General features: G+C 39.7%; 4 protein-coding genes, 2 long non-coding RNA genes and 1 pseudogene across 7 annotated transcripts in view; 4 read left to right on the top strand and 3 right to left on the bottom strand.

The window, feature by feature from the left end:
* The window catches only part of LOC126603928 (uncharacterized), a 3525-nt gene extending 1557 nt beyond the window's left edge, over positions 1–1968 (top strand). Inside the window, exon 2 of the long non-coding RNA XR_007616426.1 lies at positions 630–1968. This is a non-coding gene — a long non-coding RNA (uncharacterized LOC126603928). The remainder of the gene's footprint in view (positions 1–629) is intronic.
* Positions 1969–25331: 23363 nt separating this feature from the next.
* On the top strand, positions 25332–26541 carry LOC126603927 (uncharacterized). The gene is made up of 3 exons (XR_007616425.1): positions 25332–25599; positions 25683–25780; positions 26137–26541. It is a non-coding gene; the product is annotated as an uncharacterized LOC126603927 (long non-coding RNA).
* Positions 26542–41300: 14759 nt separating this feature from the next.
* On the top strand, positions 41301–43829 carry LOC126603914 (anthocyanidin 3-O-glucosyltransferase 5-like). Of its 2 annotated transcripts, none has more exons than XM_050270951.1 (2): positions 41301–42750; positions 42929–43829. In XM_050270951.1, the coding sequence occupies exons 1-2, from the start codon at positions 41784–41786 to the stop codon at positions 43390–43392; spliced, it is 1431 nt and encodes a 476-aa protein (XP_050126908.1). In that variant the 5' UTR covers positions 41301–41783; the 3' UTR covers positions 43393–43829. The 2 variants fall into 2 exon arrangements, with proteins under 2 accessions (XP_050126908.1, XP_050126907.1); XM_050270950.1 differs by having other exon boundaries at positions 41304–42750; positions 42926–43829.
* A 4870-nt stretch (positions 43830–48699) lies between these two features.
* Positions 48700–50004, top strand: LOC126603915 (anthocyanidin 3-O-glucosyltransferase 5-like; annotated as a pseudogene).
* Positions 50005–56010: 6006 nt separating this feature from the next.
* On the bottom strand, positions 56011–61737 carry LOC126603911 (aminopeptidase P1-like). Its single transcript, XM_050270945.1, has 16 exons — positions 61554–61737; positions 61259–61322; positions 61010–61149; positions 60532–60816; positions 60319–60441; positions 59725–60000; positions 59522–59608; positions 59289–59356; positions 58927–58993; positions 58487–58621; positions 58276–58356; positions 57615–57669; positions 57396–57500; positions 57221–57292; positions 56713–56837; positions 56011–56418 (listed from the first exon to the last, which is right to left on the bottom strand). Exons 1-16 carry the CDS (start codon positions 61644–61646, stop codon positions 56257–56259), a joined length of 1938 nt encoding a protein of 645 aa, XP_050126902.1. The 5' UTR covers positions 61647–61737; the 3' UTR covers positions 56011–56256.
* Positions 61738–62656: 919 nt separating this feature from the next.
* Positions 62657–64521, bottom strand: LOC126603921 (probable NAD(P)H dehydrogenase (quinone) FQR1-like 2). The gene is made up of 2 exons (XM_050270956.1): positions 63804–64521; positions 62657–63193 (listed from the first exon to the last, which is right to left on the bottom strand). Exons 1-2 carry the CDS (start codon positions 64373–64375, stop codon positions 62968–62970), a joined length of 798 nt encoding a protein of 265 aa, XP_050126913.1. The 5' UTR covers positions 64376–64521; the 3' UTR covers positions 62657–62967.
* A 1425-nt stretch (positions 64522–65946) lies between these two features.
* On the bottom strand, positions 65947–68572 carry LOC126605564 (uncharacterized). Its single transcript, XM_050272973.1, has 6 exons — positions 68414–68572; positions 67343–67391; positions 67212–67230; positions 66570–66647; positions 66367–66471; positions 65947–66241 (listed from the first exon to the last, which is right to left on the bottom strand). Exons 2-6 carry the CDS (start codon positions 67345–67347, stop codon positions 66125–66127), a joined length of 324 nt encoding a protein of 107 aa, XP_050128930.1. The 5' UTR covers positions 67348–67391; positions 68414–68572; the 3' UTR covers positions 65947–66124.
* Positions 68573–71006: the final 2434 nt, after the last annotated feature.

Here is a 71006-nt window from a genome sequence, read left to right as displayed (position 1 = left end):
ACTGTGAAGCACTTTCAGTTTGGATAAACAACACTGCGACAGGGCCGACTGGTTATCTATCCAAGTCTCAGTCGAGAAGGATTTTCGAATCCTTATTGGCAGAGGTCATCTCATTAACCTTTTCGACGAAGTGAGGTGTTACAAGTTACATTCGACACATTGAACGTCGAGTTGTTTATGATCGGTTATTCGCAAGTAGGTTTTAGAGTTTGGCATTCTAACGGCCGAACCATTTTCGCAATCAAGACGTACATTTTTTTTGAGTATTTGTGTCCCTATACTCTAGTGTCGATTTGGCGTGTTTATACTCTCACGAACATAATCACCGTGACCGAATTTGGCGCCGACGATTTGTGAACTTCGTAGAATTAGTAGCTTTGTCTTCAAGCTCTAAAACCTGAAAGTCAAGACGTGTTTATTCCTCGACCGCAGTCGCAAGATCGAGAAGTCAGCCGTGCGCTCAACCCGACATCAACACATTTTACTCCTCGGCCGAGCTCGACCGACGAGTTAGCACACCCCGCAAACAACCGAATGACCTAGGGGCAATGTTTGGACCCAAATTTACATCATCGGCCATGCAATCGAGGCTGTTGGTTGAGCATAGTGCCAGACCGACGAATGAAAAGGTGAAGATAATTTTGTTATTAAAGGATATTATTATGGTTTTATCATAATAATTATCTTTTAGTAAAGAATTGTTTTTATATTAGATAAATGGGATGCAAACTATATCTCAAGCATTGAGACTCTTATCTGGTTAAGCAACAATTTGCGTGCAAATTAAATATTGGTCAGATAAAGACTATAAGGAGATACATATGAGATTGAATGGGTGATTGTCTGATGCCGTGCAAGAATTGGATGCCATGTGTTTGATGGAAGATGGCCTTTAAAGTATCAGATAATAAGGCATGCATGATGGGATTATATTTCATTTTATTATGCATGCATAGGATAAAGGCTACTGATGGAGTTTTGGTGATGAGATGAGAAGCCTAGGTGGGCTAGAAATGTGATGTGATAAGCCTAGATGGACTTTTATTAGGTTTGAAAAGTCTTGGAACAAATCCCACGACTCAAGTTGAAGGATATGCCCTGGTTTCTGGTTTCTAATGCGAATCAACTTCAGGAATTAGAGTGGCAATTAAACTCTGCAACATTAACTTACCGTGCAAAGCAAGTACTTTAGTCCTATAAATATAGATGCAATGGCAACAAAAAAGAATCTCCAACTCAACACACAAACTGCCCTGCGCAAACCATTGCTCTACGCAAAACCTCTCAAACATCTTGAGATTTTTTATTTTCTTTTTCGCCAACACATCTTCAGTTTGGATAAACAGCACTGCGAAGGCAACCAGCGAACATCTTCAGTTTGGATAAACATCATTGTTGCCATAGAATCAGCCAACCGTGGAGCACCTTCAATTTGGATGAACATCACTGCGTCGAGACCGACTGGTTATCTATCCAAGTCTCGGTCAAGAAGGATTTTCGAATCCTTATTGGCAGAGGTCATCTCATTAGCCTTTTCGGCGAAGTGAGATGTTACAAGTTATTACATTCGGCACATTGAAAACCGATTTTGATAATAAACTTCGCAGAACTAGTAGCCTTGTCTTCAGGCTCTAGAATTCGAAGGCCGAGACGTGTTCCTTCCTTGACCGTAGTCATGAGATCAAGAAGTCAGCAGCACGCTCAATGCAACATCAACACACTTTACTCCTCAGCCAAGCTCGGCCGACGAGTTGACATGCCCCGCAAACAACTGAATGGCGTAGTTAGCTTATTAGTTACTCGGCCTGCGCGCCACGTAGGCTTGGTAGTTTTTAGGGTCAACATGTACTATTCACTTACAACACCTTTATGTCTTTTATATTAAAAGTCGAAGTTTTCAAACTATTTTCATTAGTTTTTCTATATAATAATGTCACTTCTTTTTCTCAATTATACATCATCTGCTCATGTGTTTTAGACTGATAGATTGAAGAATTTTCAAAAGCATAAGGTGTCTCAAATATAGCTAGACCCCACTCTTAGAATTGGATCGAGTGCGTTAAAGAGGTAAAGAAATTATCATCAATATGGGAATCATGCATGTGGTGACTGATTGGCATAAAAGTTTCGGACACTTTATGGTTATGTTCAAACGATTGGTGGGGATCTGTTTGATTCAAATAATTGATATCATCATTAAGCCTCTAATTAATGCTGGCTATTCTGGGAGGTGGACAACCGACTTGGGCGAGGAAAGAGAGTTAAGAGAAGGGAAATTTTATTTAAATCCTTATAACCTCTTTTTACACTTAATTTAAATTTAAAATGTTAATTATCTATTTTATCCTATTGCATAATTACTATTAAGTACAAAATGAAATTAATAACAAATCTCAAATTTATCAATAAACCCACATACTATAATTAAACCCTAGCATCACCCTTTGTCTATCCTACGTTCTTTCCCGCTAAAACCCTAATAGCTCTGATAGAGAAAAACAAGCTTTTCTATTGATGGATGGTGATTTTGAAGTTTTGAATCCTCCAACTAAGGTATGACTCAATCGATGGATATTTTGTTCATTTGCTTCTTCTTTGGATTAAATTTCATACTTTTTATATTATATTGTATTTGTTTTTCTATGCATGTGTCTGTCTGTGCCCCAAAACACCTTGCAAGGACTTTTGATTAGTATTGAAAAGACATATAACTTGATTCTTGGTGCAGATAAAGACAAATAATAAAGATGAGAATTCCAAACAACAATTAACTTCTACAACCTGGTAGTGTGATGTCCTCCTCACTCACGTGATGATTATCATAGGCCCTAAGGAAACAAGGTTATTTGCATCATACAGTAGAACATAAAGATGAATGAAAAGAATAATGAGAATATTACCCCACACCAAACATGCCTCCATCCAAATTCAAAGCATCAAGGTCAAATGTTTAAGTGATGGATTGAACTGGAGCTTTCATTGCATTCTGTGGAAAGTTCAAATCTATGGATGGGTTTGGTAGCAAAAAGAAAAAAACAACCATGGAAATGCCAGTCTTATACGTCATATGCAATTATAGAGTGGCAAATGACGCCTCTTTGAATAAAAACATTCAATTAGAGATGTTATTCTATAAAGGGAATGGGTGTAAAAATAACTTTACATTTTGAATTGGTTTTGAGATGGTGGTTTAGGTAATAAATTTGGGTTTAAAGAGATATTAATTTTTTAATAAAAAAATAATATGGGTGAAGAGAGTAAGTTGGGTGTAGAAAGACGTTAGATGAGTTCAAATGAAATTTCCCTTAAGAGAAACAAGATTATGGATTCAAATAATTATAGAATAATATTTGCGTTCCTCTATGGAATAATGCACATATCTCACATTTTGTGAATAACTAAATGATTTTCGATTGGAATGATTTTTTTCATAAGAATGATCTTCAAATAAATATTAAAAGTTTGAACACTTCGAATTACGAAACATATACCATTATATACGTTATTCAAAAGAAGTGAGATTTATATACAAAAAAAAAAAAAATGGAAAAGAACTTCAACACTCGATGTCTCTTTTATATCAAGAATTAATGGATTTCTTCATCAGAAGAAGAACTTCAATACTCGACATCTCTTTGATTTTTATTAATACTGTAATATCTAATACGTGTCGGTCGTGTTCGTGTCGTTTTCGTGTAACACATGTTATCTTAACGGGTCGTATCGTGTCACATCCGTTATCTTAACGAGTCCTTAACAGGTCGAGTCACTTTACCCAACATGTAAAGTGACCCGACCCGTTATGACCCGTTAAGAAAAATATTTTTTTTCTTAAATTTGCACATACCACACATTGCCACATAAATATTACTTCAAAACATTAAAACACATTGTCGTTTAAGTACTACATCTACACTAAAAAATAAAAGCCTAACAAACAAACTTCCATACACTACTAGTCTATTACAAAATATTAAATGTGCAAGGATATGCAAAATGAAAGAGTTTTTGTTTTTAAGGTTGTGAAGCCTTTCTCAAAAGTTTAAACCTTGCCAATGGAACTCAAAGCTTGCATGTTATTCATTTTACAAAATCCTCAATTTTCATCGATCATCATGACATAAGATATCCACTAGTGTAAATATTTTAAATTGAAGATCAAATTCATTCATTGTATTCATATAGGGTCAAAGAGTGTAGCTGTAAAAAATAATCAAAATCGAAGTTAAAGAATGTAGCATATACAAACAAGTTTCACGGTTGGATCGTTGAAATTAGTTTTGTAGAATGCATATCCCATCAAAATGATAGATTCACTAACACTGAGTTTATTTATACTTTCATTAAGGTATAACATAATCCACTAGTGTAAATAATTTAAATTGAAGATCGAATTCATTCATTGTATTCATATAGGGTCAAGGATAGCTGTAAAAAATCGTCAAAATTGAAGTTAAAATAACCGTTAAATTGTGATTTTTCATTGATAACCGTTGAAAAGTTTTGTCCCGTTGCTTGATCTATGAATGTTTGTTTTTTGCAATTTTTGGCGTATGCGATCTCGAAGTATATACAAACATGTTTGGCGGTTGGATCGTTGAAACTAGTTTCGAGGAATGCGTATCCCATCAAAACGATAGATTCACTAACACTTTAAGAGTTTATTAATACTTTCATTAATTATAACATAAGATTTTGTGGTAACTACTAGTGTAAATATTTTAAATCGAAGATCGAGTTCATTCATTGTATTCATATAGAGTCAAGGAGTTAATTCATTGTATTCATTGCATTCATTGATGGTTGGATCATTGAAATTAGTTTCATAGAATGCGTATCCCATCAAAACGATATATTTACTAACACTTAAGAGTTTATTCATACTTTCATTAAGTATAACATAAGATTTTGTGGTATCCACTAGTGTAAATATTTTAAATTGAAGATCGAGTTCCTTCATTGTATTTATATAGGGTTGTTGATGCACAAAACCGGAGGTCTTGGAACAACGTAAATCCGACCGTGAATCTGCAAGAAAGTAAATAACACAAGATGTAACGTGGTTCACCCCAATGTTTAGGCTACGTCCACACTGATTATTGTATTTCTCTAAGAGGATTGTGAAAGAGAGCTCTAAATATGAGAGTGAGAGCTTTGAGAGAGCTTAGATCTTAGGGGATATGAGGAGGCTTTCCCTAATTGTGAGGGTGAGAGGTCCTTTTATAGAATAAGGGCTCCTCACTTATTACATATTTGCCCATTCCTTTATTACATAATTACATTTAAGTCCCCCGAGTATTTATACGAGGTCTAAATACGGAGGCCCTAAGTATGGTATAAACAGTAGTCCCTCAAGTCTTCAGTCAAGAGAGTCTTTTGGCTGGAGACTTGAAATTCAGTCCATGTATGGGCTGAAGTAACTAGATGTCGTCTAGAACTGATACTCGATATGAGGCGATGCCCAATCTGAAATGATGCTCAACTAGAAGTAGCATATGTTGCGAGGCTGCTCTGCTTGTGGCTTATATTGCCTTAGTTGGCTCGGCTTGTGGCGTTTGAAGGTGAGGGAGTCCCTTTTACTGAGTCAGGGCTCGCTCTTCAATACATAAATATGGGCTAGAGTTGATGCTCGCGACGAGATGGTTGCTCAGTAGGCGGCGATGCTATCTAATGATGGTGAGGGAGTCCCTTTTATAGAATAAGGGATCGCTCCTCAATACATGAATAACTGGCTAGAGTTGATATTCTCTAATGATGGTGAGGGAGTCCCTTTTATAGAATAAGGGCTCGCTCCTCAATACATGAATAATGGGCTAGAGTCATTCAAGTATTTTTCATGAGGCCCAGTTGAGGCCCAATATATGGTACATAATGTAGTCCCTCAAGTCTTCGGTCAATAGAGTCTGTTGGCTGGAGACTTCAAATTGAATCCATGTATGGGTCGAAGAGGCGGTTGTTCAGAGGTGGTTGTTCGGAGGTGGTTGTTCGGAAGCGGTATTTGTATACTCTGCACTGAAGCTTTGTAGTTGAAGCTTTGCAAGTGAAGCTTTGAAGCTGGAGCTCTGTAAATGAAGCTTTTGAAGCTAGAGCTTTTGTAAATGAAGCTTTTGAAGCTAGAGCTCTGTAAATGAAGCTTTTGAAACTAGAGCTTTTGTAAATGAAGCTTTTGAAGCTAGAGCTCTGAAAATGAAGGTTTTGAAGCTAGAGCTTTTGTAAATGAAGCTTTTGAAGCTGGAGCTCTGTAAATGAAGCTTTTAAAGCTAGAGCTTTTGTAAATGAAGCTTTTGAAGCTAGAGCTCTGTAAATGAAGCTTTTGAAGCTGATTGACATGAGTGATGCTCATCAATGTCTATGTTGATTGATATGAGTGATGCTCATGGATGTTCACATGAGTGATGCTCATGAATGTTGACATAAATAATGGTCATGAATGTTTATGTATGATTGTCATGAGTGATGCTCATGAATGTTTATGTATGATTGACATGAGTGATGCTCATGAATGTTTATGTATGATTGACATGAGTCATGCTCATGTATAATTTTGGAGTACTAGACGCACTTTTGATCACCTAGTTGGTGATAATAGGGGCAGGCTGCCGAATAATTTGGAGTACTGGGCGTACTTTTGATCACCTGGTTGGCGATAATAGCGGCGGGGTGCCGAATAATTTTTTGTAGTACTGGGCATACTTTTGATCACCTGGTTGGTGCTATTTTGGGTTTATGGGCCTTCGCCCTCCACACAACTTTCCAGCCCATTTATTTTGGGCTTTGCCTTTTTTTTTTTGTTATTATTACCCTCTGATGGGGTTTATACAGATGTCTCCGAAATATAAGAAAAATAAATTACATCATTCAAAACTACTGCTGCAAAAGGTGGGTATGGCAAATGGTTGGATAATGGGATAATATCTACACAATTGAAGGTTAGGTAGTGGTATGGCAGATGGTTGCAGAAGCTTTTGCTTTTACTTTTTCTTTTCCTTCCTGATTTTCCTTTTCTCCCCGGTCCTTCTCTGTCCACCCATATTGCTTTGTGAGGTATCTTTTGCTTGCAAACCACTTGCTTTTCTTGGACAACCTGGTCGTGCCCATCACTTCTCCTTTTTCTTTTTCTTTTTCTCTTTTCCTTTTGCTTTCCATTACGTCTCTGTCTCTATCTGTATGTGCGCTGGCCAGGATGCAGATCGCATACTTCTTCGTCTAAATCACAAAAAAACTGAACAATTCTTTCAAGTTTCAGACTTCTTTTGCTGTCTTTGCCAAAAAAGTACTCGAGCAGTCCTTTGTCTTCTACAGAAACCTTGAGCATATGGTCTTCCATGTTCTGTTTGCCAAAATCATATGTTTCAGACTCAACCCGACCCGACTCGACTTGCTTCTAGGGCAGCGCTACGCTGAGGATGTTGGCCTGCTGAAGATAAGAGCCTCGTTCAGCTACTGCTCGCGGTCCATGGCTATGATCAAAGGCACCACCAGTATAAGGAAAGAGGTGTCGGTGATCCATACGGCTTTTCCGGTGCTCTTCATGAGCTTCTTCGTGATAGATGCGACGTCGTTTGCGGCCTGCTTGCCCCGAACGATAATTTGGGACTGTGCAAGCCTCGCGATCACGTCATCGTCGTCCTTCTTAGGGTTCATCCGCTCGAGGAGGGAGATTCCGCCTTTTCGAGCTTGGGCCCCCCTATTCGAGCTGAATCTGGGTTGTTTACATCTCATTCCCTGAATTTCGGCAACGGTCGACCTTTATCCTGTGAAGTCATGATAGAGGAAAGCAGGATCTGCCCGACCTGATGGTTTGGAGAATGAAGTTTTACAGGAAAATATAATACAAAGGGAATGGTGCAGACAGACTGGAGAAATAGAGAGAGAGAGAATCCGGAGTTCGAGTGAGAGTGCGAAGGTTTTCTGGAAAAGCCCAAAGAGGGAGGTTCTGGGCTCTTGGATTGTGTTTGTCTCTGTGGGTTTTGCAGATTCACGACGGAAGTGAAAAAATGAAAGAAAACCGACACAACTTTTCATATCAATTCCCAAAGACGACGCAAAATGTTGATGCACAAAATCGGAGGTCTTGGAACAACGTAAATCCAACCATGAATCTGCAAGAAAGTAAATAACACAAGATGTATCGTGGTTCACCCCAATGTTTAGGCTACGTCCACACTGATTATTGTATTTCTCTAAGAGGATTGTGAGAGAGAGCTCTGAATATGAGAGTGAGAGCTTTGAGAGAGCTTAGAGCTTAGGAGATGTGAGGAGGCTCTCCCTAATTGTGAGGGTGAGGGGTTCTTTTATAGAATAAGGGCTCCTTACTTATTACATATTTGCCCCTTCTTTTATTACATAATTACATTTAAGTCCCCCGAGTATTTATACGAGGTCTAAATGCGGAGGCCCTAAGTATGGTATAAACAGTAATGTTGATGCACAAAATCAGTAAGGACTTTGGTACAACAGAAAATGTTAAGTTTGTGACCTTCGCTAGACTGCTTCGGTCACTAGTGTGGATAAGTATATAAATGGATAGAGACAGGGAAGCAAACACAAGATGTACATGGTTCACCTAGATTGGCTACGTCCACGGAGGAGATGAGTTCTCATTAATTGTGAATGGTTTACACAACTATATAGGTTCAAGCTCTCCTGTAGTGAGTACTAGTGAATGATTTAGTACAAATGACATTAGGAAATATTGTGAGAGAATGATCTCTATTTACAGAAGAGAGTTTCTAATTTCATTCTGACATTGACACATGTCGTGTTGTGATTGGCTTCTGATGTTGACACGTGTCGCGCTATGATTGGCTTCTGATGTCGACACATGTCGCGCTGTGATTGGCCTCTTGGTTTGAGGGAAACTCTTCTGGGTCCTTGATGGTATAACGTTGACCGGTGCTTAGTAGTTTCGGGATTGGTCAAGTATGGTATAAACAGTGCTCCCCTAAGTTCCCGAAGTAGGGAAGCTCCTCGGTTGGGGACTTGCAAGATCCAAGCTATTGAGTAATCATAAAACTTCTAAGTACCGAAGTGTGGTATCATTTTCACTTGCCTTATTTGTCTCATATGTAGATGTTGCATCTTCTCTGGAAGTACTTTTCCTCCATCCAATGGTCGTTTCTTTAACCGATGAAGATGCACAAGGTAATGTATCAATTTCACTTGAAGCTTACTTGTAGTTTCGGGCTTGGTCAAGTGCGATACAAACCTTATAGTAGGAGTCCCCCAAGTCGCCGAGCTAGGAGATTTACTGAATGAGGTAACAAATAAGGTAAGCAATCAGACTTCCAAGCAAACAACCTGGATCGGAGGTTCAACTTCGGCTTCCAGTTGATTGTTCTCCTTCTACTTGTGTCGTAAACAGCAACAAGGATAAGGAGAAGCAATTGGAGAAGAGATGATATGAGATACTTTTACTTTTGAATAAGTAATTTTCCACAGGCTTATTCTTGAACTGGGTTTGAGGGTTTTCTGGTTTCCTTCAGAGTATAAGGCCGACTTAAGAATTTGAGGGTCAAAACAAGTCCATCAAATCTAGAGTACATTCGACCCTGATGATATGGGATACTTTTGCTGTTGACAAAGTAGTGGATGTATCGGCACGTGTTCTGTTACGCTTGCCTCCATATGCTTTCTTGTATCCTTTTCACTTGCCCTATCTATTTCTCAAGCAGATGTGGTATCTTATCTGGAAGCATAAGATGTTGAAGATGAGTGCTCGAGAGCAATGCCAGGTAAGTAATCAGGCAAAGGGTTCCAGGCAGTCAGTTCCTGACTGGAAGCTTGATTCCAAGTGCTGACTGATTACTCTTTTTCTCCTTGTCTTGCAGATAAGAAAAAGGCCAAAGGAAAAGACAGGGAAAAAGCATGATATGGGATACTCTTGCTTTTAACCCTGATGATATGAGATACTCTTGCTCTGATGTGGCTTGTTTGCAAAGGTATTATCAGGGGGAAAAGAAGCTGAGTATTTTGAGAGACTCTGCTAAGAGTGCCCTCTCGGATGTGAAGAAAAGTTGAGCATTTTTTTATTTGCAGGTCTGCCTAGCTGTGGAAGCAGAAGGTCGACATATATAGGAATTATCCCAACAGCGAGTGGTAATGCTATTCCTTTACCATTCTCGATCATAGCAATGTAGTGGGAGCTACAAGATTCACGTGTTTTAACTTTGTTAGAGCACTTTGAAAAAGTGGTCAGTGGTATCTGGAAAGCTGATGTTGCGTGTGAAGATTGCAGACAAGCTTTATTCAAGGAAATCTAGCTCTCGAAGTTCGGAGAGCGGTGCCTCTTCGGTTTTCGAACAAGCAATCCTGTCGAGGATTTGGCTCTCGAGATTCGGAGAACTGTGCCTCTTCGATTTTTTAGAAAGCAATCCTGTTAGGAGTCTGTCTCTTAAGATTCGAAGAGCGGTGCGTCTTCGATTTTTGAGCAAATAATTCTGTTGGGAGTCTAGCTCTCGAGATTCGGAGAGATGTGCCTCTTCGATTTTTGAGCAAGTAATCCTGTTAGGAGTCTGGCTCTCGAGATTCGGAGGGCGGTGCCTCTTTGATTTTTGAGCAAGTAATCCTGTTGGGAGTCTGGCTCTCAAGATTCGGAAAGCAGTGCCTCTTCGATTTTTGAGCAAGCAATCTTGTTGGGAGTGTTTTCTCGAATGTGAGTAAAGGTTGGGCATTTTTTCTAGTCTGCCTTGCCACGGAGCACGGAGGTTGACACACATAAGGACTTTCTAGTTATCAAGCAATGGTGCTGTTCCTTTACCCTTGTGGGTAATAGTAGGGTAGCTGGACCTTCAAACTTTATGTGTCTAAACTTTGTTAGAGATCTTTGGCAAAGTTATCTGTGGTACCCGAGGAGCTGATGTTGCGTGTGGAAAGTGGTGCCTCTTCGAAATCCGGAAAGTGGTGCCTCTTCGGAATCCTGAGAGTGGTGCCTCTTCGATTTTTGAACCAACGGCCATGTTGCCCTTTCTTTTATAAGGGTGTGCAAGAAGTACATTCAGAGAGTTATTGCTTGTAGGAATTTTCCCCTTACTTCAGAGATTTATTGCACCTCATTTCTCTTTCATCATTTCTGATAATGTTTGGCCCATCCGACCGTCATTTTAACTTGAACTTTGGTGAAGAGGCAGCCATGCCTTCCCTAGACAACATATGGCGCCCATCCTTCTTATCCCCTACTGGTCCTCTTACCGTTGGGGACTCTGTGATGAAGAATGATATGACCGCTGCGGTGGTGGCCAGGAACATTCTCACTCCCAAAGATAACAGACTACTTTCCAAACAGTCTGGTGAGTTAGCTGTTAATGATTCTCTGGCTCTCAATGTTTAGTGTGCAGGTTTTGTGTCTAATATGTCCCAACGTCTATTTGCTCAAACCCGCCAAGTTGAATCATTGGCGGCTGAAGTGATAAGTCTCAAACAGGAGATAAGAGGGCTCAAGCATGAGAATAAACAGTTGCATAAGCTCGCACATGACTATGCTACAAACATGAAGAGGAAGCTTGACCAGCTGCAGGAATTTAATGGTCAGATTTTACTTGATCATCAGAGGTTTGTGGGTTTGTTCCAAAGACATTTATTGCCTTCGTCTTTTAGGGATGTACCACATAATGGAGCTCCAAATGATCAACCTTCGGTGCTTCCTCCTTCTGGGGTTCTACCCAATACTGAGGCTCCGAATGATTACCCTCCGGTGCCCTCTTTCTGGGGCTCTGCCGACTGCTGAGACTTCTCATGAGCAACCTTTGTGAAGCCTCCCTTTTGTTTGTTTATTTTGATTCATGCATATGTACATATTTGTAACTTATTGAAGATATCAATAAACAAGCTTTGCTTCATTTCAACGTATTGTGTTAAATACACCAAAGCCTTCTTCACTAAGTTCTTTGAATTTTTTCTTTTGTTGAAGCTTGTATGTTAAAGCTTTGAGAGTGAAACATGTATGTGAAGGTAGTGCTCCCTTAATTTCCCGAGTGAGGAAAACTTCTCGATTGGAGACTTGAAAAATCCAAGTCACTGAGTGGTCGTGATACTTCTGAGTATCAAGGTACAATAGCATATGGTAGGAGTCCCCCAAGTCTCCGGTCAAGGGAGTTGACGAATGAGGCATTTCCTTTCTAAGTGGTAGCCCAAAACTCCTCCTTCATATATATTTGTTATGAAAGTTGTTAGGCCCAAAGAAGAGAAGGCCTAGGCAATTTGTTTTTGAATTTTGTTTGAATTTTTTTTTTCGAATATCTTTTTTTTTCGAATTTCCGAAAAAAAAAAATATATATATATTTTAAGTTTTGTAGGTGAAGTTTTGATGTTGAAGCTTTGTAGGTGAAGCTTTAAGGTTAAAGCTTTGTTGGGCACCATGAATTGATTTTGCTTCACACTATCTTGATCAAGATAGTGTGAGTTTTTGTAGGTTTGTAGGTAAAGCTTTTGTGTTGAAGCTTTTGTGTTGGGCACCATGAACCTTTTGTGTTGAAGCTTTGTAGGTAAAGCTTTTGTGGGTCAAGCTTTTGTAGGTGAAGCTTTTGTGGGTCAAGCTTTTGTGGGTCAAGCTTTTGTAGGTCAAGCTTTTGTGGGTGAAGCTTTTGTAGGTCAAGCTTTTATGAGTGAAACTTTTGTGGATGAAGCTTTTGTAAGTCAAGCTTTTGTGGGTAAAGCTTTTGTGTTGAATCTTTTGTGGGTGAAGCTTTTGTGTTGAAGCTTTTGTAGGTGAAGCTTTGAAGTAGAAGCTTTGTAGGTGAAGCTTTGGAGTTGAAGCTTTTGTTGGGTACCATGAATTGATTTTGCTTCACACTATCTTGATCAAGCACGAGGCTTTTTGGGAACTCACTGGCTTAGGGTTCCGTAGGAACTCCAAAGTTAAGCGAGAAGGAAGCCAGAACACTCCCAGGATGGGTGACCCACTAGGAAGTTGCTCTTGAGTTCCCAAAAACAAAATTGTGAGGGAATGGTAAGCCCAAAGTGGACAATATCGTGTTATGGTGGTAGAGCGGGCCGGGATGTGACAAATGGTGTCAGAGCCAATCCCTGGCCGGAAGTGTGCCGACGAGGACGTCGGGCCCCTAAGGGGGGTGGATTGTAACATCCCACACCGCCCAGGGGAGTGATCCTTAAATATATATTCTCATCCCTACCTAGCACGAGGCCTTTTGGGAGCTCACTGGCTTCGGGTTCCGTAGGAACTCCGAAGTTTAGCGAGAAGGAGGCCAGAGCACTCCCAGGATGGGTGACCCACTGGGAAGATGCTCGTGAGTTCCCAAAAACAAAACCGTGAGGGAATGGTAAGTCCAAAGCTGACAATATTGTGCTACAGTGATGGAGCGGGCCCGGGAAGTGGTCCCTCCTGGGCCGAGATGTGAAAGCTTTGTAGGTGAAGCTTTGGAGTTGAAGATTTTGTTGGGTACCATGAATTGATTTTGCTTCACACTATCTTGATCAAGATAATGTGAAGTTTTTGAAAATTTGTAGTTGTCCTCCATTGATGAAGCTTTTGTTGGTGAAGCTTTTGTGTTGAAGCTTTGTAAGTGAAGCTTTGTAGGTGAAGCTTTGGAGTTGAAGCTTTGTAGGTGAAGCTTTGGAGTTGAAGATTTTGTTGGGTACCATGAATTGATTTTGCTTCACACTATCTTGATTAAGATAATGTGAAGTTTTTGAGAATTTGTAGTTGTCCTCCATTGATGAAACTTTTGTTGGTGAAACTTTTGTGTTGAAGCTTTGTAGGTGAAGCTTTGGAGTTGAAGCTTTATAGGTGAAGCTTTGAAGTTGAAGCTTTTGTTGGGTACCATGAATTGATTTTGCTTCACACTATCTTGATCAAGATAATGTGAAGTTTTTGAAAATTTGTAGTTGTCCTCCATTGATGAAGCTTTTGTTGGTGAAGCTTTTGTGTTGAAGCTTTGTAAGTGAAGCTTTGTAGGTGAAGCTTTGGAGTTGAAGCTTTGTAGGTGAAGCTTTGGAGTTGAAGCTTTGTAGGTGAAGCTTTGGAGTTGAAGATTTTGTTGGGTACCATGAATTGATTTTGCTTCACACTATCTTGATTAAGATAATGTGAAGTTTTTGAGAATTTGTAGTTGTCCTCCATTGATGAAGCTTTTGTTGGTGAAGCTTTTGTGTTGAAGCTTTGTAGGTGAAGCTTTGGAGTTGAAGCTTTATAGGTGAAACTTTGAAGTTGAAGCTTTTGTTGGGTACCATGAATTGATTTTGCTTCACATTATCTTGATCAAGATAGTGTGAAGCTTTTGAGAATTTGTAATTGTCATCCATTGATGAAGCTTTTGTTGGTGAAGCTTTTATGGTGAAGCTTTTGTGGTGCTTTTGTGGTGAAGCTTTGTTGAATTTCCCAATTTCCTTTCCTTTTTTTTTTTTGGGGAAAATTAGAAATTTGAAAATGTGGGAGAGACAACATATACAAATTTTGCTTCCACACTGTTGAGCAAGAGATTGTGATGCAAGCCACACCTTGTAGTAATCGAAGGTTTGGATGAAACATATAAATTGAATTTGCTTCGAACATTCTTGATCAAGAGTGTGTGAAGCTTTATACGAGTTGTAATTGCCTTTCATTGATGAAGCTTTTGTTGGCACCATAAATTGGTTTTGTTTCACACTGTCTTGATCAAGATAGTGTGAAGTTTTTGAGAATTATGGTTGAACTCCTTTGATGAGGCTTTTGTTGGCACCATAAATTGGTTTTGCTTCACACTGTCTTGATCAAGAGTGTGTGAAGCTTTTAAGAATTGTGGTTGCCCTCCTTTGATGAAGCTCTTGTTGGCACTATAAATTGGTTTTGCTTCACAGTGTCTTGATCAAAAGTGTGTGAAGCTTTTGAGAATTGTGGTTGCCCTCCATTGATGAAGCTCTTGTTGGCACCATAAATTGGTTTTTCTTCACACTATCTTCATCAAGAGTGTGTGCTTTTGAGAATTGTGGTTGCCCTCCATTGATGAAGCTCTTGTTGGCACCATAAATTGGTTTTGCTTCACACTGTCTTGATCAAGAGAGTGTGAAGCTTTTGTGGTTGCCCTCCATTGATGAAGCCCTTGTTGGCACCATAGATTGGTTTTGCTTCACACTATCTTGATCAAGAGTGTGTGAAACTTTCTACGAGTTGTAGTGTTTGCATTGTTACAGAGGGGAAATGTCTGAAGCAGATGCAAGAGGGCTGAATAGCTTGATCTTTGTATGCCATGCACTGAAGTTGTTGTTGGCTTGCAATAAGACTTTGTTGGTGACTATAACTCTTGTTAAGCATAAGTGCTCCCCTAGTTGAGTTGTCAAGCTTGAGGGTTTTTTATTATTTGTGAATGCTAGGAGTTCATATGTACAAGTTGTACCACTCGTCTTCTAATAGGTGGAATGAATGGTGAGTTACTTTCATCACTTTGTTGGTTGTACGAATATGAGTTTCTTCATCACCTTTCATCACATTTCATCACCTGGTTGGTGGCATGAATGGCAAGTTGCCAAATGATATTAGAGTACGGGTTATACATTTCATCACCTAGTTGGTGGCATGAAGGAGAGTACGGGTTGTACATTCCATCACCTGGTTGGTGGCATGAAGATGAGTTCCTTCTTCACCTGGTTAGTGGCATGAGTGGCAAGTTGCCAAATGATATTAGAGTACGGGTTGTACATTTCATCACCTGGTTGGTGGCATGAAGATGAGTTCCTTCTTCACCTAATTGGTGGCATGAGTGGCAAGTTGCCAAATGATATTAGAGTACGGGTTATACATTTCATCACCTGGTTGGTGGCATGAAGATGAGTTCCTTCTTTACATTTCATCACCTCATTGGTGAGAATAAGGGCAAGGTGTCTAGGCACATTGTAGCAAGTGTCGAATGACACAAAGTATGTTGAACCCTTTCAAAGCACAGTTGACTTATGTATGAATGTGTTGGAATGTATGATTGAATGAATATACTGTGAAGCATTTCGTTTATTTATATAGTCTTGTTGACATATACTTAGACTTTGTTTCATGTTGGAAGCATTCATGTTGAAGCTTTGAACCCGAGTGTTTCATTGCTAGAAATGTAAGAGGATTAGGACCGAGTTGTCTAAATCACCTCTTTATTGAATTCATGCTAAATAGTCTTCGTTACATAGGATGCCGAATGGCTGAAGCTTAACACTTGTACAATGTGAGTTTACTTGTAATAGTACTTTAAGTGATCACGTTTCATGGATGGCCAATGGTCTTGCCATCGGAGCTTCTAAGCTTGTAGGAGCCAGAGCGACTGATGCCAACAACTTCAAACGGTCCATCCCAGTTTGGACTAAGTGTTCCTTCACTAGGGACTTTGTCGCAAAGTAATCTTTTCTTCAATACCCAGTCCCCCACTTTGAAAGAACGAGGTTTGACCCTTGAGTCATAGTAGTTGGAGATGCGCTGCTTGTAGGCGACATTCCTCAAGTGAGCCTGGTTTCTATGTTCCTCAACTAGATCTAAGTTGAGGGTAAGTTGTTTGTCATTTTCGCTTTGCACGTAGTTCTGGACTCGGAACGTTGCTTACTCAAGCTTAACTCGGACAATTACCTATGTACCAAAGGCAAGTGAGAATGGGGTTTCTCTTGTTGATGTCCGATACGAAGTGCGGTATGACCAAAGAACTTGGGGAACAAATTCTGGCCAACAACCTTTAGCCTTGTCCAAGCTAGTTTTCAAAGTTCACTTGATTATTTTGTTGATGGCTTCAACTTGTCCATTAGACTGGGGATGAGTTGGGGAGGTAAAACATAAGTTGATGTTGAACTTAGAGTAGAACATCCTGAACTTATTGTTGTCAAACTATCGCCCGTTGTCAGTGACTATCTCATTGGGAATGCCGAATCTGCAAAAGATGTTCTTCCATACGAAGTCTTCTATTTTTGCCTCAGTAATGGTTGCCAAGGGTTCTACTTCGGCCACATTTTGTGAAATAGTCAATTGCAACGATTGCATAGCGAACCTTGCCCTTCCCTGCAAGGATTGGACCGATCAAATCAAGTCCTCATTAGGCGAAAGGCTGATCATAGGAGTGAGCGGCTCGGGAAGGGAGTGAGGAATAGTTGCGTAGCATTGACACTTATCACATGAACGGGATATTCTGATGGCATCTTGGTGGAGTGTTGGCCAGTAATATCCTTGGCGAAAAGCCTTGTGTGCTAGGGATCGAGATCCAGCATAATCTCCGTAGACTCCTTCATGTATTTCTTGAATGACAGTTTCCGCCTCTGCTGGCGTAAGGCATCTTAGGTATGGTAGGTTAAAACCCCGCTTGTAGAGTTGGTCATTAATGATCAAGTAACGGGTAACCTTGCATCAAATCTACTTTGCTTGGACTTTGTCATTTGGAAGGATGCCATGAGCAAGGAATCTATAAATCGAGGTAATCCAACTATCCCTCTATTGTAAGTTGCACACTTCCGCAACCATGATGCTTGGTGCTGCCAACAATTCGACCTGAATTTTTCTCCCAATCTTGTCTTCCACCGCTGAGGCGAGTCGAGCCAAAGCATCTACATGACTGTTTGCCGCTCGAGGAATTTGGGTGATCTGGTAATGGAAGTGCTTAAGTAACAATTATGTTTGTGCCAGATATGCTGCCATGGAGTTATCCTTAGATTCAAAGTTATTGGTGACCTAGTTAACCACCAATTAGGAGTTACTGAAGATATCAATTCGTTTAACCCCAATGTGTTTGGCCAAACGTAAGCCTGCTAGGAGAGCTTCATATTCGGCCTCATTGTTCGACGCCTTGAATTTGAAACGTAGAGCATACTTTATCGCCACTTTTTCAGGGATCGTAAGGACCAGTCCTGCTCCATAACCTTGTTGGTTGGACGAGCCATCAACATATAGACTCTATGCTAGGGCTGTTGGTTCTATTTTCTAAGCTTCCGAGGGTAATAAAACCACTTCTTTAGGCGTAGAAACAATGTCAACAGGATATGTGAAGTCGACGATGAAGTCTGCCACTGCTTGGCCCTTCTCGGCTGACTTTGGTTGGTAGGAGATGTCAAACTCACCCAATGTTATCGCCTATTTGATCATTCACCCGAAAGTGTCAGGACTTTGAAGTATCTGTCGAAGAGGTTGATTGGTAAGCACGATGATGGAGTGTGCTTGGAAGTAAGGCCGAAGTTTTCGAGCAGACATGACCAATGCTAGAGCCAAGTTTTCAATGTTGGAGTATCGTGTCTCCGTATCTTGTAAGGCCTTGCTAGCGTAGTAGACAGGCCGTTCGACATTACCATCCTTTCAAATGAAAACGGAACTTACTGCAGAAGCCGATACCGACAGATAGATAATGAGAGTGTCACCAACCTCAGGTTTGGAGAGAATATGGTCTTTACTCATGTAGTCCTTGAGGTTCTTGAATGCCTCAGCACATTCATCAGTCCATGTAATGTACTTCTTACTTCCCTTAAGTGCTTTAAAGAAATGAGCACATCTGTCTGTGGCCTTAGAGATGAACCTAGTTAAGGTTGCCACCTTGCCAGTAAGGCTTTGGATGTCTTTTGAAGTTACCGGTTCCTTCATGTCGAGGATTGCTTTGATCTTCTCGAGATTAGCCTCAATGCCTTGTTGGCTTATCATGAAACCTAAGAATTTTCCAGAGCCTACGCCGAAGGCACATTTGTTAAGGTTCAACCTCATTCGATACCTCTTCAGAATGGTGAAAGTTTTAGATAGGTTGGTGATGTGTTGGTCAGCATGTTTTCTCTTGACTAGTATATCATCAACGTAAACTTCCAAGTTCTTCCTAATCTGTTCGGCGAACATTGAATTGACCAGTCTCTGATAAGTTGCTCCTACATTCTTTAGGCCAAAGGGTATGACTTTATAGCAATATAGTCCCTTGTTAGTAGTGAAGGCTGTGTGTTCTTGGTCTGGAGGGTTCATGAGGATTTGGTTGTATCCTGAGTAAGCATCCATGAAACTCAAGAGTTCACACCCTGTCGTAGAGTCTATAAGTCTGTCTATGAGAAGACGAGGAAAGCTATCATTCGGGCATCCTTTGTTTAGGTCGATGGAGCAAGAGACTTTCCTTGGTCGGATTCTTCTTAACAAGGACAACATTTGCTACCCACGTTGGATAATTGACTTCGTGGACGAAGCCTATGCCTTTGAGTTTTTCAAATTCTGCCTTCATTGCCTCGTACTGTTCAGCGTCATAGGATCTTCGCTTCTGTCTCACTGGCTTAGTCTTAGGGTCAATACTTAAGCGATGATAGATGATATCGGGAGAGATGCCTGGCATGTCCTCGTATGACCAGGCGAAGACCTTAGTGTTCTCTTGCAAAAAAGAGATCAATGCCAACCGAATAAGTGGTGACAAGGTGGTGCCAATCTTCACCATGCGATCCGGATAATCTTTTGAGATAGAGACCTTCTCCAACTCTTCAATGGGTTATGCTTGCTAGGTGAAAGAGTCATCTCGAGGATCATCGGGTTGACTATTGCCACCATGAAGATCCAAGTTAGCTTCGTCTGGGCTGGTCTTTATGACTTGGTCATGTATAGAAAGGGTTTCCTTAGGCACAGGCAGGTGCTGTTGCTTGACCGAAGTGTTGTAACATGATCGTGCACTCCTCTGATGTAACCATTGCCATAGGGGGTTGGAAATTTCATCAACAACATATGTGTGGATACCATTGCCTTGAGATCATTGATGCTTGTGCCTCCAAAGATGACATTGTATGTCGTTGGGCAATCAACCACCAGGAAGTTAGTGGTAATGGTAGTTGTGTAAGGGCATGTACCAATGGTGAAAGGTAAGTGTATGCTCCCCAAAGGTTACACGATATCAACGGAGAAACTTATTAAAATGGAAATCAAGCAATCGAGCAAGTGTTCAGCTACATTCAGTGCCCTGAAAGCTTCAGCAAACATGATATTAACTGAAGCCCCCGTGTCTACCAGGATTCGTCGTACTTCAAAGTTGGCTATGTGAGCTTCCACGATCAGTGAGTCGTTGTGAGGGTAGATGATACCTCTTTCTTCCTCAGGTTAGAAACATATTGGATCCCAGTTAGGCTTTTAATACTTACCTCCCCTGATGTCTTCCACGTGAAACACGTGGTGGCCAGACCTTAAAGCTCATTCACTATTTTTCATGGCCCTGTTGGAAGATTTAGATATGGGTGTGCCACCACTTATGGAATATATCACATTCACCTGACATTGGTTACGGTTACCCCTTGGAGGGTAAGAAGGAATTGATCAAGTTTTCCTTCACGTGCCAAAGCTTCAATATAATCACGAAGGGTGATACACTTCTCACCGTCATGGCCGTTATGCTCGTGGTAGCAGCAAAATGTGCCCGTGTTCTTCGTAGGCTTGTAATCTGTGTGCCTCGGCTTTAGCTTCTGTATCAGGTGTGCTATGATAGGGTAAATGGCCATGCATGTGGTGTTCAAAGGTGTGTATGCCTCATACCTTGGGGTAGGGGCTATCCTGACACGTGCTTGATCCATTGTGTTGACTGCCTGGGGTTAGGGATTATCATGGCGATACCCTTGGTTATCGCGGTAGTGTCCCTTACTCCTTTTACTAAAATGAGACTAGTGATGATGGAAATCTTTCCTTTTGCCCTGAGATTGATATGTCTGTTGACTTGGCAAAGTCTTAAGTAAGGCAAAGGGAGGCACCACTGCCGTTTGGAAGGTCGAGGTCTTCTCATTTGGTTGGATCTGGCTTCCATTCCCTACTTGCTAATAAGGGGTACCTGTGGGGGGTTTCCCTTGATATGTCTTTGCCTCGGCAGAAGCATGGTTGTAAGCCTGTGCCATCACCTTAGAGCAAGTCTTCCAAGTGTTGGCATTGACCATGTACTTGAAGAAACAATCACGTAGGCCTGCCGTGAAGGCCTTGAGGGCGGTCTTGTCATCTGCCTCAACGCAGCAAGAATACTCATGGCTGAAACGATCGGCATACTCTCATAGTGACTCATCCGGCTTCTGGTAAATAGTGTACAAGTCATCTGCAGAATGCAAGCGATCGGTTTGGAAGATGTGTTGAGAGACAAACAGTTTCCTCAGTTCCTCAAATGAGTTTACTGTCTCAGGTGGAAAACGGAAATACCAGTTTAGAGCTCCGCTAGAGAGGGTGGAGGGGAAAAGAAGACATCGCTCTTCGTCGATGTGCATCTGATATGCCATGGTGGACTCAAAGAGGTTAAGGTGTTCAATTGGGTCCTCCCTTCCAATATAGAGTTGTAAACCAAGCTTTTGTTTTGTCTTCACTTGAAAGGGGTGTCGAGGATCCTCCTTGTAAGAGGGCCAGGCCTAGGTTGGTTCCAATCAGGTATCTCAGCTTATCGTTCGGCCTTCAACTTGTTTACTTCATTAAGAAGCTGTAGGATAAGAGGGTTGTTGATGCACAAAATCAGCGAAGACTTTGGTACAACAGAAAGTGTCAGGTTTTGTGACCTTCGCTTGGTTGCTTCGGTCACTAGTGAGGATAAGTACGTAAATGAATAGAGACAGAGAAGCAAACACAGGATGTACGTGGTTCACCCAGATTGGCTACGTCCACGGAGTAGAGGAGTTCTTATTAGTAGTGAAGGGCTTACACAAGTACAAAGGATCAAGCTCTCAATTTAGTGAGTTCTTGTGAATGATTTAACACAAATGGCATTAGGCAATATTGTGGGGGAATGACCCCTATTTATAGAAAAACTTGTAGCTTTGTCACATTGACATGTGTCATGTTATGATTGGTTCTTGATGTTGACACGTGCTGCGCTCTGATTGGCTTCTAATCTTGACACGTGTCGAGTAGTGATTGGCCTCCTGGTCGGAGGGGAACTCTTCTGGGTCCTTGACAGTATAGCGTTGGCCGGTGCTCGGTAGTTTCGGGATTGGTCAAGTATGGTACAAACAGTGCTCCCCTAAGTTCCCGAGTGAGGGAAACTCCTCGGTTGGGAACTTGCAAGATCCAATCCCTTGAGTAATCACGAAACTTCTAAGTACCGAAGTGTGGTCTGATCTTCATCTGCCCTTCTCTGGAAGTACCTTTCCTCCATCCGGGAATGGTGTATTTAGCTGATGTTGACGCACAAGGTAATGTATCAATTTCACTTGAAGCTTAGTTGTAGTTTCGGGCTTAGTCAAGTGTGATACAAACCCTATAGTAGGAGTCCCCCAAGTCGCCGAGCTAGGAGATCTGCCGAAAGAGGTGACAGACAAGGTAAGCAGTCAAACTTCCAAGTAAGCAACCCAGGATCAAAGATTTGACCTCGGCTTCCGGTTGATTGTTCTTCTTCTCCTTGTCTCTCATTCAACTGTCAGGATAAGGAGAAGCAAATGGATAAGAGATGATATGAGATACTTTTGCTTTTGAAGAAGTAACTTTCCACAGGCTTATTCTTGAACTGTGCTGGAGGGTTTTCTGGTGCCCTTCAGAGTATAAGGCCGACTCAAAAATTTGAGGGTCAAAACAAGTCCATCAAATCTAGAGTACGTTCGACCTTGATGATATGGGATACTTTTGCTGTTGACGGAATAATGAATGTGGTATGGAAAGGTGTCGTGCTGTAGTGATCTGTTTCAGCCCACCGTTGAACCTTCTGCTTCAATCTTTTGCATGGCAGAAGTGGTGTGCAACCTTTGCATTTAAATGGTCCTTCAGAACATTCCTTCATAGTGACTCATCCCCGCTTGGCAGCTTCAGTGTAAAGAGCCAATATCTGATCAACTGTCATGAGGTATTTGCCGGTAGAATTCGTGACCTTGACAGTAGTTGAGGATGAGTACTCGAGAGCAATGCTAAGTAAGCAACCAGGCAAAGGCTCCAGGCAGTCAGTTCCAAATTGGAGGTTTGATTTCAGGTTCCGACTGACTGCTCTCTTTCTCCTTGTCCTGCAGGTGTGGACAAGGACAAAGACAAAGACAGGGAGAAAGCATGATATGGGATACTCTTGCTTTCGACCCTGATGATATGAGATACTCTTGTTCTTGGTGTGGCTTATTTGCTGAGGTATTATCGGGGGGAAATAAAGCTGAGTATTTCGAGAGGTTATGTTGAGGGTGCCTTTTCGAATGCGAGAAAAGGTTGAGCATTTTTGCAGGTTTTTCTGTCCGTTGAGGAGGGAGGTCAATGTATATAGGGATTTCCCAATAACAAGTAGTAATGCTATTCCTTTACCCTTCTTGGTCACAGCAATGTAGTGGGAGCTGCCAGCTTCACGTGTTTTAATTTTGTCAGAGCACTTTGAAAAAATGGTATGTGGTATCTGGAAAGCTGATATTACGTGTGAAGATTACAGACAAGCTTTATCTAAGGAAATCTGGCTCTCGAAGTTCTGAGAGTTGTGCCTCTTCGGTTTTCGAACAAGCAATCCCGTCGAGGATCTGACTCTCTAGATTCGGAAAGCGGTGCTACTCCGGTTTTTGAGAAAGTAATTATGTTGGGAGTCTTTTCTCGAATGTGAGTAAAGGTTGGACGTTCTTGCCAACCTGTCTTGCCGCAAAACACGGAGGTCGACACACATAGGGACTTTCCAGTTGTCAAGCAGTGGTGCTGTTCCTTTACCCTTATGGGTAATAGTAGGGTAGCTGGAACTTCGAAATTCTCGTGCCTAAACTTTGTCAGATATCTTTGACAAAGTTATATGTGGTACCCGAGGAGTTGATGGTGCATATGGAGAGCGGTGATTGAACAGTAAGATTAACGTGCTTTCTACTTCACCAGAAATCTTCGACAGATTGCCTGTAATTTCCGCAAAGCTGAGTGTGCATGTGACAGGTGCTGACGAGGCTGAAAAAGCAGGTACTTCTTCGATTTCTGAGATCGGCCCTCGTGGTCTCTGAGCAGCCCAGTTTTTGAGAAAGCAAACGCCTCTTCGATTTCTGAGATCGGCCCTCGTGGTCTCTGAGCAGCCCAGCTTTTGAGAAAGCAAACGCCTCTTCGATTTCTGAAGCTCCGTCGAGTGCAGATTTTTATAGAGGCTGGCATTAAGTTCCACATCACACTTGAATCTCTACCAGTAGAAGCTCATTTCTTGCACTTCTAAGATCTTGATTTGTCTGACCTCTTCCTTCTTCAACACATTTGAAAATGTCTGGACCCTCCGACCGTCGTTTTGACTTGAACCTTGGAGAAGAGACAGCCACGCCTTCTCCAGACAACATATGGCGCCCATCCTTCATATCCCCTACTGGTCCTCTTACCGTTGGGGATTCTGTGATGAAGAATGATATGACCGCTGCAGTGGTGGCCAGGAACCTTCTCACTCCCAAAGATAACAGACTACTTTCCAAACGGTCTGATGAGTTGGCTGTTAAGGACTCTCTGGCTCTTAGTGTTCAGTGTGCAGGTTATGTGTCTAATATGGCCCAACGCCTATTTGCTAGAACCCGCCAAGTTGAATCATTGGCTGCTGAAGTGATGAGTCTCAAACAGGAGATTAGAGGGCTCAAGCATGAGAATAAGCAGTTGCACCGGCTCGCCCATGACTATGCTACAAACATGAAGATGAAGCTTGACCAGATGAAGGAATCTGATGGTAAGGTTTTACTTGATCATCAGCGGTTTGTGAGTTTGTTCCAAAGGCATTTATTGCCTTCGTCCTCTAGGGTTGTACCTGGTAATGAAGCTTCAAATGATGAACCTCCAATGCCTCCTCCTTCTGGGGTTTTGTCAAGTACTGAGGCTCCGGATAACCACCCTCCAGTGCTTTCTCTTTCTGGGGCTCTACCGACTGCTGAGACTTCCCCTAAGCAACCTTTGTGAAGGCTCCCTTTTGTTTGTTTATTTTGACTCATGTATATGTACATATTTGTGGCTTATCGAAAATATTAATAAATAAGCTTTGCTTCATTTCAACATATTGTGTTAAATACACCAAAGCCTTCTTCATAAAGTTCTTTGAATTTTTGCTTTTGTTGAAACCTGTATTGTTGAAGCTTTGTGAGTGAAGCATGTAGTTTGAGGTAGTGTTCCCTTAATTTCCCGAGTGAGGAAAACTTCTCGGTTGGAGACTTGAAAAATCCAAGTCACTGAGTGGTTGTGAGACTGCCGAGTATCAAGGTGCAGTAGCATATGGTGGGAGTCCCCCAAGTCTTCAGGCGAAGAGAGTTGCCGAATGAGGTGGCTCGCGTGTTACTAATTTGTCAAAGTAACGAATCCTTGTTTCGATGTCACACATTCGTATATGCTTTATCTAAAAATATTTCCAACTTTTGTGTGTTTGATGCTGCATGCTATTGACTAGACAAGATCAAGTGCAATTAGTAGCTTTTCTCTCTTTTTCATCTTTTCTTTGGTGGAATTGCTTTTCGTTTCCACTAATCAGCCTGAGTGGATGCAAGATAACACCTTTCTCTATAGCTCAGATTGCAAAGTCGTCTTCATGAAAGTTTTTCCTTATCTTGTGAACTACAACATATCCAAATTTGAGATCCATCGGAGTAGTACAACTTCAGAAATTCAAGTATGATGAGTAACTGTTCATCAATGTTCTGTTAATCCGTCAGACTTGTTGTGAGCTTCGAAACTCCATTTTCTCTTGTTCAGATCAACATACGTTCTTCATCGAAGTTGTTCCTTAACTTGTGAACTAAAACATATCCAAATTTGAGGTCCCTCGGAGCAGTATAACTCCAGAAATCCAGGTATGATGAGTGACTGTTTATCATTTGTCTGTCAACCCGTCAGATTTGTTGTGAGCTTTGAAACTCTATTTTATCTTGCTCAGATCAGCATGCTTTCTTCATTGAAGTTGTTCCTCAGCTTGTGAACTACAACATATCCAAATTTGAGATCCCTCGGAGCAGTATAACTCCAGAAATCCAGGTATGATGAATGACTGGTTATTATTTTTCTGTCAACCCGTCAGATTTGTTGTGAGCTTCGAAACTCCATTTTCTCTTGTTCAGATCGGTATGCTTTCTTCATTGAAGTTGTTCCTCAGCTCGTGAATTACAACATATCCAAAATTGAGATCCCTCGGAGCTGTGTAACTCAAGAAATTCAGGTATGATGAATGACTGGTTATTATTTTTCTGTCAACCCGTCAGATTTGTTGTGAGCTTCGAAACTCCATTTTCTATTGTTCAGATCAGCATGCTTTCTTCATTGAAGTTGTTCCTCATCGTCTCTTTCATAACATATCAAAAATTCAGAATGAACTAATGGTTAAATACTTCCAGATCTTCGAAACATCACAGCAGCTTCGAAATCTGCAAGAATCCGACTGTCATGTTTGGAGCTTCAACACTTTAATTTCCGTCGCTCAAACAGAAATGGTTCCTTCTTGAAAGTTGTTCATATGCTCAAGAACTATAGGGTGTCCAAAATTCAGCTCCATTGGAGAAGAGCAGAGGTTGCAGAAATTTGATAGATGAAAGGAGGCGGAAGAGGGAGAGAGAGAAAAAGTCTCTTGGGTTGGATTTCTATTTTGGGGCAGATTCCAATTTTTGTAGCACCTTCATTATTGATGAATTGCTTGTACTTTTTTCCATTATGAAACTTGGGACTTTGGCTTGTTGTTGGATCTATTATAATATGTTTGGGAACATATATAAGTGAATAAATAAGAAGGAAAATTTTGGGCCCTTGTGGGTGTAAAACAAAAAATGTTTATGTTTACCCAAGTGTTTTTGTACAAGTTCAAGGGCATCTTGGGTTTTGTGAACAAAATTTGTTTATTTGGAGCAAGGTTTTGTGTTGAAGCTTTGTAGGTGAAGCTTTGGTGTTGAAGCTTTCTAGGTGAAGCTTTGATGGTGAAGCTTTGTAGATGAAGCTTTCTAGGTGAAGCTTTTTTAGGTGAAGCTTTGTAGGTGAAGCTTTTTTAAGTGAAGCTTTTCGGGTGAAGTTTTTTTTTGGGTGAAGCTTTGTGGGTGAAGCTTTTTAGGTGAAGCTTTGTGGGTGAAGCTTTGGAGGTGAAGCTTTTCGGGTGAAGCTTTTTGGGTGAAGCTTTTTAGGTGAAGCTTTGTGGGTGAAGCTTTGGAGGTGAAGCTTTTCGGGTGAAGCTTTTTGGATGAAGCTGTTTTTTTTTTTTTTTTTTTTTTTTTTTTTGGCGCTTGACACGGTCTTCATTTGCTTGTTTTGTAGTGACTGTGGAAGACGGATTGCTTTCTGATTGAGAAGGGTTCCGGCATCGCTTGCTATGAATGTAAAAGAGTGAGGGCTGAGTTGGCTAAATTACCTCTTTATTGAATTCATTGCCAAATGGCCTTCATTACATAGGATGCCGAACGGCTATAGCTCAACACTTGTACATCGTGAGTCTATTTGTAGTAGTACTTCAAGTGATTAGCGTTCCATGGATGGCCAAGGGTTTTGCCATCGGAGCTTCTAAGTGTGTAAGAGCCAGGGCGACTGATGCCAATGACTTCATACGGTCCATCCCAGTTTGGACTAAGGGTGCCTTCACTCGGGACTCTGTCGCAGAGTAATCTTTTCTTTAAGACCCAGTCTCCTATTTTGAAAGAGCGAGGCTTAACCCTAGAGTCATAATAGTTGGAGATGCGCTGCTTGTAGGCGACATTCCTCAAGTGAGCTTGGTTTCTGTGTTCCTCGACTAAATCCAAGTTGAGGGTGAGTTGTTTGTCATTTTCACTTTGAATGTAGTTCTGGACTCGGAATGTTGCTTGCTCGAGCTCAACAGGGACAACCGCCTCTGTGCCAAAGGCAAGTGAGAATGGAGTTTCTCCTGTTGAAGTCCGATATGAAGTGCGATATGACCAAAGAACTTGGGGTACAAATTCTGGCCAACAGCCTTTAGCTTTGTCCAAGCTGGTTTTCAAAGTGCGCTTGATTATTTTGTTGATGGCCTCAACTTGTCCATTAGACTGGGGATGCGCTGGAGAGGCAAAGCATAAGTTGATGTTGAACTTGGAGCAGAACAACCTGAACTTCTTGTTGTCGAACTGTCGCCCATTGTCAGTGACTATCGCATTGGGAATGCCGAATCTACAAAGGATGTTCTTCCACACGAAGTCTTCTATCTTTGCCTCAGTAATGGTTGCCAAGGGTTCTACTTCGGCCCACTTTGTGAAGTAGTCCACTGCAACGACTGCGTAACAGACTTTGCCCTTCCCTGCCGGCATTGGGCCGATCAAATCAAGTCCCCACTGGGCGAAGGGCCAAGGGCTGATCATAGGAGTAAGAGGCTCTGGAGGGGAATGAGGAATAGTTGCATATCGTTGACATTTGTCACATGAGCGGGATACTTTGATGGCATCCTGGTGGAGTGTTGGCCAGTAATATCCTTGGCGAAAAGTCTTGTGTGCTAGGGACCGAGATCCAGCATGATCTCCACAGACTCCCTCATGTATTTCCCGAATGACGATTTCCGCCTCGGCAGGCGTAAGACACCTTAAGTATGGCAGGCTAAAACCTCGCTTATAGAGTTGATCATTGATGATCAGGTAGCGGGTAGACTTGTATCGAATTTGCTTAGCCTGGACTTTATCATTTGGGAGGGTGCCATGAGCAAGGAAATTATAGATCGGGGTGATCCAACTATCCCCCTGTTGTAAGTTGCATACTTCTGCGGCCATGGTGCTTGGTGTTGCCAACAGTTCGACATGAATTTTTCTTCCAATCTTGTCTTCCACAGCCGAGGCGAGGCGAGCCAGGGCGTCTGCATGACTGTTTGCCGCTCGAGGAACTTGGGTGATCTGGTAGTGGAAGTGCTTGAGCAAAAGTTGTGTTTGCGCAAGATATGCTGCCATGGAGCTGTCCTTAGCATCAAAGTTGTTGGTAACCTGGTTGACCACCAATTGGGAGTCACTGAAAATATCAATTTGTTTAACCCCGAGGTGTTTGGCCAAACGTAATCCTGCTAGAAGGGCTTCATACTCGGCCTCATTGTTTGATGCCTTGAATTTGAAACGAAGAGCATACTCCATTGCTACTATGTGGGGTGTAGTCAAGACTAGTCCCGCTCCACAGCCCTGTTGGTTGGATGAGCCATCAACATACAGACTCCATGCTGGGGTTGTTGGTTCTATCTTCTGAGCTTCCGATGGTAATGAAGCTACTGCTTCAGGTGTAGAAGCAATGTCAACAGGATATGTGAAGTCGGCGATGAAATCTGCTACTGCTTGACCTTTTTCGGCTGGTTTTGGTTGGTAGGAGATGTCAAACTCACCCAATGCTATCGCCCATTTGATCATTCGTCCAGACGTGTCAGGACTCTGGAGTATCTGTCGAAGAGGGTGATTGGTAAGCACGATGATGGAGTGCGCTTGGAAGTAAGGGCGGAGTTTTCGAGCAGACATGACCAATGCCAGAGCCAATTTCTCAATGTTAGAGTACCGTGTCTCCGCATCTTGTAAGGCTTTGCTAGCGTAGTAGACAGGTCGCTCAATATTCCCATCCTTTCGAATGAGAACGGAACTTACGGCTGAAGCTGATACCGATAGGTAGATAATGAGAATGTCTCCTACCTCGGGCTTGGAGAGTAGAGGGGCTTTACTCATGTACTCCTTGAGGTTTTTGAATGCCTCGGCACATTCATCAGTCCATGTAATGTACTTCCTACTTCCCTTAAGTGCTTTAAAAAAGGGAGCACATTTGTCTGTGGCCTTAGAAATGAACCTGGTTAAGGCTGCCACCTTGCCAGTAAGGCTCTGGATGTCCTTTGAAGTTACCGGTTCCTTCATGTAGAGGATTGCTTTGATCTTCTCGGGATTAGCTTCAATGCCTCGTTGGCTAATCATGAAACCTAAGAATTTGCCAGAGCCTACGCCGAAGGCACATTTGTTGGGGTTTAACCTCATTCGATACCTCTTCAAAATAGTGAAAGTTTCAGATAGGTTGGTGATGTGTTGGTCAGCATGTTTGCTCTTGACTAACATATCATCAACGTAAACTTCCATGCTCTTCCCAATCTGCTCGGCGAACATTGAGTTGACTAGTCTCTGATAAGTCGCTCCTGCATTCTTTAGGCCGAAAGGCATGACTTTATAGCAATATAGTCCCCTGTCAGTAGTGAAGGCCGTGTGTTCTTGGTCTGAGGGGTTCATGAGGATTTGGTTGTATCCTGAATAAGCGTCCATAAAGCTCAAGAGCTCACACCCTGCCGTAGAGTCTATAAGCCTGTCAATAAGAGGAAGAGGGAAACTATCTTTCGGACACCCTTTGTTTAGGTCGGTGTAGTCAACACACATCCTCCACAAGACCTTTTGAAGCGAAAGACTTTCTTTGGTCGGATTTTTCCTAACAAGGACCACATTTGCTACCCATGTCGGGTAATTGACTTCGCGGACAAAGCCTATGCCTTTGAGTTTTTCAACTTCTGCTTTCATTGCCTCGTATCGTTCAGCGTCATAAGATCTTCGCTTCTGTCTCACCGGCTTGATCTTGGGGTCAATACTAAAACGATGACAGATGACATCGGGAGAGATGCCTGGCATGTCCTCGTATGACCAGGCGAAGACTTCAGTGTTCTCTTTCAAAAAAGATATCAATGCTAACCGAAGGGGTGGTGACAATGTGGTGCCAATCTTCACCATGCGATCTGGATAATCTCTTGAGATAGGTACCTTCTCCAACTCTTCAGCAGGTTGGGCTTGCTGGGTGAAAGAGTCATCTCGAGGATCATCGGGTTGATTGTTGCTATCAGGAATATCCAAGTTCGCTTCATCTAGGCTGGTCTTTGTGACTTGGTCATGTACAAACAGGGTTTCCTTGGGTCCGGGCAAGTGTTGTTGCTTAACTGAAATGTTGTAACATGATCGTGCAGTAAGCTGATCTCCTCTGATGTAGCCGTTGCCATGGGGGGTTGGAAATTTCATCAACAGCATATGCGTGGATACCATAGCCTTGAGATCATTGATGCCTGTGCGCCCAAAGATGACATTGTATGTCGTTGGGCAGTCAACCACTAGGAAGTTAGTGGTAATGGTAGCCGTGTAAGGGCCTGTACCAATAGTAAAGGGTAAATGTATGCTCCCTAAGGGTTGCACGATATCACCGGAGAAGCTTATCAGAGGAGAAATCGAGCGATCGAGCAAGTGTTCAGCTACACTGAGTGCCCTGAAAGCTTCGGCAAACATGATATTGACCGAAGCCCCTGTGTCTACGAGGATTCGTCGAACATCAAAGTTGGCTATGTGAGCCTCCACGATCAATGGGTCGTTATGAGGGTAGATGATGCCTCTTTCTTCCTCAGGGTAGAAACATATCGGATCCCAGTTAGGTTTTTGATACTTCCCTCCCCTGATGTCTTCCACGTGAAACACTTGGTGACCAGGCCTCAGACTTCGTTCACTGTTTTTCATGGCCCTATTGGAAGATTCAGATATGGGTGTGCCGCCGCTTATGGAATATATGACATTCACCTGGCATTGGTTACGGTTATCCCTTTGAGGGTGAAGAAGGAATTGATCAATTTTTCCTTCTCGTGCCAAAGCTTCAATACGATCACGGAGGATGATACATTTCTCGCTATCATGGCCGTTATGCTCATGGTAGCAACAAAACATGCCCGCGTTATTCGGGGGCGTGTAATCTGGGTGCCTCGGCTTTGGCTTTGGTATCAGGTGAGCTATGCTGGGGTAAATGGCCGCGCATGTGGCATTCAAGGGCGTGTATGTCTCATACCTTGGGGTAGGGGGTATCTTGACGCGGGTTTGACCCACTGCATTGACTGCTTAGGGGCGAGCGTTATTGTGGCGATACCCTTGGTTATCGGGATAGTGTCCCTTACTCTTTTTACTGAAAGGAGAGTGGTGAGGATGGAAATCCTTCCTCTTGCCTTGAAATTGATATGTCTGTTGATTCGGTGAAGCATTATGCAAGGCATGGGGAGGTGCCACTGCTGTTTGGAAAGTCAAGGTCTTCTCATTTAGGTGAGTCTGGCTTCCATCTCCCACTTGTTGATAAATGATGGTTGTAGAAGGTTTCTCCTGATATGTCTTTGCCTCGGCGGAGGCATGGTTATAAGCCTGCGCCATCACCTCAGAGTAAGTCTTCCAAGTATTGGCATTGATCATGTATTTAAAGAAACAATCACGTAGGCCTGCCGTGAAGGCTTTGAGGGCAGTCTTGTCGTCTGCCTCGGCACACCGGGAGTATTCATGGCTGAAGCGGCCAGCATACATACGTAATGACTCGTCTGGCTTCTGGCGGATAGTGTACAAGTCATCTGCAGAGTGCAAGCGATCGGTTTGGAAAATGTGTTGGGAAACAAATAGTTTCCTCAATTCCTCAAATGAGTCTACCGTCTCAGGTGTAAGACGACAATACCAATTTAGAGCTCCACCAGAGAGGGTGGAGGGGAAGAGAAGACATCGCTCTTCGTCGGTGTGCATCCGGTATGCCATGGTGGACTCAAAGAGGTTAAGGTGCTCAATCGGGTCCTCTTTTCCAGTATAAAGTTGCAAGCCAAGCTTTTGCTTTGTCTTTGCTTGAAGGGGGGTGTTGAGGATCCTCCTTGTAAGAGGGCCAGGCCTGGGTTGGTTCCAGTCAGGTATTTCAGCCTGACGTTCAGCCTTCAACTTGTTTACTTCCTCAAGAAGTTGTAGGACAAGGGGGTCCTGAGCGGAGTTATGTGCCACTGGAGCTTTCTTTCGTAAATCTCCATCTCCTCTTGGAATTAGGAAGGTTTGATCAAGGGCATGTGATTTTTCCCTGGACTCGCTGTACTGGCTTCCAGGGTATGTCTGTCGGAACACCTCTGAGTCCCCTGTACCCTCATGTCTCTCTAGGACTTGTTGCCCCTTCCCCAAATTGGTGGCCAGCTCGGGCCGTGGCAGGGGACCGAGTCTCTCAGAAATCCTTGGGTCATTGATCTTTGAGCTTATATGGATGGAATTCTCTCGACGTTGCTTCAGGAAATCCCGACAATCGCGAAAGACGGCTTTCGATCCTTCTGCCCCTTCAGCAAAGAGGTGTCTCCCTCCACTTCTTATGGTTCGGGTCGAAGCAACTGGGTTAAGAGAAGCCTCATGTTGATTATCAAATCGAGGGGTAATTTGTTCCCTATCAGGGATATCTATGTCGAATGCATGTGACCCTCCATGTTGGAGGGCACCCAGTTGATGGTTGACTTCCACGGGGGCAACAAGCTCGCGTGTCTGAGCTTGCCTAGCTTCGTGAAGTGTCTCGAAGAGCTTCTCATATTGCTCCTGGAGGACCTCATTCCTCATTGCTATCTTGTTGTTCTGAGCTTCCAACTCATCGACTTTAGCTTGAAGAAGAACTCGTTTTCCTTCCTTCTTTCGTTGCTTCGCACTATGTGCAAGGGGGGTGTCATTCTGTGTGCTGTGGCTTCCTTCGCTTCCCATGTTGGAGAGGGATGCCTGGTCAAAAGAAAGTGTACAAATGATAGAAACCAGCTTGACACAGCTGAAGAGAGTGGGAATAAGTGTCGTTTCCCACAGACGGCGCCAAATGTTGATGCACAAAATCAGCGAAGACTTTAGTACAACAAAAAGTGTCAGGTTTTGTGACCTTCGCTTGGTTGCTTCGGTCACTAATGAGGATAAGTACGTAAATGAATAGAGACAGAGAAGCAAACACAGGATGTACGTGGTTCACCCAGATTGGCTACGTCCACGGAGTAGAGGAGTTCTTATTAGTAGTGAAGGGCTTACACAAGTACAAAGGATCAAGCTCTCAATTTAGTGAGTTCTTGTGAATGATTTAACACAAATGGCATTAGGCAATATTGTGGGGGAATGACCCCTATTTATAGAAAAACTTGTAGCTTTGTCACATTGACATGTGTCATGTTATGATTGGTTCTTGATGTTGACACGTGCTGCGCTCTGATTGGCTTCTAATCTTGACACGTGTCGAGTAGTGATTGGCCTCCTGGTCGGAGGGGAACTCTTCTGGGTCCTTGACAGTATAACGTTGGCCGGTGCTCGGTAGTTTCGGGATTGGTCAAGTATGGTACAAACAAGGGTCATGAGTGGAGTCATGTACCACTGAAGCTTTCTTTCGTAAATCTCAATCTCCTCTTGGAAGTAGGAAGGTTTGATCAAGAGCATGTGATTTTTCCCTGGACTCGCCGTACTGACTTCCAAGGTATGTCTGTCGGAACATCTCTGAGTCCTCTATATCTTCATGTTCCTCTAGGACTTGTTTCTCCTTCCCCAAATTACTAGCTGGCTTGAAACATGGGAGGGGACCAAGTATTTCAGAGACCCTTGGGTCATTGATCTTCGAGCTTACATGGATGAGATTGTCTCGACGTTGATTTAGAAAGTATCGACAGTCGCGAAAGACGACTTTCAATCCTTCCATTCCTTCTGTAAGGAGGTGTTTTCCTCCACTCCTCCTGTTTTGGGTCGAAGCAGCTGGGTTGAGAGAAGTCTCATGTTGATCACCATTTCGATGAGTAGCTCGCTTCTCAACAGGAATACCCATGTCGAGGGCAAATCACCATCCGTGTTGGGGGGGACCCAGTTGATGGTTGACTTCCACAGGGGTGATAAGCTTGTGTGCTTTAGTATATTTAGCCTCGTGGAGCATCTCGAAGACCTTCTCATATTGCTCTTAGAGGATCTAATTCTTCATCAGGGAGTCATTTTTATGTTACACTAGTGGATGTTGACATGAGTGGCTCATGAATGTTGACATGAATGATGGTCATGAATGTTTATGTATGATTGTCATGAGTGATGCTCATGAATGTTTATGTATGATTAACATGAGTGATGCTCATGTATAATTTTGAAGTATTGTACGTACTTTTGATCATCTGGTTGGTGATAATAGCGACAGGCTGCCAAATAATTTGAACTACTGGGCGTACTTTTGATCACCTGGTTGGCGATAATAGCGATGGGGTGCCAAATAATTTTTTGTAGTACTGGACGTACTTTTGGTCACTTGGTTAGCGATAATAGTGGCGGGGTGCCGAATAATTTTTTGTAATACTGGGCGTACTTTTGGTCACCTGGTTGGTGCTATTTTGGGTTTATGGGCCTTCGCCCTCCACACAACATTCTAGCCCATTTATTTTGGGCTTTGCCTTTTTTTTTTGTTATTATTACCCTCTGATGGGGTTTATACAAATGTCTTCGAAAAATAAGAAAAATAAATTACATCATTCAAAACTACTGCTGCAGAAGGTGGGTATGGCAGATGGTTGGATAATGGAATAATATCTGCACAATTGAAGGTTAGGTAATGGTATGGCAGATGGCTGCAGAAGCTTTTGCTTTTACTTTTTCTTTTCCTTTCTGATTTTCCTTTTCTCCCCGTTCATTCTCTGTCCACCCATATTGCTTTGTAAGGTATCTTTTGCTTGCAAACCACTTGCTTTTCTTGCACAGCCTGGTCGTGCTCATCACTCCTCATTTTTCTTTTTCTTTTTCTCTTTTCCTTTTGCTTTCCACTGCGTCTTTGTCTCTGTCTGTTTGTGCGCTACCTAGGATGCAAATCGCATACTTCTTCGTGTAAATCACGAAAAAACTGAACAATTCTTTCAAGTTTCAAACTTCTTTTGCCGTCTTTGCCAAAAAAGTATTTGAGCAGTCCTTTGTCTTCGACAGAAACCTTGAGCGTGTGACCTTCCATGTTCTGTTTGCCTTGAGATCGCATCAAGGCCATGACTTTATTAAACTTCTGCCTATCAATGTCTCTGTAAATCACAAATGTAACAAGTTAAACTCTAAAACCCACAAACCCGTCGGGGTTTATATGGAGAAGAGCACCATAATCGATGTCTTAGACTCGACCCGACCCGGCTCGACTTGTTTCTGGGGCGGCGCTGCGCCGAGGATGTTAGCCTGCTGGAGATAAGAGCCTCGTTCAACTACTGCTCGCAGTCCATGGCTATGATCAAAGGCACCACCAGTATGAGGAAAGAGGTGTCGGCGATCCAGACGGCCTTTCTGGTGCTCTTCATGAGCTTCTTCGTGATAGATGCGGCGTCGTTTGCGGCCTGCTTGCCCCGAACGATAATTCGGGGAGGGAGATTCCGCCTTTTCGAGCTTGGGCCCCCTTTTTCGAGCAGAAGCTAGGTTGTTTACATCCCATTCCCTGAATTTCAGCAACGGTCGACCTTTATCCTGTGAAGTCATGATGGAGGAAAGCAGGATCTGCCTGACCTGATGGTTTGGAGGAGGAAGTTTTACAGGAAAATATAATACAAAGGGAATGGTGCAGACAGACTGGAGAGATAGAGATTGAGAGAGAATCCGGAGTTCGAGTGATAGTGCGAAGGTTTTCTGGAAAAGCCCAAAGAGGGAGGTTCTGGGCTCTTAGATTGTGTCTGTGTCTCTGTGGGTTTTGCATATTCACAGCGGAGGTGAAAAAATGAAAGAGAACCAACACAACTTTTCGTATCGATTCCCACAGATGACGCCAAATGTTGATGCACAAAACTGGAGGTCTTGGAACAACGTAAATCCGACCGTGAATCTGTAAGAAAGTAAATAACACAAGATGTATCGTGGTTCACCCCAATGTTTAGGCTACGTCCACACTGATTATTATATTTCTCTAAAAGGATTGTGAGAGAGAGCTCTGAATATGAAAGTGAGAGCTTTGAGAGAGCTTAGAGCTTAGGGGATGTGAAGAGGCTCTCCGTAATTGTGAGGGTGAGGGGTCCTTTTATAGAATAAGGGCTCCTCACTTATTACATATTTGCCCCTTCCTTTATTACATAATTACATTTAAGTCCCCCGAGTATTTATACGAGGTCTATAATATGGAAGCCCTAAGTATGGTATAAACAGTAGTCCCCCAAGTTTTCAGTCAATAGAGTCTTTTGGCTAGAGACTTCAAATTCAGTCCATGTGTGGGCCGAAGTAACTAAATGTCGTCTAGAACTGATACTCGATATGAGGCGGTGCCTAATCTGAAATAATGCTCAACTAGAAGTAGCGTATGTTGGGAGGCTGCTCTGCTTGTGGCTTATGTTGCCTTGGTTGGCTCGGCTTGTGGCGTTTGAAGGCGAGGGAGTCCCTTTTATAGAGTAAGGGCTCGCTCCTCAATACATAAATATGGGCTAGAGTTGATTCTCGCAGCGAGACGGTTGCTCAGTAGGCGACAATGCTCTCTAATGATGGTGAGGGATTCCCTTTTATAGAATAAGAGCTTACTCCTCAATACATGAATAACGGGCTATAATTATGCTCTTTAATGATGATGAGGGAGTCCCTTTTATAGAATAAGGGATCGCTCCTCAATACATGAATAATGGGCTAAAGTCCCCCAAGTATTTTTCATGAGGCCAGGACCCTTCACCCTCACAATTAGGGAGAGCCTCCTCACATCCCCTAAGCTCTAAGCTCTCTCAAAGTTCTCACTCTCATATTCAGAGCTATCTCTCCCTCAAAAATATAATATCAGTGTGGATGTAGCCCAAACCTTAGAGTGAACCACGATACATCTTGTGTTATTTACTTTCTTGCAGATTCACGGTCGGATACCATACTTAGGACATCCGTATTTAGATCTCGTATAAATACTCGGGGGACTTAAATATAATTATGTAATAAATGAATGGGCAAATATGTAATAAGTGAGAAGCCATTATTATATAAACGAACCCCTCACCCTCACAATTAGGAAGAGCCTCCTCACATCTCCTAAGCTCTAAGCTCTCTCAAAGCTCTCACTTTCATATTCATAGCTCTCTCTCACAATCCTCTCAGAGAAATACAATAATCAGTGTGGACGTAGCCTAAACATTGGGGTGAACCACGATACATCTTGTATTATTTACTTTCTTGCAGATTCACAATCGGATTTACGTTGTTCCAAGACCTCCGGTTTTGTGCATCAACAAGGGTTAAGGAGTGTAGCTGTAAAAAATCATCAAAATCAGAGTTAAAATAACAGTTAAATTGTGATTTTTCGTTGATAATCGTCGAAAAGTTTTGTCCCATTACTTGATCTTTGAATGTTTCTTTTTTGCAATTTTTGGCATATACGATCTTGAGGCATATACAAACAAGTTTGACAGTTGGATCTTTAAAATTAGTTTCGTAGAATGTGTATCCCATCAAAACGATAGATTCACTAACACTTAAAGTTTATTTATACATTAAGTATAACATAAGATTTTGTGGTATCCACTAGTGTAAATATTTTAAATTGAAGATCAAATTCATTCATTGTATTCATATAGGGTCAAGGAGTGTAGCTATAAAAAAATCATCAAAATCGGAGTTAAAATAATCGTTAAATCATGATTTTTCATTTATAATTGTCAAAAAGTTTTGTCTCATTACTTGATCTCTGAATGTTTGTTTTTTGCAATTTTTGGCGTATGCGATCTCGAAGTATATACAAACATGTTTGACGGTTTGATTGTTTAAACTAGTTTCATAAAATGCGTATCTCATCAAAACAATAGATTCACTAACACTTTAAGAGTTTATTCATACTTTCATTAAGTATAACATAAGATTTTGTGGTATCCACTAGTATAAATATTTTAAATTGAAGATCGAGTTCATTCATTGTATTCATTGCATTCATTGTATACATTGACAGTTGGATCATTGAAATTAGTTTCATAGAATGCGTATCCCATCAAAACGGTAGATTCACTAACATTCAAGATTTATTCATACTTTTATTAAGTATAACATAAGATTTTGTGGTATCCATTAGTGTAAATATTTTAAATTGAAGATCGAGTTCCTTCATTGTATTTATATAGAATCAAGGAGTGTAGCTGTAAAAAATCATCAAAATTGGAGTTAAAATAACAGTTAAATTGTGATTTTTCGTTGATAACCGTCGAAAAGTTTTGTCCCATTTCTTGATCTCTGAATGTTTGTTTTTTGCATTTTTTGGCGTATACGATCTTGAGGCATATACAAACAAGTTTAATGGTTGGATCTTTAAAATTAGTTTCGTAGAATGCGTATCCCATCAAAACGATAGATTCACTAACACTTAAAGTTTATTTATACTTTCATTAAGTATAACATAAGATTTTGTGGTACCCACTAGTGTAAGTATTTTAAATTGAAGATCGAATTCATTCATTGTATTCATATAGGGTCAATGAGTGTAGCTGTAAAAAATCATCAAAATCGGAGTTAAAATAACCGTTAAATTGTGAATTTTCATTTATAACCGTCGAAAAGTTTTGTCCCGTTACTTAATCTCTGAATGTTTGTTTTTTGCAATTTTTGGTGTATGCGATCTCAAAGTATGTACAAACATGTTTGACAGTTGGATCGTTGAAACTAGTTTCGTAGAATGCGTATCCCATCAAAATAATAGATTCACTAATACTTGAGAGTTTATTCATACTTTCATTAAGTATAATATAAGATTTTGTGGTATCCACTAGTGTAAATATTTTAAATTGAAGATCGAGTTCATTCATTGTATTCATATAGGGTCAAGGAGTGTAGTTGTAAAAAATCATCACAATCGAAGTTAAAATAACAGTTAAATCGTGATTTTTCGTTGATAACAGTCAAAAAGTTTTGTCCCGTTACTTGAATGTTTGTTTTTTACGATTTTTTGCTTATGCGATCTCATATACAAACAAGTTTGACGGTTGGATAATTGAAATTAATTTCGTAAAATTCGTATCTCATCAAGTTCAATGGTATATACATATAGTAGATTTAAATTTATTTATTTTGTACATATAACATTTAAGAAATTGAATGATATGTATATTTAAGCCGATCCAATGATCACCAATTTTTAAATTTAATATAATATATATAATTATTATAGCATTTTTTTAGGGTTATAAAATTATAAAATTAATATTTTGCTTATCATCAACCCGTTATCTTAACAGGTGCTTATCGGGTTACCCGATAATGACCTGATTCGTTATCGTATCGACCCGAACACCTGTTAATTACTTAAGGCCAAAAAGTCCAAAAAAGAATTTGGATCTCATTTGGATCCAAATTGTGGAGATTCTAGAGATTTTCACATCATAGACATTCATCGCATATCGTAAGGTTAGAAATCGTTTGACTTTTTTTTTTAAATTAAACATAAATAGTATCTGATGAAAACTAACCACATAATATACGATGAAATGTTAAAATGTAAAGATTCATAGGATTCCTACAAAAAGAATCACGTCCAAAAGAAACACAAATCCACCCACCAAATAATTAGACGACAGCACGTTTCGTTCAACTAATTCTGTGCCAAACTATTCACAAGAAATCTCATCATACGTGAAAGGCGCCAACTCATTGACATATTTTTAATTAGCTTATCATCTGATTATCCTTACTAAAAATATAAATAAATATCACTTAGCTTGTTCATCAATCGATCCTTACTTAAAATTTATGTAATATATAAATATATATTAGTCTCACTAATGACTAGGTGCAGCACGATAATGACTCAAAACCTAATCGTAGAACAATCCGAATGCTTCCACTCGTAATTTCCAATCACATAAAATAAAATAATAATTAGGTCACACATTTCGATAAAGTTTATCAACTTTTTGAAAAAAATACAAACCATCTGTTCCATTCGGAATGTCTGGCATCCACTTTTGATGTCCTTTCATATCATCTTATTTGTGTGATCACGGTTAAGCCACGTCAACATTTTATATTACTATTTATTTTTATCTTATTATCTTTATAAAAAATAATATAAAATGTTAATGTAATTTAACAATAACCGCACAAAACATGAAGGCACGAAAGGACACCGGAAGTGAGAGGGTAAACAATCCTTGTCCTCTTTTCCTACTCTCATTCGCAGAAAAGTAGTAATGTCACTGGTATAAAATATCAATCTCCCTTGAAGAGCAAAGATTGTTTTGATTACTTGAAGAATAATGTTTGGAATATTAATTTTTTTAAATTAAATTTATAAATTAAATGATGTGATTGTAGATAATTGGATTATTAATTAAGTGTCAAGTAACGTGCTTGTTTTGGTTTGTAATTTTGTTTAAAAAATTTGTTCTCCCTATCATTACTCTTAGGGCTGGTTTACTATTCCGTAATCAAAATGAAGGGAATTGAATTGAGGAAGAATTAGATTGAGGAGAAATTTGATTGAGAGGGAATTGAAATGGAGTAGAGTTAGAATCAGATTAATGTTGAAATTGTTTACTAAAATTTCTTGAAATCGGGATAAGAATCATATTTATTTATATAAGTTGTTTACTTAAATATATGAATCGAAATGCAAACTAATGTAATTATTAAATTGCCCATATTCCAAGTATATAATTTTTATATTTTTGATATTCTTTAAAAATAAAAATAAAAACTTTGTGAAAAAACTTTAAAAAGAATTTGTACGGTTTATCAAATTGTTTCATTTTGAAATGTCAAAAAGATATTTGTGTAGTTAATATTAAAAAAACCAACTGAGAGCCCAACTTGCTTTGCTTCCCCATCCCTCAATTATTTTTCCTTCTCAACTGAGAGCCCAACTTGCTCTGCTTCCCCATCCCTCAATTATTTATCCTTATCCTGAAGCCCAAACTGCACCCCATCGCCCAATCTTTTCAGCACCCCATTCCCCAATTCTTTTCAGCTTCTCCATCTCCTTTCTCCCTCTTCTTCTTCTTCCCTTCTGACTTTTCTTCTCCTTTGATATTGGTCACTGCCCGCCGAGACACAGAGAAGCAGAGAAAGAGGTGGAAGGGAGACGAGATAAGGGTATTTTGGGTAGAAAAAAGGAATTCCGGACAGATAGAGGCTTGTTGTTCTGGAAACTGATTCCGGGTATATTAGGAGTCTGATTCCGGGTATATTGGGAGTCTGATTCCCCATATTAGTAGGGTTCCACATACATTTCATTACCTCAACTGTCGGTAAACTCTTGAACAACCTGGGAGGGGTGCAATTCTCATTCCTCTTGTCTCCTATTTAAGCTCAAGCTGTGCACTAAAGGCTAAAGCCATTGCTACCCGCCTACCATGAGCTCAAAGCCACATGCTGCCATACTTTGCAGCCCAGGCCTGGGCCACCTCATCCCCGTCCTCGAGCTCGCAAAACGACTTGTCACCCACCGGAACTTCACCGTGACGATCTTTGCCATCCCATCTCCTACCTCCAAAGCTGAGTCTGAGCTCCTCAAGGCAGCCAGCACCCCCAAATTCTGTGACATTGTTGAACTCCCACCGCCCGACATTTCCGGCTGTGTTGGCCCCGATGCTGCTGTCGTTACACTCCTTGCAGTCATGATGCGTGAAGTACGACCTGCGTTTCGGTCAGCCATACTTGGCATCAAGCCTCCTCTTCGTCCTACCGTGCTTATCGTGGACCTCTTCAGCACCGAATCTCTGTCCATCGGCGACGAGCTAGGGATTCCCAAGTACGTTTTCATTGCTTGCAATGCATGGTTCCTAGCGTTGACAGTTTACGTGCCAGTTCTTGATAAGGAAGTGGAAGGAGAGTATGTGGACCAGACTGAACCGCTGAGAATTCCAGGTTGCAAGCCGGTTCGGCCCGAAGACGTCGTAGACCCGATGCTGGACCGGACTGACCAACAATATTTGGAATACGTAAGGATAGGTTCTAATTTCCCCAAGAGTGATGGGATTTTGATAAATACATGGGAGGACTTGCAGCACGAAACATTAGATGCATTCCGGGATGAGAGACTCCTGGGTGGGGTGGCTAAGGTGCCGGTTTATCCTATTGGACCGCTGACGAGGCCGGTCCAATCAGGTGGTTCAGCTGGTCCAAAAGAGGAGGGCTTGTTTAATTGGCTAGACAAGCAACCTAGTGAGTCCGTGATATTTGTGTCATTAGGGAGTGGGGGGACGGTGTCTTTTGAGCAGATGACAGAAATGGCTTGGGGGTTGGAGTTGAGTCAACAAAGATTCATTTGGGTTGTACGACCACCATCTAACTCTCCAGATGCTGCTTTTTTCACTTCAGGTAATTCTCAAACTTACCTCTTATATCATCAAATTTTATTTGTTATCTTTAAAGAAAAAGTCTATTTGTGTTATGTACTGATTTGGGGTTTAAGATTATGTTATTTACAGTATTTAATACATTATCGATGTGTTATATTTGATACTTTCACTTACATTTAGTACCTTTATTTAAGGAGATGGAGACAATGACGCATCAACCTATTTGCCCAAAGGATTCTTAACCCGGACCCGTGACGTTGGATTGGTTGTGCCTCTTTGGGTGCCTCAAGTGGACATGTTAAGTCATCCTTCAATTGGAGGGTTTTGGTCACACTGTGGGTGGAACTCAACCATCGAGAGCATCACCAATGGAGTGCCAATGATAGTTTGGCCACTATATGCGGAGCAGAGATTGAACGCTACACTGTTGACGGAGGAACTTGGTGTTGCTGTCAGATCAAAAGTGCTACCATTGAAGAAAGTGGTTGGGAGAGAAGAGATAGAGGGAATGGTGAGAAAGATCATGGTAGATAGAGATGGTCAAGCAATAAGAGGTAGAGTTAAAGAGCTTAAATTGAGTGCCGCCAAAGCATTGAGCGTAGTTGGTTCTTCATATAATGCATTGTCACAAATATCGGGTGACAATCAAGGCAAATGCTAGAAGATTTGCTGAACAGGAAGGCTCTCAAATATGCTTGTTGTTTTCAACAGGCTTTTTAACTAAAATGGTCTATGAGATTGACCTAATTCGTTAATTTGATCTCTAACAATGAAAATTGATAAATCTTGTTAAAGACCAAATTAAAGAGTTAGGTCAATCTCATAGACTATTTTGACTAAAAAACATTGTTAATATTATATGGTGAAGTATAAACATCAATAATATTTATGGTAGAATGGTGTGTATTCTCTTATTTCAGCCCATGTTTGTCGTCAGGCCAACAGGATGGTACACTGTCTTGCTAAATTTGCTCTGCATTGTGGGGTTTGCATTCTTCGTTCGAGGAATCCTCAAACCTGTTGTCTGACCTCTTTGTGCTAGAATGTAATGGTTGATTGTCTTTGTGAAGGGCGGGCCTATATATTGTCCATTCTCTATGTGTTGAGTTGTCATCAGCCTCCTTTGAATTAATGAAATTTCTATCATTGTACTTAAAAAAAAACATGTAGAATGAATTTATTTCTTTTGTTCTCAATCACATCAATTGATCTACTCACATATCTATGTCCCATTTTAAGATAAGTATGTATTTTGTTATCATACATGGATGAATATTCATATTACGTAGTTTGGTTCATTTAATTTGACTACATAATTTGATACACAAAATTTTGATTCATTTAATTACGCAATATCCTATCAATAACACGCTAAAAAGACAGTATACTAAGCTAATAGTTGCACCACTAACGGGTAGTATTAAGGGTAATGTAACAAACAAAAAAAATTCCAACAAAATCTTTGTACGTAAGCTATTAATTTGTTTTTGTTTTGTAGGTTTGAATTTGATACAACTACTTATGCAAAAAAATAATAATAATATATATATATTAAAAACCGGTTTTTGCGGATTGATAAACAGGTAGGTAAGCCTGACATTTCATTTTATAACTTAAAAACGAGCGTTGTGATGAGCTCATGCGCAAATCACGCGCATGGTGCTATTGTTGAAACTGAATCTCATATTGATGAGAGGAGTGACATTACATGTACTTATAAGTAGTTAGACTATTCTTCATATTGACAATTGATTTTATAGCAGAATATCCCACATGTGAAACCCAACAACCACACGTGCTCCACGTCACCCGAGTTGTGTTGTCCACATGTTAGACTTGAAAATTGGTCATAAGTGATGGAGACGTATTGAGAATGAATCTCACATTGATGAGAGAAGAGATCTTGCGTGTGCTTATAAGTAGTTGGACTACTCTCCATATTAGTTGGGCTACTCTCCATATTGTGTGTTGAAAATGAATTGATGAGAGGAGAGATATTGTGTGTGCTTATAAGTAGTTTGGCTACTATTCATATTAGACATGTTAAGAATGAATCACACATTGATGAGATGAGAGACCTTGCATGTGTTTATAAGTAATTTGACTACTTTCTACATTATCAATTGATTTTATAGTAAAACTTCAACTTTCTTCAATTATACCCATAAGAGAAAATTTATTTCATACTGTCCCTACTGACAATGGTTTCTGAGGGCTTGGAAATTGAGTGTACAGATACTGAAGCACCACCATCGGAAACAACTTTATATCAAAAGCCCAAACCGTGAAGGATAGTTGACCACGGTTGCAGTGGTTTATAATTCGCTGATAAGGGCTTTATGAGATCATTGCCAATTTGCCACTAACAAACTTTAAAGAGTGTCTTTAGAGCATTTTCACTTGTGTAGACGAATGCAAATAATGATTTATTATAGTATTGAAAAACAATTATGTTTATGCAATCTGATGCGGGTTTGATATCTACGGATTCGTCTTTCCCCTAACAACTAACTATTTAGCAGTTAGCACACTAACACTATCACTCTACTAAAAGAAAATGTTGTAGGCAAATAAAACAAACATAATTTTATTGTAATAACTGATGTGGCAAGTTAACTACTAATTTCCTATACTATTTGAGCAACGTTTTATCTACGTGGCTCATCAAAACGAATTTGATCGTTCCTTTGGAGATGCTATCATATGTCAATCCACATGTGATTGACATATCGGTTGGAGTTTGCTCCTACTTTCAAAAAATTAGGTTCTCATCCTTCATTTTGCTACTCAATTGATTAAAATCTTATTCCTTTTTAATTTTTGATCAAGGTCTTTGAGTATTAATAACATCATTAATTATTTTAATAATAAAATATATTTTTTATTTCTAAATATATTCATTTAATGTTAAAAATGTTACAATTAGTATATTTATATTTATGACTAAATGTTTTATGATATATTTTTAGTTTTAGTTTGTACCCATTTTTAATTTGTAATTTTTTTTTAATTTGTACCAATTTTCTTTTCAATTTTAATTTGTACCCATATATTAATTTCTTTTTGTGCCCATAGTTTTTAAAGTTTATTTGTATTTGTACCCATATATTTTTTTTATTTGTACTTTTTAGTTTGCTAATTGTACCCATGCTAATTATATGTACCCATTCATGTAAAACTTTTTAATCTTAAAATGTACTCATTCTTAAATATACCAATTTGTTATATGTAAAATGTGTTGGAAATGTGCCCTAAAACCAATCATATGATGATACTTTACGGACATTTCACATGTTAAACTAATCTAGTTTAATATCAGGGGCAAAGATTATTGTTTGAGCCATCTCATATAAATGTTATACGCCTAAACGATAAGTCCAAGGAATATGTGATTGGGAGAATGCGATCTAAAGAAGTTAGATTCATGAGACCATTCTTTCGTAGACACATCATAAACGTTCCTGATCATAGGATTGCCAATTGGGCATTGACAATCCGTTAAGATCAGTACGTGTTGTGTCTTCTCTCAGGGAGAGTGACTAGTCTCGAGTCATTGGTGTGTGTGACATCAAGACAAGCATGTAGGTGCTCAATAATGAATGAGTCCACTGAACACGATCAACGAGGAGTTCTCATACTCATGTCACATGAGAACTCATGGTTGGGATAATGCAAAGTAGTCCTTTGACCTGAGGCATCATAGTTGTTTTGTGGTTAAGTCCTTGATCTTTGATTATGTCAAAGTCACTCCATCAGGCGGGTGTCCACAGCATTGTCGGGGTTAAGCCACTTAGCCATGGAGGCAAGTGAATGCGCAACAAGGGATCTCTAACCTTCAAACCGTTTGAGGGAGAATACTCTATGATATGATTAAGAATCTCTGGCCAGAGTATGAATGATATTTAGGAAGTCGTTCCAAATCACATTCAAGGTAATCATATAAGCACACGAATCACATTGGATAGTAGACATGAATAAACTATCAATCCAAACAATGTGATCAAGAGTATTGTATTGGAGAAAGACCGTATTGCATTGTAATCCTAAACTGAATAGGTTCTCCACCTCTTCTGATTAGCTTGGGTAACCATGACATACTGCTAGGTATCACTCATGGTTTGTGGAAGCCCTAAACGTGTATAATCACTAAAGGGAGAATTGAAAGTAAGTTTCAATTCACAATCGATTTGAAAGAGTTTTAATCGCCCACTGCCTCGCTAAAAGGAACCTAATGGATCGTACACCGTGTAAGGCATAGATTGAAGAAACAATGGAGATGAGTAAGAATAATTAAATGGTTTAATTATTTATGGCAAGGATTAATTAATATGTTAATTAATCAAACGAATCAAGTTCGTTAAAAGATCACGGGTTAGTTTTGGGCCTCAAGGCCCAATGGGCTTCGAACGTCAAGCCCATTGACTTAAGTTGTATGACAACTTAATGAAAAATAATTCACAAAGGCCTTAAAAGCCCAATGAAACCCTATGGCTGGCCATTTTGTTAAAGGAGTGGGTTTTTTACTTAATTACAAGTTTGCCACTCCAATGAATAAAGGTATAAATATGACTTTATAGCCAAAATTCATTTAGGGTTTTCTTTTGGGGAAAGGATGAGAACATAAGTTCTCCTTTCTCTCTAAAGTGGTCGGCCTCCTTTGAGGGTTTAGCTAGCAATCCTACTACTCCAAGGTCACTCATTTCTTCTCCATTCTAACATTGGTGAAGAGACTTAGAGGTTCTCAATTTTGGGAACTTGGAGAACCATTTCATCCATCCAAAGCCATAGATTTAAGATGCAAGGAATGAAGGCCCTCTCTTTGGGTGATTAGCCTTTGCTTATGCAAAGAGGAATCTACAAAGGTATAATTTCTCAACTAACAAATGTTGTTTTAAGTTGAGTCAAGGTTCACCAATCTACTAGGCTTTGAATTTCATGGTTAATGTTTTTTTTTTAAGTGCATACAAGCATGATTCCGCCTTTTAATTGTTAATTGCATGCTATAGATGTTGCTTAAAAGAACATGTTTTTCACTATATTTCATTTAAAATGACCCCTTTTTTTATATATAAAGAAATTTACTAATGTTATTAAGCCTAATATCTTTTTCTTTTTTTTGTGATTTTGAAGAATGTACCCATGTTTTGATACAATAATTTGTTTGGTTAATTTTGATGAATGTACCCATGTTTATATATATATACACACACGCACACACACAACAGTATATTTATATTTTAATTTTTTAATCCCACAATTATGGTTTTTTATTTAAAATCTCATTTATATAAACAACTAAAATTTCTAATTTTTAATTTAAAAAATATAGTAATGTACATAGAAATAAATTATCACATTAATTTCAGGGATCTCAATCAAAAATTAAAAATCAACAATGTTTCAATCAAAGAATATTCATAGCTAAGAACTGCATCCAAAGTCTCCCAATTTAATTACATTGCATTCCACTTATGATTTGACATCTCATTGGGAGATGGTATGAAAAAGCAAATGGGAAAGGTATAAAGTGTTTCTTTTCATGCTTTTAAGGTGAAAAATTAGAATATATGATTTTAATGCATTAATAATGTAGTTTAATTTGTTAGTGAAATACATGATGATAAGTGGGGAAGGTAAATATTATTTCCCTTTTAAGTTTAAATATAAAAAAAATTAAAATTAAAAAAATTAAAAAAAGAGCTGACATAGAAATCTATTAGTACTAATATTTGCGGTGTACAAAGTCAAAAGATTTTGATTGAATACTAATAAGATTTCGATCAAAGAATATAATGGCTAAATATCGCATCTAAATCTCCCATGTATGTGTGGTACGTACTAGACTCAGGACCACATACATGCATGGTGACCTAAAACATATGTGATTACTTTCTCTTCCCTATAAACTCCTACTGTCCCTTTGATTTTTTTCTTCCAGCAAAAAAACAAACTCTCTATCACGATGTCCATGGAGATCACCAGCTCAAAGCAACATGCAGCACTACTGTGCAGCCCAGGAATGGGGCACCTCATCCCAGTCCTCGAGCTCGGAAAACGACTTGTCACACACCAAAACTTCACTGTCACAATCTTTGTCGTCTCATCTCACACCTCCGAGGCCGAGTCTCAACTCATTAACACAGCCGCAAACCCAAAACTCTGCCGAGTCGTCGAACTCCCACCGCCAGACATTTCTGGCCTTGTCGCTCCTAATGCCGCTGTCGTGACAATCCTTGCAGTCATGATGCGAGAAGTACGACATGCTTTCCGGTCAGCCTTACTTGCCATGGAGATTTGCCCCGCGGTGCTTATCGTAGACTTGCTTGGCACCGAATCATTTTCCATTGCCAATGAGTTGGGATTCCAAAATATGTTTATGTTCCTTGCTCTCCCTCATGGTTTATGGTCCAACCCTAGATTTTGAAGTCAAAGGAGAGTTCACCAAACAAAAAGAGCCAATCAAAATCCCGGGCTGTAGGTCCATACTTCCACAATTAGACGTCGTCGACTTTTTTTTGAACCGGACCCGAGCAGTACTTTGATTTTGTTGAGATTTGTCGTCAGACTTCAAAAGGTCATGGTGTTCTAGTGAACATTTGGGAGGATCTAGAGCCCAAGACTCTTGCAGCACTTAGAGATGAGAAATTGTTGGGCCGGTACACAAATATGCCCGTGTTTCCAATTGGGCCGTTCCTGATTGGCTTGACATGCAGCCCAACGAGTCTGCGAATTATGAAGGGCGGGACTTTGTCGTTCGAGCAAATGATCGAACTCGCTTGGGGTTTAGAGCTGAGTCAACAAGGGTTCATTTGGGTGATACGCTCGCCTACCTTAACTGGTTTAGGCGGAGGTGGAGGCGGTGACGATGGCCCCACAAGTGGACATTTTGGCCCATCCAGCAGTTGGAGGGTTTTTGTCGCATTGTGGATGGAATTCAACCGTAGAGAGCATCACGAACAGAGTAGCTATGATTGCTTGGCCGCTCTATGCATAGCAGAGGATGAACGCCACACTCTTAACAGAGGAGCTTGGTGTGGCGGTTCGATCTAAGATTCCACTGTGGAAGAAAGTGGTGGAGAGGGAGGAGATAGAGGAAATGGTGAGAAAGATCATGGCGGACAAAGAAGGTTTTGCGTAGAGAGATACAGTGAAGACGATAAAAGCAAGTGGTGCAAAATCTTTGGAAAAGGGAGGTTCGTCTTATAATGCCCTCTCTCAATTCGCAAAGCACAGTGAGTTAATGTGCATGAAATCTGTCAATGGCGGAGAGTGATATGGTTCATTCATGAGAAAGAAGATATGTTTTGTAATTATTTGTTGTGTTCTGATATGCTTTTAGACGTGTGCTGTAAATTCGTTTCGTTAAATAATGTTGCATTGTTTCTCGTTAAATAATGTTGCATTGTTTCAGTACGAAAGATTGTGTAAATATTAAGGATGCAATTCGGACAGATTGGACAGGTTAGATTGTTAACGTAATCCTAATCTAATATTTATAATTCGGATTTGTGTTAGGTTCGGGTTCATGCAGGTTTATTTGAGTTTGAATTTAAATTCGTTTCGAACTTACTTGCATTGGGTTCCGGTTTGCCCAAATTTATCAAGTTTAATCTTATAACACTTTATTTTGCAAGATTTTCAAATTTTGTACCAAACAACGTCAATATATATTAGTTAAAATTCAATTTACACATCATCATCCACACAAAATTTAAGCCAGATAGTATAGATACCGCTTCTAACGTTTCAACCATGCAAAGTTGAAATAAAATTACAAGAGTACCAAAGTTTCAACAAAAAGACACGTAAAAACAACATTATCATCCATTATTCAAATAAAACCCAACAATAACCTTCAATTATTGTTATCTCTAAACTTGTACCTTACTTATATAATATGAACCTGAATAGGTAATATGTATGTTGATGCACAAAACCGGAGGTCTTGGAACAACGTAAATCCGACCGTGAATCTGCAAGTAATGTAAATAACACAAGATGTATCGTGGTTCACCCCAAGGTTTGGGCTACGTCCACACTGATTATGTATTTATCTGTAAGCGCTTGAGTGTGAGGGTGAGAGCATGAGAGCTTAGAGCTTAGGGGATGTGAGAGGGCTTAGGGTTTGTGAGGGTGAGGAGGCCCTTTTATAGAATAAGGGCTCCTCCCCTTTTTACATATTTGTCTATTCATTTATCACATAATTACATTTAATTCCTTTGAGTATTTGTACGAGATCTAAATACAAGACCCTAAATATGGTATAAACAATGTGCATAAGAGAATTCGGCCTACAACTTGAGTTGGGTTTGGATTGACATGGGTGGGCAAAGAATCAATCCAATCCAACCCAATAAATGATATTGTTGAAGTCGGGTTGGGTTTGGGTGGGTTTTTATTTCATTTTAACCCACTTGATTGGTTTGAAACCAAATTGGGCAAGGCAGATTCGGATTGACCCAACTCAAACTGCATCCCTAGTAACCATGCATGCATATAATTATATGAAAGTTGTGTAAATGTACAAGTGTATCATAATATTTCTCTTTTATTTGTATACGCACATTACTTATGTTGTCTTGTAGATTCAGAGTCCTTTGGACTCGGTGCTTGTAATATAAATCATTTTGGAGATGTACTATTGAAACTGTCATGTGATATAATCTAACTTTTGACGTATTATTTGTTCAGCCTTTCTCTGACCATTATCGTGTGATTCACCGTCGTAAAAAATCAAACTCAGGACCAAGGTATAAAATATTTATGATATCGGAAATATCGGTAGTCTAAAAACACGGAAATATCGATGGAAATATCGGGATATTATCGATATCGATAAAAATTGAATAAAAACCACCGAAATTGTAAGAAAAACTTGGAAATTTTTATTGAAACTTTGCAGGATGTTTATCTAGTCAATTATCTATTAGTTTTTGCTTTTTTTTTTTATTGTTTTGTAGAAACCAAAACTGTACAGCCTTTTAGAAAAAGGAGAAAGGCTCTCTACCTCTCATCAAACCATCATTTCAAACCATACCGTGAAGAAGTCCCCGTAGCTATTGCTCATTCAAACCTTCAACCACTCTTGTCTCTCTCTAAAATAATAGAGAGGTTCTCAGCCTTCTCTCTTTGTAATCTTCGAAAATGCTCTTATCTCTCCAACCTTATTGCTCATTCAAACCTTCAACCACTCTTGTCTCTCTCTAAAATAATAGAGAGGTTCTCAGCCTTCTCTCTTTGTAATCTCCGAAAATGCTCTTATCTCTCCAACCTCAAGCCCAGTGCCCTTTATCACACCCCACCGTGACCTCCACCACAGTGGTGCACACTTCGGCGAGCACCATCACCACCTGTGGACCGTTCCTCCTCCCTTTCTCACCTCCCGGCGAGCACCATCAAGCAAGGGGAGGCGCAAATCTTGATGGGTCTGAGCGTCTGAGCATGGATCGCTCATTTTGATGGGTCTGAGCATCTGAGCGTGGATTGCAGAGAGAGGCGCAGATCTTGGCAACTGCGACGACGAAGCCTCGGCTACAGTTGCGACGTCGACGACGGAGCCTTGGTGATATTATCGATATTATGACGATAATTAAGTGTATTAGTGTAAAAATATCTCCCTCTCAAAAAAACGATATTATCGGCGATATTTCGCCGATAATATCGATATTTCAGACCTTGCTCAGGACTTGCTGTGTAGAATACAGGTCTGGAATTCATCTCCAACCACTGGGCTATCCCGTGGTGATTGACCTAAAACTACTAATTAGTTATGCTAGATAAATCACCTTTCCAAACCAAAAGACAAGCCTTTGCCTGGCCTACTGAAGCTTTAAAATGAATTCTCTTCGATTTACCACGAAAAATAAAAACACCTAAATAAGTAAAAGAAGTCATACCCAAACGAAATTCAAGATGTCTTTCGACATGAGCCTTACGATGATTATCTTTTATCATGCACGCATTACCCCTTGCTATTTCTCCCGTTTCTATGTGATTTTTAAGCTCCGGTCGTAAAAGACTTGAGATCGCATTAGCATCCCCATTTGTGGATGGCAATGTGTAATAGGTTAAATTTGTTGCCAGTTACACCATAATCGAGCACATGCGCCGTCTTAGTTCTTACTTTTGGGGAGTTAATTAAGGTAATCAAATTTTATTGAACAACCTTACTAATAAATGGTTTTTCATGTTAACGAATAAGAACCACTCCAAAGGGGGAATTTGTTTCACGGGACTTTAAAACAATCGTGTAACTCATGAACTTGGTAGAAAATTCTTAGGCATTTTGTTGCTCTCTTGGCAAATAATGACCAATTCTAAATCATAAGAAAAAAGTTGTTCTATGCGCAAAATGCATTTTTACATAAGGTCTAGTTGATCATTAGACTGGTACCAACAAAATAAAGTACATACGAGCTGTAACAATTATGACCATTCCATACATCAAATTGTTTATAAAACTGGTAATATTGTCACTAAAAAAAGTCATTATTTATTCTTTCTGTTTCTTTTTTATCTTTTTCGTATTCGTACTGCATTATTTATTCCATTTTAATTTAAGGAATAAGAAATTATGTAAAATCACTTTCTGAACTTGGACATAACCATAAAGCCGTTGGCTTTCATGAAGTGCTATTGTTCAGTTGACACTTGGACAACTTTTAATGAATATAGACAATCACCAGATGTCAATAAACTCTCCGAATTGGCTTAGAAAATGAAGGATCAACAAGCAACACCAGAATCTTTGACGAAAACAAATTGTTTACCCAAAAAAAAAAGAAAAAAAACAAGGGTAAACAAATAACTTAAATAGCACAAACAAGTTTGGTTGAATCTTTTAGTATTAAGGGAACCAATAACGACAGATTTTGGTTAGTGCTACTCTATTAATCTTCATTTTATTATGAATTTGAAAAGAGGTTGTGAGTTTAAGTTTAATGAACAATAATAATTAATAATAAATTTGAGATTTATTTTTTCTTACGGCAAGAGAAATTCTAAGTTAATTCATACTTGAGGAGGGGAAAAGTTTGATCCTAAAATACAACACCAATTACAATAAATCTTTTTCCTACTAAGTAGAGTCGGCTATATGAATCCTAGAACACCATTGTGCTTGGTTCTGTGTCACGTCTTCCGTTATATTCAAGTACTATAAGTCTTTTCTTAGAGTCTCTTCCACAGTCTTCCTAGGTCCTCCTCTACCCCTTCGGCCCTGAACCTCTGTTCTGTAATCGCATCTTCTAACCGGAGCGTCAGTAGGCATTCGTTTCACATGTCCAAACAACCATAACCGATTTTCTCTCATCTTTCCTTCAATTTCAACTACTCCTACTTTACTTCGAATATCCTCATTCCTAATCTTATCCTTTCTCGTGTGTCCACACATTTAACGAAGCATTTTCATCTCCGCTACACCCATTTTAGATACGTGTTGATGCTTCACCCCCCAACATTCCGTGCCATAAAGCTTTGCTAGCCTTATTGCCGTCATATAAAATTTTCCCTTGAGCTTCAGTGGCATACGACGGTCACACAACACAACAGATGCACTCTTCCACTTCACACATCCAGCTTTTATTCTATGGTTGAGGTCTCAATCCAACTCTCAGTTCTTTTGCAAGATAGATCCTAGGTAGTGAAATCGGTCACTCTTTGGTACTTCATGATCTCCAATCCTCACTCCTAACTTATTTAAACCTCTGTTTACACTGAACTTGCACTCCATGTACTCTGTCTTTGACTGACTTAGGCGAATACCTTTAGATTCCTACATTTCTCTCCAAAGGTTAAGCTTAGGTGAAGACCTTTAGATTCCAACACTTCTCTCCAAATGTTAAGCTTCGCATTTACTCATTCCTAAGTTTCATCTATCAACACTATATGAGTAGCAAGGAGAAGATCAAGATCCAAGTCAAACAATGGTTTCGACGTGCAGTGAGAAGAGAGTAACACCGTTATGGTGAGCTCTTCAGATTCCAACACTTCTCTCCAAAGGTTAAGCTTCGCATTTACTCCTTCCAAAGTTTCATCTATCAACACTATATGAGTAGCAAGGAGAAGATCAAGATCCAAGTCAAACAATGGTTGCAACGTGCAGTGAGAAGAGAGTAACACCGTTATGGTGAGCTACCAAGCAGGAAGAATAACCAAGGTTCTAGAAAACGTTAGGCGCTAATCGGTTGACGGGCAGGAGTCTAGCGCCTAGACGAATTTATGTAAATTTATTATATATCTTGTAATAAGTGCCTATTTACACTTACAAAAAAAAAAAAAAAAAAACTATACTTGTATAGATAATAAAAGAATGATAAAGGGTGGTTATTTCCACACACCCCTTGTTAATTTCTATCATTTGATATTCTTCAATTCATCTAATCCGACGGCTAAAAATTAGAAGGATGTGTGAGAAGTAAAAAATGGTGTATAGATATTACACCCCATATGATAAAATGCAAAAGTAGAAGTAGAAGAATACACAAGGTACATCCATCCAACAAGTTCAATATTTAAAAAACAATAAGCATATAACCATAATGAGGAGTATTCTTGGATGATAGACTAAATTATTTTTGTTAATAATCCTTGCATTTGATTGGACATAGATTAAAGTATTTAACCTCGTTGTCTCTAGTTTATTTCTTTTCTTTGTATGTATCCCCTCAAAAGTGCTCCAATTCATTTCAAAATTGGATGAACTTGTAGTCAATCCAAATCCATCCTTTGCAAATTAGGGACACCATTTCCATAAATATTCCATCATGAAACTAAAAAAATAAAAAAGCACACAATTAATAAAAAAAATTAAAATAAACCACCAAACCGCCTAGGAGCCGCTTAGGTGCTGCCTAGGACAACCTGGCCCGCCTAGGTGCCACTTAGCTCCAGATTGATTTTTCGAAACAATTTGCTCTAAATCGCAGTGGGTCGTCACCGCCTAGGGCCTAGGCGGCCGTATAGGCCGATTTTTGGAACACTGAGAATAACATGTTCATAGCAGGAGAAACACATAACAATGCATGACTTATGGTATTTCAAGTTAATCATGTTTTTTCATGTCGTAAAATTAGAACACGTGATTGCTGTTAATTCTAAGAATGCGGAGTGATTTGGTCGAGTTCAGTTGTAATTCGAATGTTATTTGGATTGGCGAAGCAGTTCGTCCAATGCAGTGTCCGAATTGGCAAGGCTATGCAAGATCAAAGCCCCATGCCGGAAAGTTGAGACTGCGTGATAATAGGACTCGAGGCATGCACAAATAACTAATCGTCAAGGCTAACAGTCCACAGAATCCAATCATCGGTGTCATAGGTCCGATTTCTCGGTAACATTGGAAAGTAGGAATGCATTATCGATGTCTAAACAACGAAGACTTGTAAAAGAAGGAAGCAAAGTTTCCAAATAAATAATCATAAAAACGCATGGCACAAGAGATGCTACTCATCTTGATTATTGAGTCAATATGCACGTTCAGAAAGCTCACGTTTCTGATTCTCTTGGAGAGACGAGGGAGGGATGCGGCTCACACGCTTATGGGTTCAGTGGCTCTTTTCAGCCACGCCTTCTCAGATTCATCCAAGTATGGAGCCAGAATATCCTTGCATTTGGCATGGTAGGTGTTGAGCCATTCCAATTCTTCAGGTACTAAAAGACTCAAGTCGATCAACTTTCTCTGGTATGGTGCCTGGAAAGAGAATAGAACAATTCTAGATCAGCTCAACCTTTATTCCCCTCTATAAACTGAGTGAGAAAGTGTCGTAATAACGTAAATGCCAGGACATTGGGTGACTACGTTAACTCGTGTACAAATTAAGTTCATGTCCAATGTTTATGAGCAAGTCGTCCATACGAAAAGAAAAAGGAAAGAGAAGGCATGCATAGCATGGAAATCGAACTATTTAACAGTAAGGAAAGTAATAAATTGCACAATCACATTGCATAACAGTTTATGAATTAATAGAGACAAAAGCAAGCTTACCCAAGTTATATGCTCAAATTGTAAGTAACCCTTGTCACCGAAGTTGAATTTTGTATCAGCTTCGTTGATTATAAGCACGTTCTCCAATCTTATACCGAAATTGCCGTCCTCGTAGTATCCAGGTTCTGAAAAGTGCAGTTTCGGTGGAGTCAATTACAATTCACACAGTCCCATTCAAGAAGCTCATAATTATTCACATTCATGGATACTCAAACCAATTTATAAACCAAGCATGGCCTCAAAGAGTAAGACTAATTAGCAGTCAACTCGAGGAGCTATGCATGAACGACAAAAAAAATCAAGAAACATGAATACTAGAGAGCACGGATAATAAACAAAAGAATAAGAGGAAAACCTAAGCAATATCTATAAATTACGATGCATGGCAATCCTCTGGTATGTGGGATTTAATTCTTTCTTTGTTAAGTTTGAGAAAGTTCTTATACAAGCGTAAAATGAAACAAATAATATAATAATGACAACAGCAATTGTATATACTGAAACTAACCATCTGTTACAGTCATGGAAGCTTGCAGCGGGACATTTCGAGCATGTGGTCTGAAACTAATCGAATGTGGACCTGCTTAACCAGTGCAAATGGAAGTTCGAAATGAAAATTCATTTATCAGCTCAAAAACAATGCACTGGAGAGTAAAGGATGAGCAGTTGTAGTTAATATTTACCTTCATGAACATTTAGATAAGACCCAATCCCATGACCAGTACCATGTCGATAATCTAGACCACTCTTCCACAAAGGAACTCGAGCAAGAATGTCAAGGGCATGACCTGTAAAAAGATTGTGAATGTAAATGTATTCAACAATGATATACTTACAAAATTACACTTGAAAAATCTGATTAAAATTTGAAAGAACAAAAAGAAGATAAAAACAGGAAATACCATTGGTTCCATTAGGAAATCGAGCATTCCCGAGACCTATATGACCTTTGAGGACCTGCAAAAGTAATGCAGCATATCAAGCTAGTTCATAGAACCCTAACCCTAACATGAGTATTGACTTGAATAAATTTTGGGATAACAGTCTACACATGTAGACAGAATGGATTCAGCCGTTGTGAATCAAAGATTCAAAATTCATCTTAACACATAGAATCAAAAATAACATCTGAAAGTATTGAAATTCCATTGTGAATCTAAATTCATAACTCGTAGGTTATCAGCTGAATCTAAGGGTTCATTTAGATGGAAGGATATAAAATGGGGATTTGGATTTGAGTTTCAAGTGTAAAAAGCTAATATGGATTGTACTGCTTCATTGCGTTTGCGTGGTTATTTTGTGACATGGTAAACTGAAATATTAACAAAGATAGTAATAATAAGCTTGGGGAAGGTGCTGAGGGTCAGGGTGGGATACGGTTGTTAAAAACTGTAGGTGGTGAGTCTGGTGACAATGAGTCATTAATAGCAGAATGAATGAACTATTACAAGACTCTTGCAATTCAAGCCACAGAAAAACAGAGTTGGGACAACAACGTTCAATTACGTTAAGCTCAACTACCAAATAACAATGTCACAAAAGAGAAGAACAAAAAGAACTTACTGCCGTATAGCATGCTTTCTCATGCGCTGAAGGTTTACCAAAATGAACCGTCCGTGTTATATCAGTTGTTCCATCAAGATACTGCAACCATGCCATCAACATTAAAAATTAAAGAAACAGAAGCATCGTGAGTAAATGATACGCTAGAACATTTAAAATGAAATTGGTCAGTAATTTTTATTAGCGGAATCTTCCATGACATTTGACAAACCTGTGCCCCAGAGTCAAAAAGATATATGCTGTCTGGATCAAACTCAGCACAAGTTTCTGCTTCCGGTGAATAATGCATGATTGCCGCATTTGGGCCAACAGACGAAATAGTAGGGAAACTTAAACCTCTAAAGTTCTGCAAATATGACAGAAAAAGAAATTCCTATCATGTCAAGCAAACTAAACATGCATGGAGGTACATAAGCATACAAGTAAACATCTAACAATAAATTGAACAGCATATTTCATTTTCTGCAACCGCTTGTTGCAAATATTCTTTAGCGTGGAAGAGAGTTTTTACAGTCAGAACCATGATTGCAAATATACCAAATAGAAAGAACATCACATGATCCAAGAAATATATATGAGGGAAAAGCACACTTGCATCAAAGGAATTTCGCTACTATCATGTTGGATTTTCATATTAAAAGTTCACACTACCTCTTTTGATGCTCGAAAGCCCTCCAGCTTATCACTTACAGTCACCTCGGTTAGCTTTGTAGTTTTCCTGCCATAGTTCATTCAATTCAATCAACATGCAAACATATTATAGAATTATAAAAATTTGTGCAACTCAGCGTTTATTAAGCAACTAAAATATTAAATTAAGCATAGAACAGTATAAGGCATCAACTGTCTGAAAGTCCATAGAATGGATGATCATTAACTGCGATTGGACAAAAGCAGTTCTATGTGTGATTTTCACATCTTGCTGACATCATAAATCATACTATATCAAGATCATGATGCATCTAATCCACACAATGAGAGGTATGAAATTCAACAAGGAGACTCAAACTTACAAGTGGTTTTTCTTATCTGTTGCCTCCCCCTCCAAAAAGAAACCAGAAGCCCCATATATCTCCTGCGCCTGCATTTTTATTACACAAGCTCAAGCATTAGTTCAGGCCTTTCATATTGCTGCAAATCTAGGAAACTTAACGCATTAAAATCTGGAAAACATATAGAATAGAAACTAAGAAAATATTGTTTAGAAATTTAAAGATATTAAGATACCATACGTATCACAATGTACCTGCTTATCAAACCACACAAGATATTGCACAACAGCTGCACCATCCCGGATATGAGCTTTCTTTAACCCTTCCAATTCGACTGGGTTCTAAAATTTTAGAGCAATCAGTTGATAAGGAAAAAAAAATGAATAGAATAAAATCACTGGCACAACTATCAGAAACAAATTGCTATCTCCACAAGATAGGAAGTGCAGCATGCTACCTTTAGAGCTTTTGCTAGGGCCAAAGGTGACTGCTGTAAAATAACTTTTTCGGGGTTTAGTCTTGAATACAAAGCATAACAGCATGAACCAGGGTCAGCCCATATGAGGTCATTATCTGTTTCTTCTGCTTTGTTTCCACCATTAGCCTTTTCAGCTTCAGTTCCTTTAACTGTAGATGAAGGTTTGAGCTGATTAGACGCAAGCAAGGCAACATCCGAGCTCACTGCTTTATAGTCCCGGACATCAATCCCATTTTCTTCCAAATAAGAGTTTACCTGCATATCGAGTGAATTTGTCAGATACGTCTACTAAACCGATTAACTGATCATGCTCACTCTAGCTTTCTAACATGGAAAAAAGGATATACGAAAAAGAAATGGGGGACAGCATAATTTTGTCCAAAGGGTACAATTACTGTTATCAGTTAAAGACACAAAAATTGGTGATGGCAAATAGTAAATGCATCTATTATTACCGGTGGCTTGATAACTTCAAGCCAATATTCACTGCCTTATGAAGGTTGCTTAATAAGATGATATGTGTGTGTGTGTATTATTTATGATAGTATATCAACTGTGTATGGTTTAACTGACCTCAGCGGAAACCTTCATTTTGTCAACATAAAAGAAAGCCGAGTTGGATGTCACGATAGCAAATGCATGAACAACTGGACTGTAGGCAACATCAGTGCCACGAATATTATACAACCAAGCAACCTGTAGAGTAGCAATTAAATTGAGATACCGCATGACAAAATCAAAAGTAAAGTAGGATGCCACATGAAGCAACACACCAAACAGACTAACCTCATCAAGCGCTGAGATAATTATACCACGAGCGTTCCCTTGTACGATTTTTTGTCTTAAATCCTTCAACTTATCCACAACAGAACGACCAGCATATTCCAAAGGATGTACAATGACGGGATTAATTTCCACAGGGGGCCGATTTTTCCAAACTTCGTCTACCAAATTTGTGGAAGTCTGAACCAACTTCTGTTGTTTCTTGGCAAAGGCACGCTCCCATAGTTGCACGGTGTTTATTGACGCGCACCAAGGATCAATACCAATGGCTGAACCTTCAGGAAGATTCTACAAAAACAAATCCCAAAATTCACTACAGCGGCAAACAAGAATCCACAAAGTCACAGGTAATTTAACTGGAGTCATCATTTAGAACCAACTTGTAATTTAATGCCAGCGTCGATACGAAAAGGTCCAAAATACTGAAAATACAACATTGAAAATAATAACAGGAGTTACTCAAAAAGAAGCAGTGACTCACATTTGCCATCCAGACATCGACAGTCGGGTCTTCTCCCATTCGCATAAGCTGCCACTGGTCACTGAGTTCCTGCGTTGCCTGCAAAAAGTACCGACCATCGGTCCATAGCCGCGCTTCATTCTTCGTTATAAGTGCCAAACCTGTACACAATCCAACACACAATTTAACACAACATTAAAAGCTTCAAAATTCAACTTAAAGCAATCAAATTTAGACAGCAGCATCCTTAAACAACATCACAATACTAACCAGCACTCCCGGTGAAGCCGGAAACGAACTCACGCCGTTTGTCTCGTGCCGAAACATACTCACTCTGCAATTACAACACAAACATCACTCCCAACATCCTTAAAAGTAAATGTTAAAAATAAATAAAATAAAATAAAAACACAAAATTTCGAAATTACAATTGAAAAGTTCCAATCTTGATAAAGGAACAGATAACATGAGTAAAATCGAAAATTTTTGGATACAAGATTTCATCGAAACAACGTTAAAAATCGAGTGACAAGGGCATATTTAAAATTGACAAATTGAGACAGACCTGGTGATAATCTTCAGAAGGGACGACCAAGGCGTCGAGAGGCGGAGAGTGGCACGCCATTAGAGACCTCAGAGCGGCGAGAGTGTCCGCCATATCTGTTTTTCGGCGACGAATTTGGAATCGTCGAAAAAACGAAGAGAGAGTGAATGCGAGAGTGAATCTGAACAATGTAGTTTGCTTTCGAGGTCCGACTTTAAAACGATGTTGCAAGTCGTTGAAGTCTGCGTTCCGAGTTTCCGGAAATGTCCCTGTCGCTACTCCTTCGGTCCTCGTAAGTTATGGTATGTTTTGTCGCTTAAGGTAGGGTTAAAAATGTCATTACGGAGAAAAAGCGTGGGTAAAGTTGTCTCACAAAATAACGATTTCTGATCCTTTATTCAAGAAATATTTAATTTAATTAAAATTTACAGAAAAAGAGTTTCGAACTTACATGTAAAAATGATTATTCTGCTCAAGTTAACTTGGTTACGACGAAGGCTATTCGTATTATATTTTATGTTGCAACGATAAGTATCAACGGATTTACCAAAGAAGCCAAGATCAATGTGTTTTGATGAATTGTCCTAAACTACACTACTAAATTATGTTGGATTGTATCGTCGCTAACATTTTGGTATTGGATTGTATCGTTGCTAACATTTTGGTATTGTGCCAAAGGTTGAACAACTTGTGTTGCTTTTGGTGTTCAACTAGATAGGTTTTGAATTGTCGTATTTTTTATATTCTTTTAACAGAACATTCGTTTCTTATTAAGAAAATGACACACTATAAGAAAATGACACACTAATAACACGGCATGTGGTCAAACCTAGCAAAAAAGATTATGAAACTTTGCTACCGGTTGATAGACCTTATCGCCTATCGCCCAGCAATGCAATCTGCAGTTGCTGTCATCAACTGCCGATGTCTATCATCTTGTCCGAAAATCGAATAACGAAGTACACTTACCCGAGGCAATCACGGTTAGATTTTCTCTACACCAAGAAACATTCCTACATTGATGATTGCTTGTAGTTACAGATTTGCACACAAGAAAAGCCAACTGCTCCTCGCAGCAAAGTCAGTACTTATTGTTCCCAACCAGTATTCATCAACACCAATCGTAACCAATGTGCGAATTTTATTGATATGTCAAGTGCTAACAGAATTACATGTTTTCGAACCGAAAGTATACAATATGACACACCCCACAAATTCACAAATTATTGGACAACAATCAAGGAAAGAACAAATTAAAAACCTTTACATCTTTCTGAACATATATAACAACTCGAAGTGAAGCGATAAGAAAGAACTAACATCGACATAGGTAACAAGAGAATGCCAAGAACGATCGCAGAAGGAATACATTTAGATCGACAAACAGAACAGGAAAATAATGGCAAGGAAATATGCTAAAATTCGGAAATCACTATCAAGCGGCAAGTTTCTTGACTACTGATGCCATATACTTCCCCTGATGCTCTGCAAGAGCCAACTCAGTTTCACTTGCGCCTCTTGTGCCGTCACCAGCAAAGACACCAGCGCCATACGGAGAACCCCCTCTTACAGAGTCCATCTTAAACATGCCAGCTCCAAAAGTATACCCAACGGGAACAAACAGCATTCCGTGGTGTGCTAATTGGGTGATTGCCGTCCATCTGTGACAAAATAGAAGAACACAAGTCTTAATAAAATTTCTCATCAATTTACATCAACCTTTCAAGGCTGAGCAGTAACTTCAACCAAATGATGCATCCGATACTATAAAACTGAGGTAATTAGTAACAAGGTGCTTCTGCTTCAGATTGTTTGCGACAAATAGCCCAAAACTAAAATAACCATACAAAGAAACAAGCTTTATGCATCCTATAGTGTAACATTTTACTCTAAAACAACAAATTTGAAAGTTTAATCCCGAAAAAAAATGGAAAAATCATTTCTTCAAATGCATATTGGAACAATGCTACCCAAAAACCCAACCTTTACTAATCTGATTTCGAATTAAACAACAATTTCACCAACTCAAACACTACCATCCATAAAAATTATTAATTTCATGTCAATTGCGCAGATAAAACCGATAAACCTTCATTTGGGCAACAATGATCTCCATTAATCTTCACAAATTATTAATTAACAAAGCATAAAAACCCAATTTTGCAAACCATATGAGAAAACCAACCAAACAATTCAACTCCCAATTCAACTTCTTAGCTTTTTTCATTTCATAAAAGAAGTTTAGAATTGAGAAATGAGGCAAAAGCTTACAGAGTGGTTTCTTGGCCGCCGCCCTGAGTCCCGGTGCTGACAAAGAACCCACCAGGCTTCCCAGCCAGGGTCTGCTCCTTCCACAGCTGCCCGGTCGAGTCGAAAAACGCCTTCATCTGCGCCGCCATGCTCCCGAACCTCGTCGGAAACCCAAACAAAACCCCGTCCGCCCCCGCCAGCTCTGCCGCCGAAATCTCCGGAATTTCATGGTCCTTGGGCGGCGCCTTCATCGCCTCCAAAACCTCAGCTGGAAGCGTCTCGGGCACCCGGTACAGCACCCCCTCCGCCCCCTCCACGCCGTCAACCCCCTTCTTCATCCGCCTGGCCAGCTCCTCCACGTGTCCGTACATTGAGTAGAACACTATGAATATCCTCAATTTCGTAACCGGGCCCGGATTCGGGTGCGATTCGGCGACGACAGAAACGTTGTTTGGCTTTGTAGCGGAACTGAGAGTGCCGCCGGTGGAAGCCGGCGCCGGGCTTCGCGAGGCATTATTGGCGGTGTCGGGAATTGGTGCGGCATCGGAGAGGACTTTCTTCTTGCTTGGGACACAACCCCCGCCTTTCCCCATCGAGAATAACGATATTACTCACTGCGGATAAGAGGTAGTTGCACCGGAATCCAAACACCGGTTTTCAAATTTCGAGCTTTCGGGTGTTGTTCAGTTGCAGTTGAGCGCAGAGTCGAGAGCTGTGAAAGTAAAACCGGCCGGATGGGAGGACTCTTATATTTGGCTGCAATCCTATGACTGCTTATGTATGTACCTACGTGTGCATCTGAATATTTTCTGTTTATCAGACGACACGTGTCCATTTAAAACAAACATGGCGTCTCGTTCTTTAGTTTTTTGTGAAATTTTCTGGACCGAGTCTCGCGGGGCCGCCACCCACCGCTTAATCAAACCATATGACTAATTATCTTTATCATCTTTGAAGATTTTTTTTGGTGTTATCATTACAACGATCGCATGATGTATCATTTACGCGCTGTAATATGGATGAATCGCTATTGTTGACCGTGTTTTGGATTTTTATAAATGAATTAGCGATCGTTTGATAACCATTCTTTTTTAATTTTTCGAAAACTTAAAAAATGAATACTCGTTTTAGTTACTTTAGTTTTTAAGAAAAATGAAAACTGAAAACCAAAATGTAAATGCAAAAATTGAAAACTAAATGACTGCTAGGCGACCCCTAAATCATGTACAGATGCTAAAGTTATGTCAAAATTTATGTCGAAGTCTAAAAGTGTTATAACAAAATTAGATGGATAAAACAATATCATGTGATCGTATGACTGCTTTATTTTTGAATTTTATCGTTATTTATTTTATTGTAATGATGAAAACATTTGAAGGAACGAGTTAAGGGAGTTTGGAATTAGGCACAAAAGCATCTTTCGGACCTTGGCCTTAGCCAGTCATCGTTCAAAAATCATGTACGACCTACCTACCACTATCTATATAATAAGTCGTTAAACATGATTAATTAAGATAATAATGACGTATGGGCGTTTTGTCGCAGGGAGCAGCCCCATAAAATTCCAACGCATGTTAGCACCGATTTAATTGACGTTGACAATTTATTGAAGGAAGAATCTAAAAGACAAGGGGAGAAATTTGATTTTACACGTATAGAAAATTAGAAATGGAGAAGAACAAGAGGGAATAGTCAAAATAAAGAAAAATAAAATCATTAATTAAATATAAAAAAATAGAGCTGTTTAGGGGAGGTTTATCATTTGGACAAGTTAACTGCCTATCAGCGTGGTCAAGACTCGAACACAAGGACCTAGCTATACCACAACGAAGAAATTTCCAGTCCGGAAACCCAATGCAGTCGGATGAGTTCACAACAACGGAAAACATGTTTGATCGACGGAGCTGTAGCTGTTCGATCGACGGGATCACAATTATACTACGATAAAATTAAATATCAATGCAAATTCATATAACGAAACACGCAAAACAGCCGCCGGACATTTTTACCCCTCCGGGGAAAGCCGCCAGGCTACAAAGGGATCTCGGCTTGCACATAGTAATTCAAGAGGTTACTATTATGAAGTCCAAACACCTGTCAATTGAAATTAACAAAGATTCAAACAGAGTTAAGAATTTGATCACGAACTGTAAGACACCGGATGTTACTCTAAAGAGTGCATTTAGTACCTGTCAATTGAAATTCACACAGATCGAAACGAAGTTATACAGCACTGGAAAGTTGCTCTAAGAAGAGCAATTCAAACTCCTGACGATAGTACTTCTACAATTTTCAGCAGACTACATCTACAAGTCATTAGAATTGTGTGCTAAGTTCACACCTCACTTCGGATTCCTAAGAACGATGATAACAGAGTCCCCACGGAGAAACATCTTGCTGATGAACCTGTCTTTGTTAACCGGCTGGGCCTTTTTCTTGCCTTTTCCAGTCCTCGGCACCTACATAGACAAATAAACAATTAAAAAAAATTAGCGATAAGTAACATAGCATTGATGATCGATGATCAACAACCACAAGCTGTATCCCAATGAAATCAAAACGCAAAAGAACCAACCGAAAATACCTCAGTCCACATCTCCCTGACATTTTCCAGAACCATGTTGCAATGCCTGTCAAATGCTCTCACACGGCCAAGAAGCTTTCGGTTGTTACGGCAATTGATGAGCACCTGTTTGCACGACAAGAACCAAATTGAATAAGAATACTTGCCCTTGATATGTAAAGCCTTTCCGGACAAAGAACCATAAGATTCTCAGAAAGCATTACCTGAGTATTATTTTTTACACTCATCATAAGGACAGAAAGTGGCCCTGTGTTGAATTCCTCTTCCTCGTTCTTGGCACCCTGCAGCATTCAGGTTCGATAAGCATGTTTACACAAAATGATGATACCACTAAGAATAAATATGTTGATTTAGGGCTTTCAGAAATGAGCAGGACAATGGACACGTGAGACCATGTCATTTAGCAAGAGAGGTCACTCTCAAACATTTTGTCACGATGATTTCATTGCAGGACCAAGAAGTCAATAGTTGCTAGAAAGTTTATGTGAAGACCCTAAAGAAATACACAGACCATTTGAACCATAACACAATTAAAAATTAAAATTTCATTTGATAATTACGGGTGTGCCGATGCATTGAACCAAAAAATGACTATTTGATGTGCAACAAGAGTATGGACTCACACTGTTTCCATGAAATACCATTAAGGTGGCGAAAATAGAAAAGCAACAGAAAAAAGTTTAAATGTTGCAAATATAGAATCATTACACAATCACAGATGCACAACCATTAGATATTTCCAACTACGTACAAGTCGCAAATTCATGAAAACTAACAACATTTAATGGTACAAAGAGAGACATAACAAAGATGCACTAAATAAGCTCAAGAGCACTATAACCTACATCTTCCTCCATTGGTCGGCTGTGAAGCGAGGATGATAAACACAAAACAAAAGAAAAAGGAAAATTTGTTAGTACTTCAGAAAATAAAAGCTAAGAAGAATTGTGGTTTGACATATCAAACTAATCATTACCTCATCTCGAACAGAGGGTTTTGGGAAGTACTTAATCCAACAGCTGAACCTGGAAAGGAACAAGATATATTAAACCGAGTATTAAGTAAAAACCGAATGGCAGAAACTACTGATAGTTCTAAACAAAATGGCAACAGAGGGTAAGAAATCTAAGTAGGCACGGATCAAATATTATAAATCTACAATAGCATTACTAAAGATCTTGTAAGTTAAGTAGATGTATCATGCCAAATTCAAAACTAATTCTTGCAACCATTTGATACAGCATTAAGAAAAGCAAAACTTAAGGTGCTCTGTGTTTTGCTGATTCAGTTCCAACAAAGAATAGTATACTTATAATGGCCACACCATGGAGAACAAAAATTTCATCAAAAAAATAACTAAAATCAAGACAAGGTTTTTGTGAATCAAAACAGAACAAAAAATTTTAGTATTAACACAATACCATTATAATAAAATGATACAGAACAACAACAACAACAACAAAGCCTTTTCCCACTATGTGGGTCGGCTGTATGAATCCTGGAACGCCACTGCGCTCAGTTTTGTGTCGCGTTTTCTGTTAGCAATAAAATAATACAGAAGAAGATTAAAAATCTTGTGAGAATGCTCTAGTGAGGTATCGAGATTATCAACACTAAGAAGCTCGAAAAAACAAAAGTTATATCCGAAACGCCATCAGAAGCAAGATAAGTTCTTTTGCGCAACTTCAATATCCCGATAACAAACTGGAAAATCCACTAATTCAAGTTTTCAAAACATTAAATCTGTTATGTGGGCTGATTTCAATGTTGCTGAGTTAGTTTATTTACAGTCCTAGCTATCAAATTGTTCAAATTAAATTTTAAAAAAAATTAAATTAAATAGAACTAACCACATCAAGGCTCTAATTATACGTAATATGTGAAAGTATATTATAATCCAACGAAGATCGAACATTACGAGAGAGACTAATTGAATCTTCAAGTAAGGAGAATACGAACAGATATTCATAAAATTAACGATAGATCATCAAAATTATCCACTAAAATTTGGATAAATTATACAGTTTTACAGGATAAAGATCCTTACCTAGTCGAACACGACGAGGGAGAAGATCTGTGCGATGGGGCTAGGACTGCGTGATAACTCCCGAGTAAGGCACAGTTAGGGTTTTTGGTTTAAGTTTACGAAAGCGCCCGATGAAAGGCGGCGTAGGGCGGTTTGGGTTTAAAAACGATTAAGTTTGTAAAAAGCCCACACTACAGAACCCAATCAGTTTATTGTAAGAAGGCCCAATTGGGCACCCAAACTTTGAAAATCCAACTAATAAACAAGTTGCAACTGCTATGTTACGTGTTATATCAATTTGTTTTTTGTTCGATCAACATGTGTTGTATAAGTTGGTATTAACAAATTTTGGGACTGAATTTCAACGAATTGGTCTAGTGGAAAATGAGCAAAAGTTTAGAACTCAATCCGAGTTTGAACTCTCGCATATGTTTTCATTGGAGCTACCAGCTCTTTCTTAGTGTACCGTTTGCCTTGGGGCCAAAATTTAGTGGTCACCCAAAATGTCTCTGAGAAGTCTACTTCGAAGGATTCTTCTGGGGAATCCTGTGCTAATGAGAAGGCAATGCAATTGAATTGTCTTCTAACTCTGCTGGTAAAGGTCTTTCTCCTGCTACAAAGACTGCAGCTTTTTCTGCTAATGCCTAATGTATGGTGGGATTCCTCTTATTTTAAAAAAAAAATGAAAAAACATATTGGATAGACATAATTTGCAAACTAAATGATGTGTCACTAATAAGAATGAACACGTTTATCAACGCTTAAGTAAATAAATCAATCATCAACTTTCATGTCCTTGCAAATAGTATAAAAGTTAGAAGTTAAAATTCCTTTGGAAAGTAAACAGTTATATATAAATATATATATATATATATATATATATCTTTTGATTCCAGAATATGATTCAAATTCAGAAATTAAGTTTTGGAAATTTGAGTCTTTGCTAGACCATGAGTTCTAGGCTGTATTTTTTATGGTGATGAGTCCAGCACTTTGGAGTATTAAGATGTACTGCACTTAACATTCTAAAACTCGGAAAGGATTAATCTAACAATTGTATATGAAGCTCTGAGGAAGCTACTCAAATTTTGTTTCCAAGGCATCCGTGAATGGGTGTGTAAGTTTGAAGGAGAAAGATGAATTCTTCATGATTGTCGTCAGTTGGGTTGGGGGACAATAGAGAGAGAAAATGTAAACATTGCCGAAAAAACAGCATAAATAATTTTGAAAAAATAAAAAAGTATATATATTTAAGAGAAATAGCAATTTCAAACAGAGTCTTAGCCGTTAATAGTCGGTTAAGATATATACATGAGTTAAAATATGGCGGTTCAGATTATTGAAAAAAGTTATTGTAGAGTTTTCAAACTCTAGGTGATAAAAGTAGAGGAAGTCATTTTAATCAGTTCATATGCCCACCTATCTTTAAATTGTTTTTAACCATTACATCAAAACAAACGGAGACTTAACAATTGCAAAACAAGTTTGGGTGGTTAATGTGGGGATCGAATTTGTGGCTAGCAGATAGCAAACATTTGTTAACTCAAATGAGCTCTTTTTTGTTCACATCTTTTTTTTTTTTTTTTTTTTTTAAAAGGGGGGACAACTAGGTGGCAAGTTACGATGGCCACAATTCAGCAGACTCACCAATTCGAAGCATCGAACTCGAAACCTCCCACATTTTCTTTGTCTTTTTGAAGAGCCACAATCCGCGCCCTTACCGCTGAGCCACTTGCTATGACTTTTTTTGTTCACATCTCTTATTACTGAGTCCTTTTTGAGAAGTTATTACTGGGTTCTCTTACTAACCTAAGGTCCTAAGCCCCAACACCTTCAGGGGTTTCTTTCTCAATCGAGCTTACTGGACTCTACTCTAGTCATTTTATGTGGATGGGAACTTAAATCTGTTGTGGTTTTTTTTTTTTTTTTTGGTTTTGTTATAGTTGAGTGCTTCAAATCTTCGACCTAGTTTATTCTTACACATTAGCATACTCAGTAGCCCAAATTGTTTAACTATTGAACACTAGGGGCACGTATGGTGGAACGGACATAGTTGAATTTGGTATTTTGAATTGGTTAGGCTAGGATTAGATAGGATAGGTTGGGTTTTATGTCTGCCATTTGGTATTTTGAACTGCTTCTGACGACCCGAAAACCGCGCTCGCGACCTATCCTCATAGTTGTACGACCGAGAGAGAGAAAGAGAGAGATATATATATATATATATATATATATATATATATATATATATGTTGGCGACAAAGAGATGTGAGGAAGATGCTAACCGGAAAGGAGGAGGCGCGATGCATTCTTAAGTAACCCATACCAACGGGTTATGAATCCGTCTAATTCTGGACTTGGATCCAAAGTAGGAATCTAATCCATGATGCTCTTTAAACGTATCAAACAACAGTCTTAGACTCAAGTCCCATTTTAAAGGCTAATAACCTTTCACATCCAGCTTACCAAACGGGTCCTAATGATCTTTTTTATATACATGTGTCAAATCAAAATTTAAGTCATGTTTACTTATAAGGAAGAGTATGCTACATTTGTCACCTAATTATACCATCATTTGTATCATCTCTTTAATGGAGATAGGGTCATCTCTATT

The sequence above is a fragment of the Malus sylvestris genome, chromosome 15 (genome assembly GCF_916048215.2).
Source record: "Malus sylvestris chromosome 15, drMalSylv7.2, whole genome shotgun sequence".
Lineage (NCBI taxonomy): Eukaryota > Viridiplantae > Streptophyta > Magnoliopsida > Rosales > Rosaceae > Malus > Malus sylvestris.
This window is presented reverse-complemented; position numbering and strand designations above follow the sequence as displayed.

What these genes read in the sequence shown, in the direction of transcription:
- LOC126603911 (XM_050270945.1), bottom strand. Translation starts at nt 61,646, where the DNA reads ATGGCGGACACTCTCGCCGCTCTGAGGTCTCTAATGGCGTGCCACTCT. An exon ending in TTATCTCAGCGCTTGATGAG is followed by an intron (nt 60,442 to 60,531) that starts GTTAGTCTGTTT and finishes GCTACTCTACAG; the next exon opens with GTTGCTTGGTTGTATAATAT. An exon ending in CCCTAGCAAAAGCTCTAAAG is followed by an intron (nt 59,609 to 59,724) that starts GTAGCATGCTGC and finishes CTAAAATTTTAG; the next exon opens with AACCCAGTCGAATTGGAAGG.
- LOC126603921 (XM_050270956.1), bottom strand. Translation starts at nt 64,375, where the DNA reads ATGGGGAAAGGCGGGGGTTGTGTCCCAAGCAAGAAGAAAGTCCTCTCC. An exon ending in GGCGGCCAAGAAACCACTCT is followed by an intron (nt 63,194 to 63,803) that starts GTAAGCTTTTGC and finishes ATTTTGTCACAG; the next exon opens with ATGGACGGCAATCACCCAAT.
- LOC126603914 (XM_050270950.1), top strand. Translation starts at nt 41,784, where the DNA reads ATGAGCTCAAAGCCACATGCTGCCATACTTTGCAGCCCAGGCCTGGGC. An exon ending in TGCTGCTTTTTTCACTTCAG is followed by an intron (nt 42,751 to 42,925) that starts GTAATTCTCAAA and finishes CCTTTATTTAAG; the next exon opens with GAGATGGAGACAATGACGCA.
- LOC126605564 (XM_050272973.1), bottom strand. An exon ending in GTGTAAAAAATAATACTCAG is followed by an intron (nt 66,472 to 66,569) that starts GTAATGCTTTCT and finishes TCGTGCAAACAG; the next exon opens with GTGCTCATCAATTGCCGTAA. An exon ending in TCAGGGAGATGTGGACTGAG is followed by an intron (nt 66,242 to 66,366) that starts GTATTTTCGGTT and finishes TTGTCTATGTAG; the next exon opens with GTGCCGAGGACTGGAAAAGG.